General features: G+C 39.5%; 1 long non-coding RNA gene across 1 annotated transcript; it reads left to right on the top strand.

Annotated features, from left to right (window-relative positions):
- The first annotated feature begins 15,314 nt into the window (after window positions 1-15,314).
- LOC130922145 (uncharacterized) lies at window positions 15,315-17,604 on the top strand. Its single transcript, XR_009064462.1, has 4 exons — window positions 15,315-15,390; window positions 16,597-16,658; window positions 16,733-16,784; window positions 17,109-17,604. It is a non-coding gene; the product is annotated as an uncharacterized LOC130922145 (long non-coding RNA).
- The last annotated feature ends 54,485 nt before the right edge of the window (window positions 17,605-72,089 follow it).

Raw genomic sequence — 72,089 nt, forward strand, 5'->3', positions numbered from 1 at the left:
TGGGGCTTTTTGAAGAAACTTCAGACACTCAGTTGCCTTGACATTTTTCAGAGTAAGGCCAACGACGTCATGCATCAAGAGAGACAATAGCTAATTAATATGCTCACTCGCCACCCTGTGGTCTGGGGTGTGAATTGCAACCAGTCAAAATGACGGATGGACTTCAGTTTTTTCCGTCACCGTTTTAAAAAATCGGTCAACGACGGAAAATATTGGGTTAACGCGACCCCTGGTCTACACTAAGACGGATAATGGCCTTAAACATGTAAGTAGTTGGACTATACTGCATGTCAGTTACACTCGTATGCTTATTATCCGGATTAGTTGTTAGACGGATAATGTAGGCGGGTTATATTACCCGCCGTTTCCTATGGACTGCTGTCTCCCTACAACAATCTGATGCTAAGGAAGTGACGTCATGCCGTCACCATTTTTAGTGTGTCATCACGGCATCTTAAACAATGGAGGCGGACGATCACGGCATGGCATCCCTGCACCTCTTTTCTTTTCCACACATTTTTCTTGAACCTTCAAACTACGTCGCATTAATATGCTTCAATTCATTGCCTATTTGTGGTCCACCCATCGCGGATGATGCGGAGATGAGTATTTATTACAGAGCTTATCTCTGAGCGTGTTCTCCGATCAGCCAGCTGCGGTGCTGACCCCTCCCAACTCAATGCCGACCGAACATGAGTATATAAAAATGTGTAGAGGAAAATTAAACCCCTAAAAATGACCTGCGTGGTCAAAGAGGCGCGCGATCAGTTTTTTCTCCATGACATCTCTGCCTGTCAAAACTGTCGCCACTTCCAGGATCGCCACTGTTATGCACAAGCACACCTAGTTCCGGCGTCCAGGAAAGCAGCGCCACACTACCTTCTATTTGTTATTTTCCAAGTGGTGAGAGCGCAACTGACCATTGATTGTAACAGCCGAAGTAGCGATGTCAGGTTTTCGTTGTTGTATAAAGAATTATTTCAATCACAACTTGGCGACTGCTCATAAAAGCCGAGCGTGCTCTCCCTTCACTCTCGCTCCAGTGTGATGCGTTTAATTGCGTTCACGGGAAAAAAAACGGTGATCACAAAATAGGGTCTAGAAGGTGTAGTAATTTAGAAATTTGACGCCAGCGGGTAATGGGTTTCCGGTGTTGTGCCGAAAAATGTCCCCCCCGTGTGAAATATAGCCCCAGACGGGCGTGCCCACACGTCACTCGTACAAACAGCTTTTTCTTATCAATTGATGGACATGGAAATGACTTTCTTGTACTGTGAAAATGTATTGTTTAACTCTGCTTGAACTAATAAATATTGTACTATGAATATGAATTATTTTACTCTGCTTGAACTAATAAATCTTTTACTATGAATATGTATTATTTTACTCTGCTTGAACTAATGTCATACCTGTGTGATTCTCATTGGGATATGGTCATGAAAACCTGTAGACTAATACATTTCAGTTCAAAAATGGTTATGTGGCCCAGTCCACGATTTGTTACCAAAATACATTACTAGTATTTTGTGTAATTTATTTATTCAGAACTGATTTTTTAGTCGTAAATCCATTACTGTCGTGCGTCCAAGAAAACATTTGATGTTTTCATCTCAATAAAGTGTCATAAATAAGCGCTCCCGTCAGGGGGGGACATTTCACGCGAGGGGGGGGGGCATTTTTTGGCACAACACCGGTTCAGAGGTAAACCGCGCGGGCGATGACGTAACGTATGAGGCTTCTCCTTTCTATGCATGTGTAGTTTGCGCAAATGCAGGCGTACCTTGTGGACGCAGGGGGGCTTAAGCGTAAGGGTGGACAGGTATAGAAATAGTCGGCAAAATGCCCTGGAGAAAATTATCTGTCCTAGTGTAGCTGTAGCCTAAGAACGCTGCCACAAGCCACATATCTCTGTGGTAACTTTATCAAATTTATTCCACTACAAAGATGCCTAGCTGCAGTCCTACAGAATATAAGTATGTGCACTTGTAACCGCTTTTACATGGAGCCGCGCAACGTGATCCGTCCCCCACGTCCAGGTCAGGACTCACATCCGTGCCGCACGACGCATCCAGCACAGCAGGCGAGTCCGCTGACCACTAAGCAAAAAGCTCGGACTTGCAGCTTTAGCTGCCAGTGCACCCTCTTGAAGGTAGTGGGAGGTCAAGCCATGGACCAGCTGGAGGACCTTGGAGCGGAGAGTAGAAGGTATCAGCAGCTGGAGGTGGACAGTTCCACCTGCCAGCGCCTGCCACTTCCGGTACAGCAGCCCATTGCGATCCTCAAAATTTCCCCACTGGGAATAGTAGCCTTTCACCTCAGGACCCCGTAGGGACACCTCTGCCCACTCTGGTCGCTGTCCCTTGTTCAGCCATTCTCTCACCAGTCTCATCCGCTTCCTGCAGCTATCTCAGTTGCAGTGTGGGAAAGTCCGGCAACGGGTTCTTGTTGCAGTTAGCCTGGGCCGCCACAACTGTTGGCGGATAATGGCCTTGCTCCTCCTACCGCTCACAGGGACAAATGCACGGAACCACACGACGTGATCCGTCCCCTGCGTCCAGGTCAGGACTCGCACCCGTGCAGCTCCATGCAGACCGGTTACATTGGTGGCGTCACCTGGATCTGCAGTGAGGGTTTTGGGGGGTTAGTGTAACGGGTGCTCGTGTGTCCATTGTGAGCAGTGCATAGAAACCTCCCTCCCAATGCCTTCATGAGGCAGCTAAAGCTTCTAGCCCGGGCTTTTGGCTTAGTGGTCAGTGCCAGAAGGGCAGGTGGCTCGATGGCTGGCGACCCTACAGGGTTACGACTACGCATCGACCAAGGCAACAGCATGGCAATGCTGACACTCTTTCTCGCCGACCCTGTATGGCCATGGAGTGTCATCACTGTAAGCGGCAGGAAGAGCAAGGCTATGAGCTGGCAACAGTTGCGGCGGCCCAGGCTGACTCCAACCATAACCCGTTGCCTACTGCTCTCCGCTCCATGGTCCTCCAGCTGGTCCATGGCTTAGCCTCCTGATGCTCTTAAGAGAGTGCGCTGGAAGCTAAATCTGCTAGCCCGAGCTCTTGGCATACTGGTCAGCGCGCTCGTCTGTAGTGCTGGACACGTTGTGCAGCGCAGGTGCGAGTCCTGACCCGGACTAGGGGGACGGATAGCGTCGCACGGCGCGGCTCCATGCAAAACAGGTTACATTGCAAGCGGAAAAGAAAGGAAATTATGTAACCTTTGAGACGATATCTCAAGAGGGCATGATCAATTTACTTACCAATTAAAAGACTATTCTCGTCTCATGTGAATACATAGGAGGAAGTGAGCATAAAAAAATAACTATTTCTTCTCAGAAAATAATTGTATTTTCAAAAAAAAAAAAAAAAAAAATGGCTTCACTATTTCTGTACCGGGATACACACTATTTTAACCTGAGTTAACCAGTAGCATATTATCAACAATCAGAGCAAAACTGCTATCCATTGACGGTACTGAGCAATCCAATTGTGCAAAGCTTTTTTGTATATTGAATATTAATAATCGGTCTTAATTGCCCCAAAATTTGGACCAACTACGAAAAGGCAAGGTTCACCCTTCAGGGTATCATGATTTTTTTTTTCTTGTTGTTTCATTTTTTTTTTGCTAATCTTTTTTCATTGCGTACACAATGTAGAACACAGAACAAGTTTCTCCAGCCATCCTGTGACTGCCCCACATTTTAAAGCGCCTTATTTTCGCCACTGATTATTTTCAGCTCCTTCATCCACAGCTGATTCTGTGCATGTCTGCTATTTCAAACAATCTTGCAAACCTCAGAAAAATACAGAGTATCACAAAAGTGAGTACACCCCTCGCATTTCAGCAGATATTTAAGTAGATCTTTTCACGGGACAACACTGACAAAATGACACTTTGACACAATGAAAAGTAATCTGTGTGCAGCTTATATAATAGTTACTTTATTTTCCCCTCAAAATAACTCAAAATATTGCCATTAATATCTAAACCCCATCGTGTCAAAGTGTCATTTTTCTCAGTGTTTTCCCATGAAAAGATATACTTAAATATCTGCAGAAATGCGAGGGGTGTACCGTAATTTCCCGAATATAACGCGCACTTTTTTCCTCCAAAATCAACTTGTAAAATCATGGTGCACATTATAAACAGGTACATGGATGGTGACAGAAATATATATATATATATTAGAGCTGACACAAATACTCGAGCAACTCGAGTAACTCGAGTTTAAAAACTGATCCGAGTAATTTTATTCACCTCGAGTAATCGTTTATTTTGACAGCTCTAAGCATCACGTTTTGCTCGGACTACTTTAAATGCGGGACAACACGCTGATGTCACGTGCGTAGAGGAAGATGCAAAAAATAAATAAATAAAAAACTTACATCAGCCGACAGCTGCAACAAACAACGCCGACGTTGCTAAATACTAGCCCGCATGATGCTAGTTGATAGGTAGGTAGCGTCTGGTGAGTCTCATAGAGATCACATGTATGTTGAACTAGATGAGAAGTAACAGACTCGGCCGCGTCTGGGCAGCGTTAGTAAACAGGCGCCATCTTAAAGCAGTAGAGCGCTAAGCGCTAATAAAGAGCGCTAAGCGCTAATACATAAGATTAACGTTTAGCTCACGTAACGTTAGCCCTGCGGAGGGCTGGGTTTCCATTAATTATGACCACTGTCGATGCGTGGCTAACGTGTCTTACATACAGACTTTAACATAACATAGCATTGTGGAGTGATGAGAGTGTAAAATAAAAACTCAATAATGCTCACTATCAATTTTAGCTCAGTAGTCATTGCTGGATAAAACACCAAGTAGCACTGGTCCCTAATGTGCTCCAATATAGCCTGTATCATACATTTATTTTGAACACTGCAAAAACTCAAAATCATATCAGGACTTACAGTTTAGACTAACTTAAAACTTAACTAGAACTTACAAATGGCTTTACACAAATAGAAATTCAATTGAAACACGTGGTAAAAAAATCCTAACTTTTAAGTGATGTGTGTTATCAAGCGTAACGGCATTTTTAGGTATATATGTATATATATATATATATATATGTATATATATATATATCCTATTTACATGACAGGGATTTCTTTGTGTCAATCAGAAACTATTAGTCAGAACGAACCAAATTCACGTGTGGAGTCCCTCAAGGGTCAATTCTTGGACCACTCTTATTTAACATCTATATGCTTCCCTTAGCTCAGATAATGGAACAGAATGACCTCTCCTATCACGCCTATGCAGATGACACACAACTGTACATTTCTGTGTCCCCACATGATTATAGTCCCTTAGTCTCCCTGAATAAATGCATTCATCAAATCAATGAATGGATGTGCCAGAATTTTCTCCAGTTAAATGTGAAGAAGACAGAGGTGATCATCTTTGGGCCAAAAAAGGAAAGGTCAAAGATAAGCAGGCAATTTAGCACTTTGTCACTTACAGCTACAAATCAAGTCAGAAACCTTGCGTAATTATTGACTCAGACCTAAAATTTGATAGCCATCTAAAGTCCGTCACTAAATCCGCTTATTACCACCTAAAAAATATAACCAGAATTAAGGGGCTTCTGACTCAACAAGACATGGAAAAATTTATGCATGCATTCATTTTCAGCAGATTGGACTATTGCAACGGTATATTTACAGGTCTTGATAAAAAAATCAGTCAGGAAGCTGCAGCTAATACAGAATGATGCAGCCAGAGTCCTCACAAATACAAGGAAGCTGGACCACATTACACCGGTTTTGAAATCGCTACACTGGCTTCCAGTGAGTCAAAGGATAGACTATAAAATACTACTGCTCGTCTACAAAACATTTAATGGCCTTGGACCAAAATACATGCTTGACTTGTTAGATTCCTATGAGGTCATCTAGACCCCTAAGGTCGTCTGGAACCGGTCTTCTATACGTTCCAAGAACAAGAACTGAGCAGGGTGAGGCAGCATTTAGTTATTATGCTCCTCACCTCTGGAACAAGTTACCTGCACGTCTGAAGTATGCTCAAACTGTTAGCTCTTTTAAATCAGGGCTAAAAACGCTTTTGTTTAGCACTGCATATCCATAATTGTCTATATATTTCAATCTACTTGCTTTCTATTCCTCTTGTGCTTTTACCCATTGCTGATTTCAATTGTTATTAGTAGTAGTAGTAGTTTTTGTTTTATGTTTATGTTTATTTTTGTTTTATTTTTATTTTTGTTTTATTTCTATTTATTTATTTTTATTCTATTTGTGATTAAATGCGATCTTTTGTCTTGGTTTTTACGTTGTATTAATTTAAATGTGATTTTTATGATCTTCATGTGATGTAAAGCACTTTGAATTTATAATATATATTTAATTTATATATACTTTAATTATATATATATATATATATATATATATATATATATATATATATATATATATATATATATATATATATAAAATAAGATCTAATGGTTTTTTGAGTGAAAGCAGTGAATTAGTCTTTTTTTTTTTATTCTACTTACATCTGAGAGCAATTGTTGGCTGTTTTCAACAATATACATCGAAAATAAAGACATTGATTGACTGAAAATGGTTCATGATTAGATTAAATGTCTTGTTTTCTCATGTATATTTATAATTGCTCTTCACCTAAAAATATATTTGTTTTATTCGATTACTCGATTACTACAATATTCGATAGCTGCAGCCCTAATATATATATAATGTATATAAACCAATTTTTTAATTGACACGGCCACGTTGTGATGAATAAACGTATGCGGCGACCCGTTGCCGACCATTACGGTACGTGACGTCACCATTTTGTTTCGGTAATACTTCACTCTAATCGGCCGAATGATTTCGTCTGTGTTAAATTCTGCTTTTTTCACTCTTCATAAAGCACAGAATTTAGTTTCTTGAACTCATTTGAATCGACGTTTATTGCAGCTCCACAACTCGGACCGTAACAAACGTAAGCACACACACTTCCTGTGTCCGTCAACTATATTGGTCCCTTGGGAAACTCAAACCCAAATAACAATAGTTCCTATTGTTACTGTCGTGTTGAAAGCGATGAGCTCTCACGGATTTCCGACTTACTTACGTTCTCACTTTCATTTTACCGTATCAATCCATGGAAGAAACATTTATTCATCATGATGAAACAAGCAAGTTATAAAGCAGCCTTTAAAAGAAAAGTCACATCTGTTTTGTTTTCTCCTAGATTCTGGTAAGTTGGAGAAGTTGTCAAATCATATTATTACCGTAAATATTGTCAGTTTATGGTAATGTTTTGAACTACCAATGTGCTATGCTTGTGCCGGGATGCCGATCGATCGTGTCCGATCACGTAATTTTCAAAGTATCAGAATCGGCAAAAAAATATCGGCCATGCCTTTTTTTAATATATATATATATATATTTTTTAATTAAATCGTTTTCTAATTGTATTTAACGCTACAGACATAATATGTTACACTTATCCAGAGTCTTTAGTTTAGGCTTAAGGTAGGGTTATCAAATTTATCCCAATAACAGCGGTAATTAATTTTTTAAAAAATGTATCACGTTAAAATATTTAACGCAATTAATGCATGCGCTGCATGACCCACTCACGCAATATTGCGCTCAATCTGAAATGGCGCCGTTTTACCTATATAGAGATAAAAGGCAGCGTAAAATAAGTAGAGTGAATTTTGGCAGCCTTTGGAGCCTTTTTTTAATTGGCTAAAGCCTTACAATCCCTCTCCCTTTGATTAGAAATATCATGGGAAGCAATGTCGGGAAGCAAGGTAGCAATTGATCTTTTTCTTAACACCTTATGTTATTTCCCAATGCAGAGAAGATATATCAATTGCTAGCACTACGCACAGTCATGGTTCCACTTCCCATCATGCATTTGGGCATGGCCTTCAGTATCATTTACTGAAAGTTCAACAAATACACTAGATGGTAATATTTAGTCACAATATACAAAGTCACAAGTCTTTCTATCTGTGGATCCCTCACAGAAAGAATGTTAATAATGTAAATGCCATCTTGAGGATTTATTGTCATAATAAACAAATAAAGTACTTATGTATGTTGAATGTATATATCCGTCCGAGTTTTATTATTTTTTTTCTTAATGCATTTCCAAAATGTATATGATCGGAAAAAATTATCGGGAATTATTGGAATTGAATCGGGAGCAAAAAAAAAAGCAATTGGATCAGGAAATATCGGGATCGGCAGATACTCAAACTAAAATGATCGGGATCAGATTGGGAGCAAAAAAACATGATCGGAACAACGCTACTGTACATAATTGATTATTAAGAAAAAACAAAGAATTAGGTGTAGCAGTATTCCATCAAGAAATCCACCAAATAAAGGACTTCCTGCTCTCCCAAACTTATGAGGACATTTCATCAATGCTCACCCACCAGTATACAAATCCCCACAATACCACACTGCCAGAGGGCGGCTGTTTGAACCGGTGACCTTTTGAGTCTTATTACATGCTCACAACACAGCACAACAAACAAGAAGACTCACCCACTTCTGCCTCTTCACTGTCTTCCACCCCCTCCCCTTCATTGTGTTTAAAATTTGAAAATGAAGGTTGGGAAGGCTGCTGTATACAAGGAGATTAGCGCCGTATAATAATCTCCTTTTTCAACAGGGCCAGTTTCATATTTCCAAATTAAAGTGGAATGCACAAAAAGGGGTTTATAAAACATTAAACAACCTCTGGCTCCATCATGGTGTGCACATCCTACTCCTTAGCCCTGCTCCCGGGGGCCTGCAGAGTACTGTGGGATTTGCAGTGCTGGAGTAAACTAAAGCAATACATCACCCAGCGGATCACGCCCAGGGAGAGGGGCCTGGGCCAATCATTTTGAGGTTAAACAATGTAATTTGGATCTTGTAAGGGCAATTTATTTTGCCTGTCAGACAGAGGCAATGAAACATTTTCGTTTTTTCCTCTTTCTCAGTTAGATAAAAAGTGGATGCTATTTAGAATTGAGATAGCAGGTGTGAAATGTCTGCGGCTATCTTCTTGTTTGTGACAAAATTGGGAGCGCTTAGAATGATACTTAGTTTGCGTGCAGTGATTAGATAAGATGGGTGTTAAAAATGTTTTGACGACACATTAAAATAATTTTAATACATAATTTACTTCATAGAGTTAGCGGTCAAGAAAGGGAACCTTTCTCTCTTTAATTTAGTCACATAAGCATGCAGTATTTGATCACTGCTGTTGGTCGGATAAAGACATGGGACACATCGCCTGAGGAACAAGTCATTATTTTGTGAGCAATTCAACTTATAATAATAAAGCATTGAAATATTCAGATTCATACTGTATGGTAAAGCCCAGCAAATGGTATATCCATTTATATTTTCGTCTTCTTCTTTTGCTTTCGGCTTTTCCCTTCAGGGGTCGCTACGGCGAATCAGTTGTCTCCATCTAATCCTGTCCTCTGCATCTTCTGCTCTCACACCAACTACCGTCATGTCCTCATTAACTACAGCAAAGTCAAAATCTGATCCTATTAGACGTCGTTTCCAATGTTAAGGTAACATGTTGATGGTGAAAACTGCCCAAAAGCAAACATCAGCTGGTGTACAAACATACTGCCTTAAAGGGAACCTCTGAGTTAAAGACTTATAGGCTCTAATGAGCAGTTTTGGGAAAAACGCTGTTATAAAAAACGCTGTTACATAACAGCGTAATTTTTTTCAGTAACGGGGTAATCTAACTAATTATTTTTTCCGTCGTTACAACGCCGTTACCGTTACTGACGGTCAAAAGCGGTGCATTAATCTCACGTGATCCCCCATTCTATGACGTAAACGCTCGAGCCTAATAGCGCACGTACTTCAGAGCCGGTGTTTTCACACACAAACCGGAACAGCGCGTGCGGCAAACACGCAGAGGGATATGACGGCAGAGCATTCAGAGGAAAATTTGTCCTTTACGAGGTGGAGATATAAACACTATTTCATGTTGGTCGAAATTAAAGGAAAGAACGTGCATGTAAAGTGTAATTTATGTCCCGGAGTAAAGCTTTTGCCAACATGTGTGGTAAGCAATTCAAATCTGTTTATTTTTGTTGCACTTCAAGTGTAGGATAAATCTGTTGCTAGTGAGATGCAATGAATATTACAAGGTTCTATAACACAACTACCTGTCTGTTCTTCTCTATTCAACTGACTCGAATACTGCTCAGAAAATTTAGAATTCTTTGACACACAACAACTTCTTTTTAAAGTAACGGAAATAGTTACTTTCCCTGGTAACTAATTACTTTTACTATAGAGTAATTTAGTTACTAACTCAGTTACTTTTTGGTAGTAGTGAGTAACTATAACTAAATACTTTTTTACGTAACGTGCCCAACACTGCTAAGAAGCCACAATTTTTCTCTTTTACTACAATATGTTATTAGAAACACATAAAATATTGCCACTGATTTAAAAATCTAAAATATTTAGTACATATTTTGACCTACTGAGGGCGCCTTGTTTTATTCGCGCAATGGACGCTCGGGGTGATGGAGTTTTTCACTGTCACTAGACGAACACTACTTGTATTCTGCAATTCCTTCTACGCAGCGAGACGTCCAACAAATGCACCCATCGGTTAAAAGCGGCGAGTACTTACTATTTGTGTTTTTATTGAGACTTTAATTACCTTTTCATTGCCTCAAAATACTTTTTGCATGTGTTTCCCCTCTCATACTTTTAAGCCTTGTGATAGTTGATCTTTTGATCACATTAGTCATGTGACATATTTAAACCCCCATTATTTGATATTTCTGTTTAAGTACTTTCTTAAGGCATTTTTATGATGTTCTGCCTGTAAGCATCTAAACAAAACAAGCTAAATGCACATGTAACGGGTACACAGAACGTGTATCCGTTGTAGCACGTGGAAACCTCCCCGCCGATTCCTTCATGTAAAGTCGCTAACGGCTGTGCCGTTGGCTCGAGCTTTATTGGCGCAGTGGTTACCGAACTTGCCTGCCGACTAGAATTCGTCGCGGCGCGCGGGTTCGCGTCCCAGCCTAGTCAGAGGTGGGAGCGGAACGCGGGGCGGCACAGATAAGACTCGGGTTACACACGCATTTTGGCGATGTAGCACATTTTGGCAGAGCACTGGTTTTGTCATACTCTTGTCTCGTCTCATCCAGTCTTTCCTGTTGATTTTGCTTTTGCTGCTCGTTTTGTGAAATATCAACAGTACTGTCATACATATTAATGTTCTTCTCAGGTTCAAATTGAAAGGGTTGAACAGATGACATGTTTATGTCGCTAGAGTCATACTCTGGAAGCCGGCAGCGTAACCTATTGACAACACCGCCCTACAATGTCAACAACAATGGCGACCTACTGTCACACATTGCCGTCAGCGGTGTTAATTTATGTTTGTTCCTGTCATCTTTTATTTTGGTGGGTTCCTGGTGCTTTGTGTTCACTTTGTCAAGCTTTGTTTTTCTTTCTCTGATTACCTGATTGCCCTACATACACCTCTTGTTTCTCGTCCTTTGCTAGTGCATTTATTAGAGAGGAGCAGGAAACAACGAGATGACATTCAAGTTAAGTTTGCCATTCGATGTTCTTGTCTTGTGATGTTTTTTTTTTTTTTTTTTTATGTGTGTGAAACTTTTGAAGCCAGTTTCCACATTACTTTCTTGAATAGCGTATTCGTCGGAAAATGCTAATCTCCCGTGTTTTGTGCATTTGAGTCCAGCCAGGTGTGCCCCTATTAACAGTCCCTTAGAACTTCATAGCAAGTACATCCAAAGTGGGTCTGGGGCCTACTGTCAATAAGTGACTAGACTATAGACATTTTTAAAAAATAATAGAAACTACAACTGAGTTAATAAACCCAAAAACAAAAAGTGTCACATATAACCAGATCATACAATTTCCTTACGACAGGGGTCTCCAAACCAAACACGTGCCGCCTATAAGGTGAGGTAGGCAAATGCTTAAGGGCGCAGCAGCGTCCACAAGGGCGTCAAGAAAATATTCAAATAATATTTGATGATAGCAGTATTAAAAAAATTATACAAAACAAAAGAACAACAAAACCGTTCGTAATAAGTCTTTAAATAACAATGATTTTTTTTTTTCTAGTGTGCCTTCTTCCCGTTTCACTTTTTCCTGTAATGCGATAATTTCACCACAGACCCGAGTCTCACAACCCAGCAAACCAGCGAGCTACCTGAAGGGGCTATTTTAGCCTCTGCAATTGAGCGACGTTACGGTGACAAGTCAACTTCATGAAAAGACAAAAGCCCTTTGGGTCAGAAGAAAAAGAAGAGAGCATAAACGTGAAGTAAAACAGAGGTTTGTTGTGATGATTTTTTTAACAGCATAAGCACGTATACTTAGCGCAACTGCAAGCTAGCGGTTATTTACATAGAGTTTATATGACTTACTGCTAAAGCAAAATTATATTGTATCATTAGCCAGGCTGTTGTTTTAGAAATATTTTCAATATTCAGCCAGCTGTGGATAAGTTTCAGTTAAATTTACCCCCCATTTTATAAAAATTTGGACAAAGTGTATAGGGGACTAAAATTGTCAAATTGTGTTTTTCAACTAAATTTGCCTTGCCTAAAAGTGCCAAGGTTAATTAAATAAATACACCGTTAAATAGGCAATTAATAAGTTCTGTGGTATGGGGGACTAAAAGTGCCACGGTTTTAAATGCAAACATTTGTTTTTAAATGTGTCATTAATTCATTAAAATGGCGATCATGTTCATGTAAAAAAATATTCAATTTATTTATTTGGTATAATATATTATTTAATTCATTATTATTGGATAGTCCTGTGTAGTTGCAGTGTTTCAAGATTTTTTTTATTTTTTTTTTTAACTACACCCATCAAAGATAGTGGCCGGATACAATAGACAGGTACAGTAGGCTGCAAGAATTTAGGCGCTATTATGGTTATGTCATGCTGGTTTCACAATCAACAGCTATTTGACTAATATAATGTAAAATTCCACTTTCTTCTCTTTGTAGATGCTCTTCTGAAATATGTTCCTTCTACCTCTGTACCATCTTTTACAGCAAACCTATCCACATCAGCACCAAGTCCAAGCTCACCAAGTCCAGCAAAGAAGTGCACCTTCCAAAACAACTGTCATGGAAGTGCAATAGATGCTTTTGCATCAGTGAAGACAAGGTGAGTAAGGTTATATGTCAAAGTTGCAAAGTTGTTTTTATTGGTGCTTTTGAATAGTTATTAGAGCAGTTTTATTTTAATTGCTGCACTTGTTTGTTGTTGTCTTTTCTTATATAATAAATTACAAAGAGATAATATGCTTTTTCAATGTGAGTGTTTAAATATATGTGGTGAAAATATGTGTGTGTGTGGGGGGGGGGGGTTTGGGGGTCAAAAATATGTTGCCTAGGGTACCAAATTGGTCAGGAATGGCCCTGCTCCAAATATATTCCATATAGGGCTTCAATGGGTGCTGGATTTAATTCCAACGAAACAAGACCACACCTTTTCACCAATCTCGTGTCTTACAAGTGTAATCAATTGATAGCACTCAGGTGCAAACTGTCAAACTATCTGTGCTCGATCAGTAGGAACAAAAAAACAGTACCCTCAGCGGCCCTGGAGGACCCGTTTGGAGACCCCTGCCTAATGACACAACGCTCGGACGAGTTGGTTAAGATGATTTTAGACTTCATTTCTTAAGTAAGAAAAAATGCTATTCACTTGTTTCTTAGTCAACCAATTGAATCGGTTCTAACACTTGATTTCCACTAAAATGAATTTTTCTTACGGACCAGACCTAGCTAAGGGAGAAATATCCCCCATTATCTCTACAGAGACATTACGGTAGTCGCAAAAAGAATGAGATTAAATAACCTCTGAATCACTGTTGGAGATATGCTGACTGCAGGAAACAAAGCCATTTTAATGTCCCTTCCAATAAGAGCTGATCCTCTTGAACATATATTTTGGTTATGTCTCTTAATGTTCTGCTGGGGTTGCTACCGGTCAGGAAATCTCCTGCAGTTTAGAGGATTAGAAGATACAAAGTGCTGGTGGTGGAAAGAAAGAGCCAGTCATTTGAGCGATACAAGTGAATTAAGAGATTAAAACGGTTTAGAAAGACTGATTATAATACCAGAGGGGGTTGAAAATGGAAAGACAAACCTTGAGATTGTATAAATCCCTTGTACTTTTATCTTGTGTGACGTTTACTACGCAAAAGAAACACTTATTCCGCCAACACACATTGAAGATTGTGCTCACTTTACATTTTGGCATTTAACTAAGTGTCGTCAGAGCAACACTAGGTAACTTTTCAACCTTTATAAAACATTTTCATAACATTTGTGGTAATATGTCGACTAATAACTAGTTGAATAACATCTCTTTATATCTTGGGGGGCCAGGTTGGGTCTGTATCGTTTTCATCAGCACTAATTGACTTTGATGAGGGTGGCAGGAACCCTGCCACACAAAAAAAAATGTACTGACTGCTTTATGGCATACGTCACTTCCCCTTTTCATTATAAAGACGAAAGTCGATGCGATCGCTTTAGTGCGAATTGTGCAAAGATGGCAGAGCAACAAAAGAAACAAAAAGTTTTGTCTGAGGAGGGGAAAAAGGGAGGCTACCAGGATATACAGAATAAACTTTGGCCCGGCTTTCACTCGCTGGCGTTACACCCCACCCCCTCAACCGAACTCGTCAGCGCTAACGAGTTTGGGTGGGGTGGTTAGCCACATTAAGCCATACGGTTGCTAACCATCACATGCTATTGTTTAGCCACAACTGGATTCATTACCTTATTACTATTCATCCTTCACACAGCTGCTGGAAAGAGAAATGTCAATCAATCCATCTACAGGCGACCGGGTAATCATGATTTTACGACACTGTGCGGGTGTGCGCTGGTCCTTATGGGAAATGCAGTCTTCCTTAAGGCAAAACACTACCGCTTTTGTCCACCGACGTTGCTAAAATCGACCAAAACTGAAAAGTTACCTAGTGTTGGTGTAAATATGCGAGCCTATTATTAAATAGATAAATTAAATAAATAAAAATATGAATGAAATTGAAATGTACACTGTAAATGCTAACATTCAAATTAATTAAATGTGATAAGTGAACTAAACTCAATTTTCATCAACCTGTTGTGAACACTACTTTTAAATAAGTAAGTAGTAATTTGAGGTTGGAGAACTTGCTTAACTTGATATATCCCAGTTAAGTCAAATTAGAAAAAATAATTTCTTGTACCCAGTGTCCTTTGGGCGTTCTATAAGACATGCGCAGATCTGCCCAGCCAACTTTCGCGCTCTTTCCAACACCTTTCTCAGTTATTTTCGCCATTGTGGGTTTACTTGTCCTCAGCACACTGATTTGGTAAGTAAATATTTTACTCTTTTGTAAACCGTCGATTTGTCTTGTTGTAGTGTAGTAGCCTGTGTGCTGCCAGGGAGGAGAAGTGTCAATTACATCAAATATCACCGCTAGCAAGCATGCTATATGACCGTGACAGTAACCTCATCATTTTCAGAAACAAATGTAGACTACAGTTTATGGTAGACTCCCATTTTATGCCGCCGTTTTAAATTCTTGACAGACGGGGCTCGTAACGTTTTTAGGCGATGGGAGAGGTTTTTAAAACCGATGTAAAACAGTTACCCAGCGGTTTTAAGTTAGCTAGACCGAGGGGAGGTTCGCTTCCTGTTTTAAAAATAAAAACACTAATTCTATCGTTAGCGGGTGTTTTATTTTGTGAAACTAACAGGAAGTGGCTTAATCACTACGGCTAGCTTGAGTAGCGCCGAATTGGCACGTTGTAGATCTAAACGGCTACTTTCTCACGTAAAAATGTTAGAAATGTCGATAAAGTGATTTATTTACAGAGTTAGTGCTAGAATTAAGTCAGCTTCAGCCTGTCTATTTCGGCTCAGGTAAGAGCTAAATGCACAGTCAGACTTTATGTGCGCCAACGTAATCGGTTCTTGCGCTGGAGCAGGGGTCCCCAAACTACGGCCCGCGGGCCGGCCGGATACGGCCCGCCTCCACAATTGGTCCGGCCCCCTGAACCCCCCCCCCCCAATAGTGTTATTATTTCCTGGCTTTTTTCTGTGAAGAACCTAGACAGGGTTATTTGGTTATTATCTATTTAATTAATTGTGTTATTATTATTCATTATTATATGATATTATATTATGTTATAATTATTTTTATTTTACTTTGTTCCAAGAAGAATTCAGAAAGGGTTATTTAAATATGGCTTTCTGAAAAACAATAATTTTTTACATTTAGGCACTGCTGCAATCGTCACACTTTATCAGTTACAAACTGACCCGGCCCCTCATCAGAGAAGGGAAAAGTCATGTGGCCTTCACAGGAAAAGGTTTGGGGACCCCTGCTTTAGAGTGTTTGTCATCTGCCCTTCCATTTGCTTTTCTTCATGTGCAGTGCTCCCCCTCCATGTTTGATAAAACTGCACTGATAATTTGAAATTGTTTTAAAATGCATTAATCGCAAAAATCAGAGGACTAGATCACATTTCCCCCTGTTATTTCACCACTTTAACTTTGGTCTAACCTAATATAGGAATACAGATAGAAAGAGTGCAGAGATCACACTCGACGCTATAACAACCTGGTGTGTTTAAGGTTGGTCATTTATGTGCCTATATTTTGAAATTGTTGCCTTAATTTTGTGTTCTTTTTCACCATCCCCCAATCAGGCTGAAGCAAATGGTCAAAAGTCCACACATACCTCAGTCTCAGCAATTACAGGTATCTTTCATACACTGATCAATGAATCATTTAATATTTGTATTTGTTTCATGGGTTGGGATAACAAACATGCATTAATGTTTTTACAGATGGATTAAGAAATTAATTGTACATCTCAATTTGAATGTTCAAAAATAATCATTTACGTTAATTTAAAAATAACTTATTATTAAACATTTTAGTTTGTGAATATTAAAATAATTTATTGCAGATTTTAATTTGTGATTAAAAATAATTGGACATTTTAATTTGTGACTGTTAAGAAAAAATGTAACTTTTTTTTTCTAACAAGTTCTCAATGCTGAAATTATCGTGTCTTTTCAGGTCAACCAAAGCAGTATTCTCTAATGCAGTGGACTTGCAAGTACTGCACATTTTCTGCTGAAAAGAGCCTACTTGCTTAAGCATTACCGCTTAAAACATGGATACCACACTCGGACATCCCTACTCCCATGTCTTCATAAGGACTGCCTCTGCACATTTAAATCTTTTAATGCACTCAAAGTACACCTATCGACATGGCACTCTCAAAAAGATGCAGGCAAAAGTGGAGAAACTGCATTCGACCGTCAGTTGTGCAACTTTGTGGAGCCCTGCTCAGAAGCAGCCTTCTTTACCCATTTGCGAGGACATCTTAAGCTGAGGCAAATGGTTACTTGCCCATATCAAGACTAACTTTCAGAGCAGTATTTATTCGGCCTTCACTGCACACAAAAGCAAAGAAATGTGAAATGTGTTTGAGCCATAGTGTGGGTAGGACATTTGTGTCTAAATCATTCAATCCCAATAAAAGTTGCTTTAATCAAAAAAAAAACTTATTTTTAATCAAAGAAAAAGAACCTTTTGCAAAAATATATCTTTTTGAAAATATATATATTTTTAAATATACATATATTTTTTTATTGACGTGTCACTTTTTTTTAAAGGAAAAAGTTTAAAACTTTTGTTTTTAAAGTGGAAAAAGTTTTGAACGCATTTCTTTTTTTCTTTTTGAAGTGGAAAAAGTTTTGAAGGCACTTTTTTTCGATTGAATCATTTTGACACAAAGATACGACTTCAACGCTACATGTTTGAGTGGCAGGTGACTACACCAATGGCATAAAAGAATGACTAATGGCCACCAGGGCTCCATCGAGCCATCGGACTCTGCTCGAGTCCAAGCCAAAAATAGGGCACCGGTACGGGGGGGTGACATCGGCATCTCACCGGAGTGCCCGCGATGGTATGGTGCGCTGCTGCTTAATGTGATTCAAGAGGGGAACTTCACCCACTGCCCTGACGTGACGGTTGGCAATCGGGGTCCAACCGCAGTGTCGCGACGCGCCGGTATGGGAGTGGCCGACGAGTGGCCCGACACTAGCCTGCCCAGTAGCCCGCGCCGGGAGCCCCGTCGGGAGCCCCGCGGCTTCAGCTTTGAATGAGTGTCGTGTCAGTCGCGGGCCGTCTACTCAACAGCCGGCCTCCGCGCTGGGGTGGTGATATCGGGGTCTGCCAGTGTGCCGCAACAGGGCACCGTACCATCGCCGGCACACCGGTGAGATGCCGATGTCACACCCCCGTACCGGTGCCCTATTTTCAGCTTGGACTCGAGCAGAGTCCGATGGCTGGATGGTGCCCTGGTGGCCATTATTTTTGCTTCCTGCTTTTATGCCATTGGCGTAATCACCTGCCACTCAAACATGTCAGAAGTAGCGTTGAAGTTGGATCTCGTGTCTAAATGATTCAACCGAAAAAAAAGTGCCTTCAAAACTTTTTCCACCTTAAAAAAAAAAAAAAAAAGTTTAAAACTTTTTGCTTTTCAAAAAAAAAGTGACACGTCAATTAAAAAATAAAAATTAAAAAATATATATATATTTTCAAAAAAATATTTTTGCAAAAGTTTTTTTTTTCTTTGATTAAAAATAGTTTTTTGATTGAAGCAACTTTTATTGGGATTGAATGATTTGGACACAAATGTCCTACCCATAATATGGCTCAAAAACAAAAAGGATTGCTTCAATCAAAGAAAACAGTTTCAATGAAAAATAAAGTGTAAATTTCTGAGTCTCAAATATTTTCTCACATTCAAACCTTTTTTTCTACAATTGTTTTTTTTTTTTTTTTTTTTTTATTGAAGTGATTTTCTTTTGAAAATATACATTTTTTGTTTGAAGCAACTTATTTTTTGATTGAATAATAAAGACACAAATGTCCTAGCCAAAATGTGGTCCAAACGCAGAATTACATCAATCAAAAAAGTTGTTTCAATTAAAAAAAAATAATAATAATAATTAAATAAAAAAAAAAAATTTTCAATCGAAGAAAAATAGTTTTCAAACATATTTTTTGACTTACAAATTTATTTTTGCATTCAAACAAATTTTTTTGATTGACATGACTTTTTCTTTGATTGAAAAAAAAAATATATATATATATATATATATATACTAATGACATATTTTTGAATAGAAATTACTTTTTTTTTTTTTTTTTTAAGAGGAAAAAGCTTAATATGAAATTAGAATTTGAATAAAAATAAGACACATATTCTTGGTAAGATTTTAGGTTTCTCAGGTGTATAACTCCAGTACACGTTTTGCATTTACTCTTTTAGTGATGTGAAAAAAACAAAGTATCTTGTTTACTGTATCAGGTGTTAAAGTGAAATTTGAATTTGAACTGAGTTGTGTGTTTTAAAAAGAGTTCTGTATTTTTGTTTATTTTATCACTGCTGCGCAGTTTAAACCATGGCACAATGTTGACTGTAGTTCCAGTTTTGATCACTAATATTGTTGGAGAAATCAGAACTGTTAGCTTTACCAGAGCTCAAGCTCATGTTGTAATGGGAAACTAGTTTGACGCCATGTCTTCAATGCTGAGTTAATGTCCTGAAATTATGATAATAGGATCTCGCTTGTTAGTCTTTGGAAATTACAGGATAGGAGTGGACATTGATGCAGTTCAGGTATTATTCAGTAATTTCTGTAGCAAAAGGTTATTTTAGGTACTTATACATTGTATGAGGTGCAAAATGTTTGCAAAAGTGGGTTTATAATTAATCCACTGATTGTTCATTGATACTGAGCATTAACCAAACACCGTTCAGCCTGCCAGGAGCCAGTGTCTCCCATTAAATGCACTTTTGAGCATTTTAAAGTAAATTTTAACTCCATTGAATTAATCCAATGAGTGTTCTCCATTTATTGTGTTTTGGGGGTCATTACTGTTAGATAATGTGTTTTTAATGAAATTAGTATGTGCAGATGTAATTTCTATTGTGGAATTCTTTTAGGTCAAGAAAATTAAGTTGACCTGAATATGATGGGAGTACTTTACACTCAAAATAAACAAGTTACTGTAATCCAGTTATTTAAGTTAGTTTGAGTACTGCCAACTCAAAATAAACAAGTGACTATAATCCAAATTTTTTAAGTTAATTTGAGTACTGCCAACTCACAATAATTAAGTTAATCAAATCTAATTAATCTAAGGCAACATAAATTATTTTTTTAAGGCAGCAAGTTTGCATATATTTTTTTAGTAAAGTCAACTTTTAATATTTTACAGTGTAGAAAGTAAATAGCTGAACAGCCCTTCCAAATAAATGCAATTCTAATATATGTAGGATGACTTGCTTAATGCTTATTATTTGAAGGTAAACTAAAGAGTAAAAATGTATCGGTGATGGGGTGATGGGGGGTATACTTGTTCCTGAGTGTCACTGCTAAAAGTAAACTTTTTATTTACTTTGAGTCCTCTTTATCTCGCTTAGCTGAAGGTCACATTGGAGATTGTTTGGGAAGATTACAGCATACAACCAAGAGATAGGGGTCTTTGATGTATAGCATTATTTCGATATTCAGAAATTTGAAATAAGCAGCCTATTGCCTTTCTGCCTTCTGTATGTGGTCTTTTCTTTCTCGAGCTGAGATTACTTTCCTGGTCATGGCCAGAGGCTCTTTTCTTGCAGTTGAACTTGAATGCTTGAAGTCATTAATTGAACTTCATAAAAGTTCTACTAATTAAAAAAATGTTAAGTGGCACAAGAAGTGTCATTCTTTTTAAGAGGATTACACAAGTAAATTCGATTGATCTGGGGTCTCTTTGTTAGATTATGCATTTGCTATTTAAATAAGATTAACGCATAGTCATTTAAAACAACAAATTACACATAATTTGTCAATTTATTTTTAAGAGATACCACAAATTCATTACAATATAGGAAGAGTAGATAGATTTGTTGAAAATTATATATAAAAAAGCATGTCTTTAAAATTATTGTAAATACGCATTGAAATAGTCTGATTCATATGATCCAGCCCAGAAGATGATAAAACAAATTGATCTGACCTACTGTATCTTAGTGTACAGTGTAATAACTTCACATTTCCATTACTCCTCAAAAGGAGAATAAATTCTAAATACGAAGCTTTTATTTTTAAATTAAAAATGACATGCAAACAGTTACAATAAAGGGAGGAAAATTTAAGTTAACCCTTGCACTTAATGTGCAGTAGTTGTAGTTGCAGATCAGATGTGCGTAACCATCAGGATGAATATTGGACATTCTTAAACCTCTTTCACAAACATATCCCAGTAAATTCCCGTAGAAGGTGACACGGGACTTACTCGCATCTTTGCTTTCACGCATGTAGAGATATCCCGTGAATGACGCGGGTCGTTCATGTTCACAGACTCCCATATTGCCCACTGACGCTGTCTGTGTGGGGAGGGCTGCTGCCGCAATTTTATAACCCGGACATTACATCATTTTTGGTTGGTATCGGCTGTCACAATGTTGGTCAAATCGTGTTTTGTTATAGAGCCATTTGTGGAAGCGTTCTCGACGTCGCACCTGCAGACAATTCAAGCTCATACAGACAAAGAAAGTTTTGTTGTCTTATCGGCTCTCTGCCTACCGCTTAGGTTAGCATTATTGATCCTCGTCGACCTACTGTCACGGACCCATTGTGTTATTCCCCCTTTTCCGCGATCACGTGTACTTTGTTTGTATTTAATAAACCCTTGAATGCTTCCCTCCATTGTTTTCTGCTTTGAGGTACAACCTTGTTTCCGCAGTTGTGAATCCTAACATCGGCAACAAAATTGAACCAAACTTTTCCAAAGATGGACATTGGACCCTCTTCCTCGGCTCTACAATCAAGTAGCAATTTAATTTAGTTATGTTTTCAGTTTAATTTAGCTATTTCCTGCTTGCTATTTTAATATTTGCAATGTTTGTTTACCGCTTTTCATCTTACTGCAAAAAAAGAGGAAGTGACGATCGGCCCGCCATCATATTTACGTCATCAGCCATCGAGCTGTGACCCGGGAATTTAACGCCTGCTTTCACATACGCCTCGTCTCGGGAAAGTCCCGGACATTATACTAAGACGCGACCTGTTAAATGTTCGCGTAATCTCCGTGTCAGTCGACCCGGGAAATTGCTTTCACATACAAGGCTTTTTAAACGGTGTTCAAGTGCATATGAAAGGGGTATTATTTATAAACCTGTTGCAGCTCTCGGCAAAACTCCTTGGATGTCTGCTATGAAAAACTCTATTAAGGCTCTGCAGCAGTACCTCAATTGGGGTGTGGTCATAGTTTTGTATAAACTTGTATAAAACTGGAAATGTTTGTTAAAGCTTTTATAAATAAATAAACACTATTTTCCGACTATAAGTCGCACATGAGTATAAGTCGCACCAGCCCAAAAATGTGCGAAGAAGAGGGAAAACAAAACATAAATCGCACCGGAGTATAAGTCACATTTTGGGGGGAAATTTACTTGATAAAATCCAACACATAGAACAGGTATGTCATCTTGAAAGGGAATTTAAAATAAAAATACAATAGAGAACAACCTGCTGAATAAGTGTACAGTACAGTGCATGTTACATGATGCACGTACAACGAAATGCGAACGTGGCCGGTATGTTAACGTAACATAGCTATTAAGAGTTAATCAGATAACTATAGCATTAAGAACATGCTAACAAGTTTGCCAAAACATCAGTGTCACTCCAAAACATCAAAATAACATGTGAAATGATATAATAATGTTAATAATTTCACACATAAGTCGCTCCAGAGTATAAGTCGCACCCCCAGCCAAACTATGAAAAAAACTGCTACCTTTAGTCCGAAAAATACGGTAACTAAACATTAAACCTTAAATTTGATTAGTTTATTCATTTAACTTTATTTTGTCAAGCACTTTCTTACTGTTTATATGGGTGAAAGGTCATATTTATTTTATTTGAATAGGTTTCCTTTGTCCACTGTTAGACAAAAATATTGGTAAAGTTCAGCACTCTTGCTTCTCTTCTGAGAAATATGAATGCAAGAATAGTGCAGAATGCTTAATGGTACACTGGGTAAATAAAAAAACTCTGGGGAGTGATCTGTAAAAAAATGTGCCAAGAACTCTTGGTCCACCATATGTCAAACATTAATAAGGAGTGAGAACACCGGAGAAGAAATTAACAAAAGTTGACGTGTTTTGTAAAAACAGACAAGACCATGCATAAAATATGGCACAGCACATCAACATCAAAATCTTTCACTTGATTCAAAATCCTGCACTCCTAAAATCAGAAACAACTTTAGGAAAAGCTATAGTGGCAGAGATTATTCTGTAACAAATTGATCCAAAAGTAGCTTGCCAGGCGTCGCCATGAGAACAAACGGAATGAATAAGGAAATGGAGAGAGAGAAAAAAAGAGAACAGATAGGGGGACGGAAAGTGCTAGCCACTGCAAAGTCTCCAAACAAAGAGGATATGTGAGGCGTGTACCTCAAGCCTTTTTGCCTTACAAGAAGGACCAGTAAGCACTTTTCTCTGCGCTGAAAAGCTAGCTCTCGGTCTTCAAGTCACATCAGCACTTTTCCGCGACTCTTCCAAGTACCATTTCCAGGTGAGGGGTGTACGCTCAAGATTCCTTTCTTTTCCCTATCAGTCTTTTTCACTCCTCCCAGGTACGCTACCATTTCTCACCCAGCCACAGCTTTGCAGTCCCTCGCATACTTGGCCAATGTCACTCCCTCATTCTGCTTCTTTCTCCAAATTGACAATTCTCTACTTAACAAATGTTTTAAGGCTTTGTTAGGCAAACTTTAGTTTCCTCCATCATCATTTAAGAATAAAATATTTTTTCTCAGCACTGATTTTTCCTTACTCCAAGATACTTTAAAGCGTTTGCTTCAAGAGTTGACCTCTCTCATTAATCCTCAACACTAAGAGACACAATTTGATGCAGAGTATCTTCCAAATCCAAACACAATTCTTCACTGAGTGACCACCAAGTTATCATAATTTTATGCATTTCAACCTTCCGGACCTTCTTGTCATGTCAGGCACCATCAGCATTTTAAATAGAAAGAACTACGAACTACATAGATCGATACGCATTGGTGGGTTACCTACAAAATTTCATTGTGATTTGTCAAATAAATAATAAAGTAGCAATTTTAATTCAGCAATTAATTAAAGGATACAATTAATCAGCCCTGAAACAAAAAACATAACATCTCCAGTTCAAAAGATCAATGCATATAAATCAGTGCTGTCGATTAAACATTTTAAAGGGTACCACGGATAGAAAGACATGTAGTTCTATTGTAGTAAAATGTTAGTACGAGTTATACTAATTTGATATTAAAACCCCTCTTAGTATTTTCGTTTTAATAAAATTTGCAAAATTTTAAATAAAAAAAAAAAAAACTACAGTATTGGCCCGAATATAAGTCGGCCCTGATTATAAGACGACCCCCTCTTTTTCAAGACTAAAGTTTGAAAAAAGACTTTTTGAACACCAAATTATTTTTTATACAGAAAATAATTGCTGTACATCTGAAACAAATGTTTATTACAATATATTTGAGAGAAAAAGCATGTTATTTCGCCTCATTCAAATCTTAATATCTGAACATTTAAATATGTAAACTAGAGTGCAATCACATTCGTAAATGAATGGCTTCTGGTTTTTGAAATGTAAATAAACCAATCTTTTGTGATAAAACAACAAAATTGCAATAACTGCATTAACCATCAAAGTGAAGTCCAACTGTAACTGTAGTCTTGAAGCAAATCTGAATAAGGAAACACATTGCAGTAATGCAAACTGGTTAAACTTGAGAGTAGCTGAGATCTGTTATGACAGAACATCGCTTCAATGATATCTGGTGCCATCTAGCGTCGTGAATGGGTATAACGTCTAGACCATGAATATAAGACGACCCCCACTTTTTCAGTCTTATTTTAATGCAAAAAACAACGTCTTATATTCCGGCCAATAAGGTAGTAGCTCGCCCTTGTTGTTGACATCGCAGGGCGGTGACATCACATAGCCATGCTGCCGTACTTCACAGCGTCACTCTTTAACTATGTAAGGTAGTGATTTAAACACACCGCAAGGTGTCAGTGGTGAGTTTTAAATTAATAAGAGATCAAGCTAATGAGTGTGTTTTGTCCCTCGACTGACGCAGAAGTTTCCTGTTTAGTGCGAGCCCATTCTGATTTACGTTCATTTGAGTGTTGTCTTCACAACAAACAAGACTCCTGGTAATGGTTCCCAGCATCACAGTTTGTATATTGTGAGTAAATATTGCCATCCAGTGTATTTGTTGAGCTAAACGAGTTGCTAAATTGTTTAACAGCGGGGCCATGGGACGTCACTGTCCTGCGACTTCAACAACAATGGCGACTTACTAGTTAAAATAATTTTTTCAAATTTTATTGAAATGAAAACATTAAGATGGATTTTAATATCAGATTATTATAACTCGTACTAAGATTTAGCTTTTAAGTACTACGCGTCCTTCTATCCATGGTTCCCTTTAATCGTAGTTAAATCGCATTTTGCATAGTTAACTCATAGTTAACTCACTTAAAAAAAAAAAAAAAAAAAAAAAAATCCTTCATTTCTCTCCCATTATTTTATAAAATTTTAATACCAGTGCCATCAAGTGATTAAAAGATCAATCACATGCAGTGCATTGTTACCTAGCTATTTTTTCACTGTTTTCATTTTATTAAGTGCAAAAATTATCATTTATTTGAAGTTTTAAATATACCTGTTAGCACAGCACAGGAACTGACCGATGAGCTTAGTTCACATCATTCAAATTTAAGCCTTATTAGAAACAAGAGTTGGGCAACTTTATATTTGTAAAGATGATTAAACTATTTATATCTATTTATCTATTTCCGCCCAAATAACTTCAAACAAAAGCATGTCTGATCACAGTTATTAACGTGTTAACTGACAGCACTTGTTTGCATGCTTAAACTACAAAGTCATTCATTCTCCTGATGATCATCCATCCTCATGACGTCGCCTGAGAGCTGGAGCTGATCCCATCGTACTACGGGCACTAGGTAGGGTAAACTGACTCTGAACTGGTTGCCAGCCAACCACAGGGCACAACAAGACAAACAATGTGGGACAACCTGCAAACTCTATACGAAACGGCCAGAGCCTGAGATTGAACCCTTTACCTCTGAACTGCATGGTGGATGGGATAACCATTCTGCCACCATGTCGCTTGCCTAGAATATACATACCAAATTTCTTTCTGAACCACCAAGAAGTATTGAAGGTGTAGCAAATTTAGTACTGCAATTAGTCAATGTAATTAATCACCTCTGAGACAATCAAAAAGAAATCATGCTCCAAGAATCAATGTGGTTTTACATATTTCTAGAATAAATCTACCAAACTTCATTCTGATCCATCTACAAACAACTGAGTAGTAGCAATTTTAGTTGGTGTCCTTATCAAGATAATAAAAGCAAACAATTTTTTGAGCCTATCCTCTGGGCTGTCAAATAAAAATGCTTGCAATATCTTAAAATTAAACACATTTCACAATTTACTGGTAGACAGTAAAACAAATAAATAAATAAATAATGCACACACGCATTTATTTCTTTAGCAGCAGGCCAGAACTAGTCCAGGGACCTTGATTTTGGCACCTGTGGTTTCGGTTAATTGCCTTGGTGTACAGTATTTAATGTGAAACCTAAGTTGATTTTTGGAATACTTTTGTAAAAATTCATCTTCTGGTAACATCGACATTTGCTGTGCACCTGTAAAAAGGCGAACTGAAGGCAAGTGAATGCACTCCCCGAATGGCTCCACAGCAGACCTATTCATGCGACTGGAACACCCCCGACTGTGAACACCACTTTCCTTGGAAAGTGAGGCTGAGGCACAAATCACATTTTCTGCACAATTAAAGCAGGGCTGTAGCTAAGTGTATCAGAGCTTTCCTCTCTGCAGGGGCCCAGGGAGTCAGCAGCCCTGTCCCCTCACCATCTTCACGATGACAAAGTGATGAGATGGTTTCTCCATCATCATTTTCGAAGGATTCTCACAGTGAGTGAGCCTAAAATGATAGTGAAAGGGCCACTTTGCTCTGCCACCCTGCACTTAAAGTGCCAACCTTCTTGAACAGGAAGTTGATGACAAATCAAAGTGGACAGCTGCTTCAGACAACAACACAGCACATCCCTCATCACTGCTTAAAAGCAGATCCTACTGTATTTCTTGAAAAATACGGAACATGCAAACCTTGCTCGATGATTTCTTCTGTCAATAATGTTCACATTAAACATTAAGTATGACATAAAATAATCAGTTAATGCGCCTGTACATGTCTTATACACAACTTGTTTCTTGTAAAGAATAAACATCATTAAAGGTTTCAGTTTGAAAGGACACAACACAAACCAAGATTACCAATTTAAGATGATGTTTTAAACATTTTTGGGTGGGGAGTCCATTCATATGCATGTTGTTTCCTGGACAATTTGTACAAACTTTGGTGTGGGTGGCATACAAATTTGGAGAGCGGCCCATCATCAGTCAACAGCAGTCCCACCTCCTAAATTGAGTCATGATGCTTTTGATTTTGTTGAAAATGCCAAGGTGACATTTGTTAGGGGCTGAGAGGCAATATGATAAGAGACTATTTAATTAAGGCGTCGGTATGAATGAATGAATGAATGCTCAGATATTTCGGAAAGTGAAACTTATTTGATATAGAGTCATACACAGACTGGAAGATGTTAAGCTTTGGCACCTTTCCTGCCACTCATTCTGTCAAAATGCTTCAATACAGCACTCCGTGAACGACCTGCTTATTTTGCAAATATAATTTTTTTGTGGGTTACCTTCTTTGTGAAGCGTGTCAAAGAACACCTTCTGGACATCTAGACCCAGATAGCAAAATACGTACAGTATAACTGGAGCAGACATGGGCCAGATGTACAGCAAATTTCAGCCCAATTTCATAAAACGGATCCGCCCCAGTGTCTTGTTGAAAAATGGGCCAAACTCAGTATTGATTCACTGGCCGGATCAGCAAACAGTTTTGGGCCAGAACTGGTCCAAAGTAGCGGACAAAAACAATATTGTATGGCCCAATAATGGCACACGTTACCCAATCTGGGCCAGATGAATTCTCAAATAGCGAAATATAACTGTAGGGAACATGGGCCAGACATAAGGCAAATTTCGGCCCAATTTCGTAAAACGGATCCACTCCAAACAAAGCATGAATTCACTTTCTGGATCAGCAAACAGTTTGGGACAGAATGGGTCCAAGGTATCAGAAACCACAATGTATGGCCCAGATAAAAAGATTATTTCATTTGGAACAAGCAATTCCACAATAAAGATGCCTTATTTATAGAGTGTAAATAACATATTTTATTTGTTAAGGTTCTGGGGTAACGGGGGACCCAAGCACAGAGACAGCAGGCAAACTGGCAGTGGTAACAAGAGTTTATTGACGGTTAGATGGAGTGGTGGATAGTGTCCAAAGAATCCGGTGGGCAATTTGGTGATAGAATTGGTGAATGCCCAGGCAAGCATTCTGGCAGGCAAGCAGTACAGGATTTAAGAGAAAAAAAAAACAAAAATAGTTACAACACTGGATTCCACTAATTTTTTCATGATGCTGCTGTGTAGCGACTTTTGCACAATTATTTACTTATTGTCTATTATTTAGTAGTATGTTTAAGTTGTTGTGTGTTATTTTACTGTCCTGTGTCTTGTGGGTGTTTTATGGTACCACAGATTAGCTTTTCCAATTTCGTTGTTTGCTCGTCTTGCAATGACAATAAAGGGATTGAATTGAATTGAATTCTTTGAGACCTGAAAGCAGGAGTCACAAACTCGTGGAGTTGAGTTGCTGATCTGGCGCTGATGTGAGGTCAAGGACCGATTTAAGTAGGCTGCTGACGATGATCACTAGCACCTGGTTCCAGGCTCAACCAGCTGTCCAATCCTGCAATCAAAGCAGTGACACACATACTCACACACAAGGAGGAGGAACAGGGCTCAGGAGCCCTGACTGTGTTCAAAAATTAAACATTTGCAGCAATACAGAGTAAATGCTTTCTCCCTGCATAAGTTGTTCTGCAACAAATCTTGAATTACTTTGCTGATAGACATGGCAGAACACTTGAATACCATTGAGATAGAGCTCAATGGTTTTATAAGTTACCTAGTAGCCTCAGGTTCTGAGCTGTAGACCTAAGGATGACAAATATTTGTATTCTATTTTATAAACACATTACATTGCGATACATTGAACAAAATGGACCAAATTTATTACTGACAACAGTTTTGATACAAACTGGCTCAGTGCTGGCCCAGATTGGGTAACATGTTTGGCATAACCGGGCCATACATTAATGTTGTTTTTGGTACTTTGGAGCAGTTCTGGCCCAAACTGTTTGCTGACCCAGCAAGTGAATCCATACCTAGTTTCACCCATTGTTCAAAAAGACACCAGGGTGGAGCCGTTGTATGAAATTGGGCCGATATTTGCAGTACATCTGGCCCATGTCCACTCCAGTTATATTTTGATACCTGGGTAATGTTAACGCTCCATTGAATAACTTGTTTAACAGTCAAGCAATGACTTCAAAACGTGCTTATGACTTTGAATAAAGCACTTACCATAAAAATTTGCAGTTCACCAAGATGACCCCATCTGGTATACTGACGTTTAGCAAGTGTGATTACTATGTGAATCTGGCGAGCTGAGGCCAGATTCGGCACACAGTCACCTGCTATTGGAGTAGTGGTCTTCCCCATGATTCTGGCTGCACAAAAATGTAGGGCCTCAGACAATTTTAAGTTTTTTACTTTTTTGGTAAGCACTTTTATCCAAGTCAAATGCTGAAAAATGAACGGCTGAAAATCCTTGAATGTGTTTGTGTACAGTGCTCAATATAATTTTTGCAAAGGGGAAGATTAGAGCATGAATCAGAAGTTCTCAGTCCCACCTGGGATAGCCCTGAAGTAAATGCATGTGACCCAAGCATGAAGACTTCTCAGAAGCTGTCAGCTGCGATCAAATTCATTTGCCGACCACAAGTTTGGCGTGCAAACATTCGGCTGACATGAACACAGTGTCTAAGATTGGATTGTCACTGCAGCCTCTCTTCCTCTTATCAGCTCTGCTCAGTGTAGATCCACAATTCAGTCTTGTCGGGAACAACGACTGCATATCAAATCATCAAGATGTGAAAGGACATGAACAAACCTCCATTGAGGGGGGATTATCTTTGTTTCATGTTACCCTACTGATTCCTGAGAAACATTCTGCAGGATGGCATGAGTAAAAGAAAAATTAGATGCAGAGCCAGTTTTTTATCCATTTTGCTTTGTGATTGATAGTTGGTACTGTCTAATTAACCACTGAAAGTGAACCTGATGGTTGCATTCTTTTTTTCACATCACTCCAGAAGTAGCAAAGCTGAAGTTCGATTGGTGCTCAAATTATGTCTAGAAAAGCAAAACAATTTAGAAACACATAAATCAAGGTATCCTTGTATCTGTACATAATTTTACAGGTCCGCTTCTTTCTGTTTTTTCTCTGCAAATCTTTGAAAGTCAAACATTTCTGCAAAATGTGTGTCAATGTGACGGAGGAATAATGACTTATCATCCACGTACCTGTATACAGTATGCTTGCGACACACCCACTCAACAACAATCACTCAAGCCATCATATTGTCCAGTGTGGGGAGGGTAGAATAATATTTGCACAACTTTCCACTGCCAAGTTGTAGATAGATGCTTGGAAAACATGACCATTTTTCGTCTCCCTTTTTTCGAGGTCCAATGTTGGCCAATTCGAGACCATGAGGCGGAACCTATCACTCCTACTCGTTTGAACTTTATGTCGCGCTAAATATGATGTCATACTGACACAACGTTCCCCACCTACATGGAATGCCACCTACTCGAATGGCAAACCTTTAGCGGTGGAAATGCACGACATAGTAGGGAAATTATATTTACCGTATTTTTCGGACTATAAGTCGCACCTGAGCATAAGTCGCACCAGCCATTAAATGCCCAACGAAGAGGAAAAAAACATATTTAAGTCACATCGGAATATAAGTTGCATTTTTGGGGGAAATTTACTTGATAAAAGCCAACACATAGAACAGATATGTCATCTTGAAAGGCAATTTAATATAAAAATACAATAGAGAACCACATGCTGAATAAGTGTACAGTATGATGTTACATGATGCATGAACGACAAAATGCGAAAATACTGTCTTCACCAGGACGCTACGGCTCGGTCCTGGCTATACAGTGAGCTAAACCAAATGATGATGCTGGACGTCCGTAGGATTTGCTGAATCAATTTCGTCCTCAATACCAAACAGGTTCGCATCAATGTAAATTCGCTGCTTAGCCTTCACCGTGTACAGACGCACTCTGAGCTCCTGAAGCTTGACTGGACGCTGAGTTACTTGGGATGGCGTGGCTCAGTGGTAGAGTAGTTGTCCCCCAACCCAGAGGTTGTGGGTTAGATTCTCTGCCCTGATGAACTCGCTTAAGTATCCTTGAGCAAGATACTGAACCCCACATTGCTCCTGGTGCTGCGTCACCAGTAGGTAGATGGCAATGTAGTGTAAAGCGCTTTGAGCGCCTTGAAAGGTGGAAAAGCGCTATATATAAGTACAACACCATTTACTAAATGCAGATTGTTGACTGTGTTATTTTACAGTTTTGATGTATGCTCCCTGCCTGAATGTGCATCTTTAGTTGTATGGGGGACGGGAAACTGATAAGCAAATGCTTCATCCCGTCCGCCTTTGTCTTCTTCTTCGGGTCCTTCGGGCAAATCATATCACATTTTGTAATTGTCAATGATTGTCAATAATACCGAGGATGATGACAATAAAATTCCATTCATAAATACATGATAATTAGCTACTATCACAGCAATGACACAAACGGTTAGCATGCGTTCGCTAGTACATCATTCAAACAACCACACAACTGGCTCTAAGTGTCCGATCGCTGGTGGAAAACACACAACAACAACAGAAAAGATGATACACACTGGCGTTGCCGCTGTAGAGTTATTTTACAAGCATAAACAATGAACGTAGGTTCGCAGCCGTGTTTCTCTCTCTCTCTCTCTCTCTCGCCCAGTCGCTCAGAGACACTGCGTAGCTGTCCGTTTTCTTCTGGCGTGTGAGCGCTCTTCTTCGCGTAAACAAGTGCGAGTGCGCCCCCACTTGGGTGTGAAAGTGCCACAAACTAAAAGCATGCATTTCAATATAAAAAAGTCAATAATACAACTGAACACACATTGCTAAAGGCAGAACACAAATGTGGCCATAGCTATTAAGAGTTATTCAGATAACTATAGCATAAAGAACATGCTAACAAGTTTACCAAACTATCAGTGTCACTCCAAAACACCAAAATAACATGTGAAATGATATCATAATGTGTAAATAATTTAACACATAAGTCGCTCCTGAGTATAAGTCGCACCCCCAGCCAAACTATGAAAAAAATTTCGACTTATAGTCCGAAAAATACGGTACTATCCTACGCAACCCGTGGCAACCCACACCAGACTGCTCCGTGAATATGCGGCTTGAGTGAGAATACTGTTTACAGTTGCATTTATGTGCAAAGTGTTTTATTACTTACACGTGTGCGTCAGTCAAATTAATAAATGGCTTGCATTTATTTTATTTACTTTTCATTGATTTTGCCTCATTTGGCCAGATTTCATGAAGATTGATTTTGTAAACAGTAACTTTTACACTTTCTCGAAGTACATTTTCTATCATTTGCCCTCTTCAAGATTATTTACAGTAAAATCCAGGGCAAAAAATAGTGGGACTATTTGGCATTTGATAAAATGATCTCGACTTTGCTTTGAATCCCACCTTCCCTACCTTATTAGTTGTAACTGAATTCCTTTGCATTGTTGTCTGTGTACACACACAAACTATGTGAGCATTGCGTATATTTTCCAAGGACTGTCTGCATCAAAGGACATCAGAGCATCTAACCTATTTACTTTTTAATATTCTCCTATCTTTGGTGGGCTAAATCATGTCTTATTCCACCTATCCGAGGTGCACACAACAGCAGCAAGTACCCAGAGAGGATTCACAGTACACAACCATGATGGACAGTGTCATAAAGTTGTGACTGAGGCATCTTTATTTGTAACCAGGCCTAGAGTGAAGGTACAAGGCAAACGTATGTGACTTGGGAAACCAAAGATGGCCACATGTTGAAAGAGATGGAGAGCTGTGAAAGAGTGCAGCAGGTCGAGCCTGCGGCTGGGCAATAATCTCAACATACAACGGGCTCAAAGTGCAGAGCCGGCTGCTGTCGGTTTGCACGGCTATGGCTGTCATGTTCCCACCACCTCCCAGCAAAAATAACCAGCGCTGGCAGAGTTGGTGGCCGGATGCAAGGAGGTGCCAGTGGCTATAACAGCAGCTATATCGCTTATGAGATCAGATGTCTGCAGGGCTGGAGAAGCCATGAGAGACTGTGACGGAGAGAGAGAGAGAGAGATACAGCAGTCACATCAGAAGGAAATTGCTTTGCTGCCACTAGCCCTTCGGTGGTAAACACAGCAAGTTAGTGTGTGTGGCAGAAAGTGGATATAATTGTCCTGACATGGACATTGTTTTGTTGGACAGAGGGAGTAAGGAGGGAAGAAAGAGGGGCAGGTTGGGACTTCAATCGGTAACTGTGAAGTTTGGCTACAGGAAATTGGCATGGCATTTACCCGTGCCTTGGTAAAAGTGCCTCAACGGCAAGTGGAGAAAATTGTTTATGAAGCTTTCCATCTCTGAATCGGGACTGAACACAGCTACAGTGATGCTGGTGGAGGGGGTTGGTAAAAAGGAGTCGATGGAAGAGAAAATTGGATGGGAAACTGTCTTGGGGAAATTGAGTTGAATAGGAAAGCAGCCAGTTGAATATATAGAGTGGAAATCAGATCTGGGCTGAGAGTGGCTTACTGCAGCCAATAGACTAATTCTGCACAGGTGGAAGACAGCCTTCTGAACTGGCACTTCAACATTTATTCTTATGCACATTATAACAACATACACTCTCATTATAATTGTTACATTCAATAATTGACATGTTTAAGCAAGCATTTTTAAGCAAAACATAAGGCACCGTCCCTTACAGTTGACACAAACTAACAGTATAAATGGGCAATTTTGCAGTATAGTGGTAATTTTGTGACAGTCATACCGTCCTGGTGAATAACAATATGGTATGAATGATAAACTGGTAAGAAATGGAGCAATTAAGTTGATAATTTATTATCCAGCGTAGGATGACGCAAATCCTAAGGTTCGTCTGATGTTCGGGTGTGGGGTGCTATTTTGCTTTATGACTGTTTTGTCTGAAACCTTCATCTCTTGTTTTGATTCCTGAAAAGTTCATAAATGCAAAATGATTTCCTCATTCACCTATTCAAGCAGTGGGAGAAGCTACACCGCAAGTAAAGTAAGAATCTGCTTTTTGTGAAGTAGTACCACTGGTGCAATGTGAAGCCTCCAAGCAGGTGCAGTGGCCTTTTTACAACAAAAATAAACAATAAATGCAAGGACTTAGATACTCACATTGTAACTCACCAGCCATAGGGGCCTTTTGACGTGTTGGCGCTCCGAGAATACGACAAATTTCATGTTTGCATTTTTTGGTTCCGTCTCCATTTGAACTATATTGTAATTCCACATGAAAACGATGTAGTATTCATGCCAGGCCGTAGGGGGCAATGCAGATTTACGAGGTGATAGCCAATGATGCACTTCCTTGACACCAAAAACCTCCTCAACCCGGAAGACAACATACTCCAAGCAATGGCATTTTTCTTTTGATCCAAAAGGCACAAAATACAAACATCCATCCGTCCATCATCTTCCGCATGCTCCGGGGTTGAGTCGTGGGGGCAGCAGCTTTAAAAGGGAAACCCAGACTTCCCTCTCCCCAGCCGCTTCAAGCAGCTCCTCCGGCAGGATCCCATTGCGTTCCCAGGCCAGCCGAGAGACATAGTCTCTCCATCGTGTCCTTGGTCGTCCCGGGGCCTCCCGCCCATGGGACATGCCCGGAACACCTCTCCAGGGAGATGTCCAGGTGGCATCCGAACCAGATGCCCAAGCCACCTCAGCTGGCTCCTCTCAATGCGAAGGAGTAGCGGCTCGACGCCGAGTGTCTCGCGGATGACCGAGCTTCTCACCCTATCTCTAAGGGATACCCCGGACACCCTGCGGAGGAAACTCATTTGTATCTGGGATCTTGTTCTTTCGGTCACAACCCACAGCTCGTGACCATAGGTGAGAGTAGGAACGTGGATCAACTGGTAAATCTAGAGCTTTGCCTTTCGGCTCAGCTCCTTCTTCACCACGACGGACCAGTGCAGCATTCGCATTACTGCAGATGCTGCACCGATCCGCCTGTCGATCTCTCGCTTCCTCCTCCTCTCACTCGTGAACAAGACCCCAACATACTTGAGCTCCTCCACTTGGGGCAGAATCTCATCCCCGACCCGGAGAGGGCACTCCACCCTTTTCCGACTGAGGACCATGGTCTCGGATTTGGAGGTGCTGATCTTCATCCTAACTGCTTCACACTCGGCTGCCAACCGCTCCAGTGAGAGTTGGAGGTCACGGCTTGATGAAGCCAAAAGCACCACATCATCTGCAAAGGGCAGAGATTCAATGCTGAGGTCAACAAACCGGACCCCCTCAACGCTTCACGACAGCCCCACAACATCTCATCGACCCCCGGGGCCTTACCACCGAGGAGCTTTCCAGCCACTTCAGTGACCCCAACCCCAGAGATCGGAGAGCCCACCTCAGAGTCCCTAGACTCTGCTTCCTCAAAGGAAGACGTGTTGGTGGAATTGAGGAGGGCTTCGAAGTATTCTCCCCACCGACTCAAGATGTCCTGAGTCGAGGTGAGAAGTACTCTAACTTCATTATACACAGTGTTAAATGGTGCACTGCTTTACTCTCCTCAGATGCCGGATGTTGGACCAGAATTTCCTCGAAGCTGTCCAGAAGTCATTTTCCATGGCCTCGCCGAACTCCTCCCATGTCCGAGTTTTTGCCTCGGCGACCGCCGAAGCTGCAGTCCGCTTGGCTGGCCGGTACCTGTCAGCTGCCTCCGGAGTCCCACAGGCCAAAAAGGCCCGATAGGACTCCTTCTTCAGCTTGACGGCATCCCTTACCGCTGGATACCAGCGGGTTCGTGGATTGCTGCCTCGACAGGCACCAACCACTTTATGGCCACAGCTCCAATCGGCCGCCTCAACAATGGAGGTGTGGAACATGGCCCACTACTTTGGCAAGCGATGCATTCTAGCACATGTCACATTTTCCCTTATGTTGGTCTCCTTTGTCTGCAATTGTCTAAAACTTGGGAAAACTGGTATTATTTTGCTACATATTGTTGGACTACAGTATTTTTAAAGTGCCAGCTGGGAGATATACCCACTTTGTTAAAAATATCGATTTGCAAAAAGTTTGCTTTGCACAAAAAAATGAAATTGTTTTGCAAAAAAAAAATACAGGGGAAAAAAATTAGGTCAGATTTAGATTCAAAACCATGTAAGAACAAGTGTTTGCATCAGTGCAACATATTTTTGACCACTATCATTGATGATAAAAAATAATTTAAATTAATTAGATCAGATGTGTATTATTTCATTAAACACAAAATTTGGTGACTTCTGTACCATAAACGTTGGCCACAAAACAAGGGCTCAAATGAAACTTTTAATTTACAAGAAAAAAAAAAACACATCTGAATTAAAACTGGCAAAAGAGATACTCTTTTCATATTATGTGATAAAATGTGCTTTCTACACATACACACACAGCTGACGATATTGCAAATATTTAGCACATCATTTATTAACGTTGTTATTCGACCTCCATAATCACTTTAACTTAAGAAAATGCTCTCCTTTACTGTATATTATTGTGCTTCCAGGATGCAGACAGTTGCACAAGTGACTTCAAAGTCCTCATGTTGATTACTGTTTTATCTGTGCTCATTTTCATAGCGGCACCAGATTGATGAAAACATCAAGGTGTGAAATAAATAACACGTTGAGAAAAGTGTAAATACTGAATTCTCTCTGTTGCACCTACTACAATAAACACACAAACGCACACACACAGCATGTCCCCAGGATGAAAGCAGTAACTGGCATCTGAGATAAGCAAATGCCTTTGAGCGGTGTCCCTCACATCCACACTGATGCATTATTGATCGGGACTCCTCATAGTATGGGAATTTTACCTCAGCTATACCCTCAATGCACCTGGGGGAGCATCATCAGATGAGCCACTGCTTGTGTTTCATTTGAACTCCCTCCCTCTTTCGCATTATTGTGATTGATCTAGGAATTACTTAATAAGGGAAGGTTGATAAGAGCAGACAGGCTTGGACCTTAAAGACATCAGTCTTCCCATAGATCAAAAATAAATGTAGAGAAAAGTCTTCATTGTTTGTTCCGTATCCCGTAGTCCAGATGTGAAGTGACACAATAGGTGCAGGATTAAAGACCCTCACAAACGGTAATGCTTTTTTGATGTGGGAAAGGGCTCAGCAGGAAGCTTAGCGTGGAGCACATCATAAGCTCTCTTTGATTGAAATAACTTCTTCAAACAATGCTGAATCATATATTTTGCTGAATAAGCAAGTTAGAACTGTCTCCTACATCAGTATTTAGCTTAAACACAATACAATGACAGGCTTGGAGCTAAAGATCGTATAAAAATGCCAGGCAAATTAGTTTCCTTAAAGAATAGGATTTTAATAACAATCAGATCAGCAACTTTTAGTACATCTCACGATCAACTAAATATGCGTTGTAAATGTTATTGACAGTCATCCATAGAACTGATGTTATAGATTCGGCTCCCTCTTTGAATATGGAAAAAGCTCATCTCCATCAAACACAAGTCAAACTGCATACTGTACGGTGTTGTTAATCTTACTTTAAAAAAGTAATTAATTACATTTACAAATTACTTATCCCAAAAAGTAATTGAGTTTGTAACTCAGTTACCTCAATGTAAGAGTAATTAGTTACTTGGCAAAGTAACTGACGTTACTTTTCATGTTCTACACGTTATTACATGACCCATTCTATAACGTTTTTCACATCAAATATTTTTATATTAACTGATTTGAATTCAACTGTCTTTTTCATCCGAAAAAAAAAAAATCACACTTTTTACATTTTAAAATTTCACCTATAGGAGAGTGTAATGGTATACAAACTTTAACTTTTAAATTCTGTGCAAAAAAAGCCTTTTTGTTTTCCTGTTGTACTGAACCCACACCGAACTGTGACCCCCGTACCGATGTACGTACTGAACCGTGTTTTGTTTTCCGTCACACCTCTAGTATATATATATATATATATATACTATACTATATATACACTGTAGAAATATTTTTCAGTATGCAGGTGAGGCTCTGAATCTCTTCCCTCTCCTATCTTTGCTGTAGTTGTTTTGATTTTAAAAAAATTACACAAGGTTTATGGCTACGTCATTCGTGGAAAGTTTAGGGCAAGTGATATTTTTGGTAATAAAAAAACAAATTATTATTATATTGTAGCATCTACAAGGACAGCGCACACTTGGAGACGATAATGCATACTCATAAAACATGATAACAGTCCATTAATTTCAAATAATTGTACCCACCTGAACGCCAAGAAAAAAAAAAAAAGAAGTTGCTCGAGATTTTAAGATGACGCTCGACACACTAAATGCTAATGCTAGCGACAACGCGAATGCTGTGCTAACGGTCCAAGCTACCGAGCGTCGCGTTTGCAATGGCGTCACAACCACCTACGGCTTTGCTCTCTCCATGTCTCTCAGACATCTCGCGTGTGATTCAACAAAATTGTACTAACGCACGCCTTCACATCCTCAGTAACGCTGCAAAGACGGGAAAAGTAATTAATCAGGAAGGCGCTGTTGTAGAGAACCTTACAAGCGAACTTAAGTAACTTTTTTTTTTTTTTTAATCTAAAATACTCCTAATCGGCAAAATCTTGACTTGAATGTATCTTTAAATGATGTTTTAAAGGGTTAAGTGAAGTTTTAAAACTTTTACATGTCGAAAGTAGACAGAAGGGAACTAATGCAATAACGGAAGCTATTTTAACAATTTTAACGGTTGATTCACAACATTAAATGACTTCCAAACATAGCAAAGGTTACTATAGTTTTCGAAATATCCGCAATACCCCTGTGTCTAGTTAAGTTTAGGGTGAAGAATAGGGCTCAGGCCAACTGTCCTAAAAAACCCTTTGAACGTCGCAGTTTTTTTTTTTTTGGAATGGGAAAAAAAAATAAACATAAAAAGTACCAGTTACTTTGCCAAGTAACTCATTACTCTTACATTCAGGTAAATGAGTTACAAACTCAATTACTTTTTGGGAGAAGTAATTTGTAACTGTAATTAATTACTACAGACAAAAATAACGCTGTTAGCAACACCGTTATTATTCTCTAACGTCATTATTAACAGCATTAATGCTTTACAGTACACAGTGTATTGGATGACTGGAAATGTTGCACTATAATGTGTAGTAGGTGTAAATAATGGATCAGATGAATACTACAAAAAAAAAAAAAAAAACCTGAAGCTGCTGGTGAAATTCTTTACCTCGGCCATCGTTCACCATTTATCTGTACTCGGGTCATGTGGGTGCTGGAGCCTATTCCAGCTGACTCTGGGCAGAAGGCAGGGTACACCCTGAACTAGTTGTCGGATAACCGTAAGCCAAAAAGATGGGATGTGGGAGGAAACTAGAGTACCCAGAGAATACCTACGCAGGCATGGAGAGAAGTAAAGATATTCAGGTAAAATGTAAAATCCACACAAGATGGCCGTAGCCCAAGAATGAGCCCTTGATCACACAACTGTGTTGGCAACATGCTAAACAGTCCGTTACTGTGGCACCTTTGAGACAAAAATATGAAATATTTGTGTCATTATGTTTTATTTAGTTAGTTATTTTTATGTTGATCCTTTTTTAAATTACTTAGCAATGGAAGGGGCTGTGCAATAGCACCCTCTATTGATTGCTTACCCCGATAATTATACTGTATTTCTCAAATGTTGCAATCCAAAAAACGAAAAGACGTTTGAGGACATGAACACTTTTATTTAAATGAGACTCATGAGACGATTGAGACATCTTATTTTGTTTGAATTAAGGTTCTTTCATAAAAGTTGTCTCACATCCATCACTAAACATGTACTTAACATCCACTCAGTCCCACTTGCTTTCAGAAAGCATGCAAAGTTCATCTTTTGTCACAATAGTGATGACCAGGGGCACAGCAAGGGCTATTTGTCCTCAAACAGTCCTGACACTAAAGAGATAAGTGATAAGTAAATGCGTAATTAGTGTGCCAATCTGGGAGTTTGGGAGGTGGAAAGGGACAACATGAAACATTTACAAACAGCCTGCTGACAGCAACATTTTTGAAAAAGGCGGCTGACAAATGATTTACTTGTTGTGTAATTCTCACATTTGGTGGGTGGGCACTCCAGAGACACATCTATTTACATAAAAGAAATTAAAATGCTTATTTAATATAAACAGTATGTGATCATATCTACAACAAAATAACTTCTAGAAATAAAAGGCTTAATTCTTGATGACATGCCAACGTAGAAAAGCAGAGAGATAGCAATATCTGTGGCTGCAGTAGATGTACTGCAGTGCCAGTACGGTGACAAAGTATAATTAGTACAAGTTAGATCAGAAAAGTTGATAACAGGTTTTGCTGCAAGCAGGTCTGGGCAATTAGTGTTGGCAAGCATCATGCAACGTGTTCTTAATAGAATTTATTTTCATAATTGCAGACAGGATCTGCCCGATAACATCAGCATCACTGTGAATTCATGAACTGCAGCTTTATTCCCGCAAACATTGCTCCCCCAAAAATCTACTGTAAATTACATAAATATATAAATATACTAGTAATTCCAAAAAAACGTTTATTTCATGTTTTACAAATGCTCAACGTGGCTACCACCAGCAGCACTGAACACATCCACCCAATATGAGAATTCCTCCCATACGCGGTTCAGCATGTCAGGGTCCACTGTTTTGACTGCATCTATTATTCATTCTTTCATGTCATAGATATGTACTGGAAGTGATGGGACATAACATTTGTCTTTAACATACCACCACCAAAAATTGCATTATTTCAAATGCCATGTTTATAGGACTTGCCCAAACCAACCACCAAAAACATTGTCCATGCAAAACCTCACAGTTTTAACGATGATGTACAGTGGGGCACATAAGTATTTAGTTAAGCACTAATAGTGCTTCTCCCACTTGAAAATATTAGAGAGGTGTGTAATTGTCAAAATGGGTAAACCTCAATCATGAGAGACAGAATGTGAAAAAAAAAACAGAAAATCACATTGTTTGATTTTCAAAGAATGTATTTGCAAATCGGTGGAAAATAAGTATTTGGTCAATACCAAAAGTTCATCCCAATACTTTGTTATGTACACTTTGTTGGCAATAACGGAGGTCAAACATTTTCTGTAACTCTTCACAAACTTTTGACACACTGTTGCTGGTATTTTGGCCCATTCCTCCATGCAGATCTCCTCTAGAGCAGTGATGTTTTGGGGCTGTCGTTGGGGAACACGGACTTTCAACTTCCTCCACAGATTTTCTATGGGGTTGAGATTTGGAGAATGGCTAGGCCACTCCAGGAACTTGAAATGCTTCTTACGAAGCCACTCCTTTGTGCCCTGGCTGTATGTTTGGGATCATTGTCATGCTGAAAGACCCAGCCACGTCTCATCTTCAATGCCCTTGCTGATGGAAGGAGATTTTCACTCAAAATCTCTCGATACATGGCCCCATTCTTCCTTTCCTTTACACAGATCAGTCGTCCTGGTCCCTTTGCAGAAAAACAGCCCCGAAGCATGATTTTTCCACCCCCATGCTTCACAGTGGGTATGGTGTTCTTCGGATGCAATTCAGTATTCTTTCTCCTTCAACCACGAGAACCTGTGTTTCTACCAAAAAGTTCTATTTTGATTTCATCTGACCATAAAACATTCTCCGAGTCCTCTTCTGGATCATCCAAATGCTCTCTAGCGAACCACGGACGGGGCTGAACGTGTACCGGCTTCAGCAGGGGGACACGTCTGGCAGTGCAGGATTTGAGTCCCTGGCGGCGAATTGTGTTACTGATAGTAGCCTTTGTTACTGTGCTCCCAGCACTCTGTAGGTCATTCACTAGGTCCCCCCGTGTGGTTCAGGCATTTTTGCTCACCGTTCTTGTTATCATTTTGACACCACGGGGAAAGATCTTGCATTGAGCCCCAGATCGAGGGAGATTATCAGTGGTCTTGTATGTCTTCCATTTTCTAATAATTGCTCCCACAGTTGATTTCTTTACACCAAGTGTTTTACCTATTGCAGATTCAATCTTCCCAGACTGGTGCAGGTCTACAATTTTGTCTCTGGTGTCCTTCGACAGCCCTTTGGTCTTGGCCATAGTGGAGTTTGGAGTGTGACTGACTGAGATTTTGGACAGGCATGTTTTATACCGATAACGACTTAAAACAGATGCCATTAATACAGGTAACGAGTGGAGCCTCGTTAGACCTCGTTAGAAGAAGTTAGACCTCTTTGACAGCCAGAAATCTTGATTGTTTGTAGGTGACCAAATACTTATACTACTTATACAAATACTTACTCTAATTTGGAAGTTAATTCTTTAAAAATCAAACAATGTGATTTTCTGGGGTTTTTTTTCACATTCTCTCTCATGGTTGAGGATAACCCATGTTGACAATTACAGGCCTCTCTAATCTTTTCAAGTAGGAGAACTTGCACAATTGGTGGTTGACTAAATACTTATTTGCCCCACTGTACATGAGCATATAAATATACTAGTAATTCCAACAAAACTTTTATTTCATGTTTTACAAATGCTCAAAGTGGCTATCACCAGCGGCACGGACCACGTCAACCTAATAGTAGAATGCTTCCCAAATGCGGTTCAGTATGTCAGGGTCCACTGTTTTGATTGCATCTATTATTCATTTTTTCATGTCATAGATATTTACTGGAAGTGATGGGACATAACATTTGTCTTCAACATACCACCACCAAAATATGCAGTATTTCAAATACCATGTTTATAGGACTTGCCCAAACCAACCACCAAAAAGACAATGCAAAACCTCACAGTTTTAACGATGATGTATAATCTACTGTTTCTTGTATTGCCATGAGTATTGAGGTGGTGATTGTTATCTTTGCATATCATATTCTGTATACAATTATGCTGGCCTAACAGCAACTGTTGGGTGTCTGAGTGAAACACTGTAATAATACCACTATGACACTTTATGCTATAGTTTATAAATTCTGTGTAAACAAGCAGGGGCAGTATAATGGTGGACTCATTGCTCAGTGGTTATATGTAAGAGGATTATGACAAACACATTTCTTAAGCTTCTAAATTGAGTGCATCCACTGTAAGTCTTATCATTCAAAAGACCAACATTTTCCACAGGGAAGGGGGCAGCATTGTCTATAGTGGTGGATTTAATTATTTTGTTTAACAAGAAAATAATACTACACTATACCCCCACAAAGTTGCAACATCATGAAGCTGGAGATAGCAATGGCTTAAAATGTTTTGGTAAACAAACATAGTACATTTGGTCAGTAATTCAATTTTGAAAAGCAAAGCTAGGCAAATTACAGTCATCGGAAAAAATGAGGACACTCTATGGAAGCCTTTGTGTATTCTAACATATTTGGTCATAGGGATATTTAATATCAATTTTAAAAATGTTGAGAGATTCAAGTAATAGAACTGAACAATTAAAACTGAATTTTTTTCCTGTGTTACACCAAGGTAGGCAAAGTTGATGTGGACCAAAGTGCAACCAGGAAACAGATGTGGAGTGAAGGTTGTTTATTGAACAATGGCACGGTGTTGGCGGCTAGTGGGTTTTGGTCAGTGGCTGTGGCTGAGGCTGTGGCTGTGAGGGCTTTGATGGCTGGGTGTCCTGATGGCAAAAACAGAATTAGTCAAGAGTTCAAAAACGAGTCAAAAACTACAGGCTTAGTTGGCCGATGTACCAATGTAGACAGGCAATCATCTGGCACCTGCTTGATGCCCAGGCCGCTCCTCAAAAGCAGTGGTGATTGCTGATAAGCTGCAGGTGTGTTCCCAGGTCTGTCAAATTTGAACTAAAACCCCAGGTCAAACCAGGAAATGTTACAACAATAAAAGTCGAAGAAGAGGGGAGTGTGGACAAGGACCACCACATTCTGTAAAATGTAGTTTTAAATAAAATTCAATTTGGTGAATAAATTAGGACACTCCCATATTTAATCCCACTTAAAAATGGCTAAAATCACACACAGGGGTATCACATCACACATCACTTATTAGAACATCATTACCCAGTGTTTTCAAGGAAGCTTGCCGTATCTACACCTCACATTTAGTTAGGTGTGCCCCTGACAGTCGAAGTGAGAGAAAACACCATGGTGAGATCAAAGGAGCTGTCTGAGGCCTTCAGAAAGAAGATTGTAGAAGCTTATGAGTCTGGTAAGGGATTTCAAAAGATCTAAAAACAATATAAAATCAGCCATTCCACTGTCCGGAAAATAGTCCACAAGTGGAGAACATTTAAAACAACTGCCAACATACCAAGATCTGGCCGTCCTAGCAAGTTCGACCCGAGAGCAGACCGCAAGATGCTAAAAGATGTCTCCAAAAACCCTAAAATGTCATCATGGGACTTACAGCAGGCTCTTACGACTGTACTGTGAAAGTGTATGCCTCTACAATCAAAAGTTTAACCTTCATTGGAGGTGTGCAAGGAGGAAACCTTTGCTCTTCAAGATGAATATGAAGGCCAGACTGAAGTTTGCCAGAGTGAATGAAGACAAAGACCAGGACTTCTGGAATAATGTACTTTGGACAGATAAATCTAAAATTGAAATATTTGGACACGAGAACAGAGGACATGTTTGGCGTAAACCCAATACAGCATTCCAGGAAAAGAACCTCATACCAACTGTGAAGCATGAAGGTGGAAGTGTCATGGTTTGGGGATGCTTTGCTTTGGCAGGACCTGGCCAGCTCACCATCATAGAATCCACTATAAATTCTATCGTGTATCAGAGGGTGTTTGAGGAACATGTGAGATCATCTGTGAAAAAATTAAAGCTGAACCGAAACTGGACCCCGCAACATGACAATGATCCAAAACATACAAATAAATCCATCAAGGACTAGCTGAAAAGGAAGAAATGGAGAGTCCTGGAATGGCCGAGTCAAAGCCCAGATCTTAATCCCATTGAGATGCTGTGGGGTTAGTTGAAACGGGCTGTACATGCAAGAAACCCCTCAAATATTTCACTGCTGAAAGTGTTCTGCGTTGAGGAGTGGGGCAAACTTTCTTAAGACCGATCTCAAATACTGGTAGATGGCTACAAAAAGCATCTCACTGAAGTTATTTCAGCCAAAGGGGGTAACACTAGCTATTAGGTGGTAGGGTGTCCTAACTTTTTCCTCAGTTAGAGTATGCATTTTTGTTAATATATTTGGTTTACTGAGTAAAACAACGTTAATTTTTGTTGTTTCCCTGCAATTAAATCACTTTCTTTTCTAGAGATAAAGAAAAACAAGATAAGACCATTTCATTCATTCATTTCATGAACATTTCTTAATAAATAACTGAATATCTAATGAGGTGTCCTAATTTTTTCACATGACTATAGTTATACTCTATCTCTCAGGTCACATTAAATTATCCACTTTTTGCTTTTTCTTCAAAATGGGACTTCTCTTTGCTAGGTCAATCCAGCCCTTCTATACCCATCCTACAACTTCACCAGTCAGTGTAATCCACTCCTCTCCTTTGGTTCTGATGTCTGCTTCCCTCAGTCAGCTCAGGATTATCAAGCAACAGCCCCTGTGGCCCAGTGATATAGCTCAAGGGGGAACTCAATGTTAAGGCTGGTTAGAGTCAGACACCCCAAGACAGTTGGCATGGTTAGCTTTGTCTGGTCTCTGTGTGTTTTTGTGTTTTGTGCTTTCAGGAAACAATCGACTTGTGAGGTCTAAGCAGCTTTGCATGATGAATCTTCATTGTGTATGTACTGGCACTTACATATTCACATATAGGACATATGGAATTTACTACAGCGTGTTGTACTTTGAATTGCAAGCTGGTAAGAGTGATGGCATGTGTTGGGCATTCAGCTGTATCACTGGTAGAAGCATGTACGTGCATGTGCGGACATAGCAGACGTACAACACAATATGCTCTAATAAGTCATGATTGATGTGAGATGACATATCTGCTTTACATCAAATGTTGCAGCAGATGTGCAGTTCAGGAAATAAATAAACAAGCACAAGTGTGCCCCAGCAGACTAACGGCTAAAGGCTTCGCGCCTGCATTCTACTGGCTACATCAGAACCCACAGGCACAACAAGTCCGCATTTAGGCAATAACCTGTGATACAAAACAATCAAAAATCAGGCTCCGAGGATGGAAACTACACATGATTTACACAAGATTTGGAGTCTGAACCTCAAAATTATGAGGTAACACATGAACCACTGTTCACTGTGTTTTGTTTCGTAGTTTTGTGCTTTGATCTCTCCGTAAAACAAACGAGTATGAGTCGCAAACAGTAAGTCAGCACTGCCTTCTATTGGCTAGCTCAAAACCTACAGACACAATAAGTTTGCAATAAGCTCTTATACAAAAAAAAAAAAATAATAATAATAATAAATCGGGCTATGAGGATTGATAGATGCAGGCCCATGCTACATAACCACCAAATTCCAAGACCCAATATAGAACCTTCCCCTACTTAAACATTGCAAAATAGATAGAACAACAAGAAAAAGCTTATACAGTATGTATTGGCACTTCATATGTTGAGGTGTATGGAAGTGCGCTCACGAATAACCAAGTACATTTTGCCTTTTGTTAAGTTAATAATTACCTGAGTAGACTTACAGATGATCTATCAAGAACTGCTAACTGTTAGTTAGCAAAATCTCTAATTTTAACAGAACATTTTCAGTATTGTGCTCTTTATTCTGAAAGACGAAGTACAGTGGTACCTCTACATACAAAAGTTAATTCGTTCCAGGACCTAGTTTGTAAGTCCAAATGGTAGTATGTCGAGCAGGATTTTTCCATTAATTCGTTCCACTGCCCGAAAACCTACACTAAATCCTTAATAAATACTGCTGGTACTATTACAAATAGCAATTAAACAAGTAAATTGTAAATATAAATTGGAATACTAATATAGTAATCGTAATAATAATAATAACACCTGTAAAAATTGTAACAAATCAGGTTTTAATGTAGCAGATGTATTTTTCGTGGTGTACCTGAACGTACCTCATGGTTGACGTGCCAGAGTGAGGGAGGACTTTTCACTTTCACATTACATAGTCAGCTGTGGGGGACTGTAGGCGTGTTGTGTTGCACAAAGTGATGGAATAAATGACTAGAAACCTGACGAAGTAATGTTACCGCAATAATATTTGTCACCTTAACTTATAACCACTGGCGAACAGAGGTTGGAGGATGTAGGTTGCTGTCACAAGAAAATCTTGTGCGTCCGTCTTGTGGGAAAAAAAAAAAAACTGCGCCTCTGTCATCGATCTTCGTATTTCAAGCATGTCGTCGTATGTAGAAACAAATGACGAGTCAAATTTACATCGGATGTCGAAAAGATCGTGTGTCGAAGCAAGCGGATGTCGAGGTACCACTGTACATCTCTTCCAGTTGTGGATGTTGCTTATTTAAAGGGAACCTCGGACTTAAAGACTTGTAGGCTCTAATAAGCCATAATTGTTCTCTTTTACTAAAATATGTTATCAGAAACACATAAAATATTGCCATTGATTTAAAAACGTATAAAATTTGAAACATGTTTTGACCTACAGAGGGTGGCATGTTTTTAAGCGCGCAATGGACGCTCGGGGTGATGATGTGGAAAGAGAAATGCATTTTCTCATTCTTTAATGGCTCTTTGGTTAATGTGCAAGCGTTATCCAAGTTATTTATGTCCCGTGATCCAAGTGAAAAGTGGCCGCCATCAGCGCCGTAGCACGTGCGCTTATCTGTCATTTTACAGACGTCTCTGCTGCTCTCTTGCTACCTGTGGTGTTCTCTTTTGACAGCTTTGTGCTCTCGTACTACCCTCGGAGTCCAAATGGCTCCCCTCACTCTAACTTGAACACAGCACGACCCAGAAGAGATTACCGATTGGGGAAGATGTTAGGGTAAGCCAATCAGAGACAGTCTGACAAGAGTATGGCGGGTCTTACCAGTATGGCTGTATGAAACACAGACACACAAACCCAGTTTATGCACACACAGAAAACTCTGTTTGAAAAAAAACCTAATAAACGCTGTTATGGTGCAAGACACTGAGAGTGGAGGCTTTTCAGGGTGGACATGAGGGATGGGAATCGAAATCCGATTCCAATTCGGAACCGGTTCCGAGTGCTTCGAGGCCTCGACATCACAATGAAAAAGCCTTAACGATCCCTTTAATGATTTCTAAAGACGCGTATTGCGTCGTGACGTGTCTTGTTGTCCAGACGCATCAAACTAGCATGGCGCCAAGAACCACTCGCTCCAAAGTTTGACTACACTTCACCAGGAAAGAGTGTGAAAATGAAAGGTTACGACGGGTAAGCACGAGCATTGCAGCCATAAACATAACAATGACAGCACGTAGGTTCAAACGCTCGAAAGTGTGTCTTCACTTCACGAGGAAAAATTACAACAAAGCGACTTGCAGTCATTGCAAGGTGGAGATAACTGCATCGGGAGGGAATGCGACTGTGCTGTCCTCACAGAGAGGCTAAGGCTCAGTCCTGGCTATACAGCTAGCTAAACTCCCAAATGACGATGCAGAAGACGTTGGTATAATTTGCTGACTTTATTCAACCATCACTTGAAGAGTGAAACTAAGAATAGAAATGAAACAAATCAATTTCGTCCCCAATAACAAACAGGTTTGCATCAACGTAAATCAGCGATGACTAGCTGCTAATAACAGTAATAACAAATGGTTAGCATTCGTTCGCTAGCATTAGCACATCGTTCAAACCACTACACAACTGGATTTAAGTGTTCGATCGCGAGTGGAAACACAACAACAACAACACAACAGATGATACATACAGGCGTTGCCTCTGTAGATATTAACATTAACAAAGAAGGTAGGCTCGTAGAAGTGTTTCCCTCTCTCACTAACTCGCTCACTCGCTTGGATGCGGCATTTCTTCTTCGGGTGTAAGCGCGCTCTTCTTCACGTGAGCGCGTTCTTCTTTGCGTGAGGAAGCGCAAGGGCGCCCCCACTTGAGCGTGTAAGCACCACAAAAACTAAAAGGCATGCATTTCAATGTAATGGTAAATAATACACGTTAACCCAGCAGTCCCCAAACTGCGGCCCGCGGCCCAAATACGGCCCGCCTCCACATTTGGTCCGGCCATTTTGAATTTTTTTTTTTTTTTCTCAATCGTGTTATTTATTTCCTGGCCTTTTCCATGAAGAATTCAGAGAGGGTTATTTGGTTATTATCTGTTTAATTAATAGTGTTTTTTATTATTATGAATTATTATTATATTATATTATTATTTTTATTTTATTTACTTTCATTCTGTGAAGAATCCAGAAAGGGTTATTTGATTGTGGCTTTCTGAAAAACAATAATTTTTTTACATTTATGCACTTCTGCAATCGTCACACTTTTTCTGTTACAAACTGACCCCAGTCCCTCATCAGAGAAGGGAAAAGTTATGTGGCCCTCACAGGAAAAAGTTTGGGGACCCCTGCTTTAACACATATTGCCAAAGGCAGAACAACAACCTATCTGCCAATATATACCAATATTTTTTATTTCTATTAGATAAATGTTTCAGTAAAATGTTACACATTCTTGTGTATTTGCCACTTATTGCCACAGTTAACATTGAAGCTTTGGGCCTCTTTTGATCTCGTTGTGAGTTTGTAAGGTTGTGACTTCTGATTAAACAAACTCGATGCCAATCAAAACGTTTGTTCTTCTTTTTCCCCAAATTAGAATCGATAAGAGAATCGATAAAGAATCAAATTGTTAAGCAATATCGATAATGGAATCGGAATCGTAAAAATCCAATCAATTCCCATCCCTAGTGGACATACAGACATTTAAATAAAAAAATTGTAAAGTAAAGCAACAAAGTAGTTACTTTCATAATTGAATAACTAGTAAAGAGTTACTTTTTTAGAGAAGTAAGTATAACTTTTCGAAAATAACTTGAACAACACTGTTCACAGGTATCACTACACGGTTAAAAATGCATACAATGGTACCTTGACATATGATCGCATCGATATACGATCCTTTCGTCATCCAACGTAAAATTTGACTTGCTATTTGTCTTGAGATAACACATCATGCTTGAAAACGACGATTTATAACAGCGTCGCATTTTCATTGTTTTCCCACAAGTTGGACGCGCAGCAGATTTTCTTGTGAGAGAAACCAACATGGGTCCCAAGAAGTTTATCGCAGGTGGTGAAAAAAGAAAAAAGGTGGCACTTACCATTGAAATTAGGAAGGAAATGAAAGAAAAATATGAGCGTGGTGTGCAAGTGTGTGAAATGACTCGACAATCAGGCCGGTCTCCTCCGACCTCTGTTCGCCAGTCTCTATAAGTTAACGTGACAATCAATTAATATTATTATTATTATTGTAACATCGGCAAGGATGACGCCAGCTTCGTTAGGGTTTCAATTACTTATTTCAGAACTTGTGCTACACAACAAGGCTATTGTCTGCCGTAGCCAAAACTAACAACATAAAAAAAGGAAAAAACTTCACAGTCAGTCACGTGGTGCGTTCAAAAACAGCATGCAAAACACAACCGCCACATTAGAACCTGATTCGTTACATTATTATTATTATGATTTGCATTATAATTTGTTTTGCTATGTGTAATTTTTATTTGTAATTGTACCAGCAGTATTTATGAAGGAATTAGCGTCGGTTTTTGGGCTGTGGAATGAATTAATCCAATTATAATGCATTCTTACGAAAATCCCGCTCCACATAAGTCCATTTCGACTTACAAACCAGGTCCTGGAATGAATTAAATTCGTATGTAGAGGTACCACTGTGCTGTTTTCTTTTCTGGAAAGAAAACCCACTTTTTAATTATTGTTCTTCTGACGTAGTATACACATATATATATTAAAATGTATAATTTCACATGCTCTTAAATGTTATTTCACACTGCCCACGATGGCCAAGGAATAAACATTACTTGATATTATTGGCCAGTGAGATCTGCACATTGCAATTAAACACCTGTTTATATGAGTGAGTTGGATAATTGCAGTGTTGAGTGTCAACATGAGATGCAATTGTAATCAGGGTTGGCATGCTAGGAGCAGTGCAGTAAAGGTAGAGTAAGAAACAGTACAAAATCAGTGTGTGCCCTTTTATTTGATGGAGCACATTTATACAATGTGATAAAGAACAAACAACTTAAATAATAATAGAAAGCGACGAGTAGCTCAGCTGGCCCCTACAACTCATTTGTGCATTCTGCTTTCAATTTCAGTGCATCGTTAGCTGCTGATAAACACAGGGAAAAGGGGGGAAGGTGGATTTATATAAATTATTCAAAATAATTTTAAAAATCTGTACACCAGTTTAGAAGAAAAAGGCTAATTGTGCTATTTTTTGGCCAGACCTTACTATTACAGTCAACATTTTTATCAACTAATCAACCTGTTATGGCAAGCTTTAGTTGAAGGTTAGTTCGGTATTCAGGTTGATATATTTTTTGAACAAGGCTTGCATTCGGCATCCTTGTATAAACAGTGTGTTTATATGGGGGATTTAAAGCATTGTTAATTGCTTTGTATAATGCTGTGCACTGCTCCGAGGCACTATATAAGTGAACTCCATTAACCATTTACTTGTTAGAAGTGTCCACCAATCACTGTAATCTAAAGGGTATCTAAGATCAACGTGAGCTGCATAAAACCCTGACAACAAATCCACTTCCAATTTATGGATCTTTTTTTTTTTTTTTTTTTTTTTTTTTTTTGTTGTAATCTCTCCTGTCAAAGTAACAAAATGTCTGTGATGTGTTGCTGAGGGATATTCTCTAACCACGTGTTGAGTAGTTGGTGTCGACCATTTATGGGCTAATCAAGGAGATTTGTCTGGACTGAAAACATCCTTTTAGTTAGATTATTTTTCTCACAAATTGCGTGAATCTGAGTATTTATTTGAGAATGTTATTTGCTTCCCAGTTTTTGCCAATAGCGCAAAAAAGAACTTGATCCTTTACCTGACAGGAACAAAACATTTCTCTGCAAATGTGGTTGGGCTTACAAGCAAATACTGTACTTTTTGATGCAGCTTATCATAATTACATTTTTAATCAATAACAAATGCAGTTATGAAACGTTACTAAAGCTATGTGTTGGTGTTTTTCAATTGTGCCTAAGGATATGCCTACTATCGATATTTTTGTATTATTGCAAGGTTTCCCTTACAAATGAAACAATGTGACGCACTGCCACACAAAAACAAAACCAGCCACGCATTGCAAATTAGATGATTTTTTTTTTTCAAACTAGCAGCAGCCTAGTCTGAAGGGTTCAGCGGCAACCTATTCATTGTGTGTTGTAATGTCCGTAACTAATTGCGGCCCCCTAAAGAGACGATCGGACTGGGGAGCTGTGACGTAGGGGGAAGTGAGTAGGAAAATGGGAAAACGGGCGCGAGAGCGAGAGACAGAGGCTGCAAGTCGCGGGAGCCCGCTGTTATTTTGTTACTGTGTTTTTTTTATTTTTTATTATTGTTGCCACAATAAAGTGCGTAAGCCAATACCGAATCACCCCCCACCCCCCCATCCGGGGCATTACAGTATTTTGGATCGGACTTTTCGCCAAAAGTGAGCGGTGGACGGCCGTCTTGGACGGAACGGCAAGTTTGAATGAATTTGCGCCAATAGAGAGGGGCAGGTGTACTCTCTGTAATCTCTGTGTTATCAGGCTGTTTCGGCAGACAGATATACGCAATCACGTCTGCCGAAACCTTGATAAATGCGCTTTTTTTCAAGTTTTGCCAGCTCTGGGACACTGGAAAAATGACTGTCATACCTCTCCTTTCAAAGCTAAATGGTACCTCAATGTGCATTTGTGTGGAAATGTAATTCACGAACAACAAAAAAAACTATTCACCTTCTCACCAAGACTACTAAAACTCTTTACACGGCTTTTAGAATGTCCCCCTACTCCTTGAAATGGGTCTTTAACAGAAGGACTATTATTGTTGTGGTAATGTAGTACGAATTAGGGCCAAATAAAGGAAAAAGAAGGACTATGAGATGTAAGTCGTACAATTGCTACGACAAAAAAAGTCGCATTATTTCGGCGGGTAATGTAGCTGTAATCAGCTACGATTTTTACGTACATGTACCGTAGCTGAGAGCAACAATATTAGCCTGGCTAATGAAATATCTCAAATTGATCTTTGCTATGGTTCTTCAGGGAAAAATGTGAACAAAAAAATCTCATTTGTCATGATATGACGCAATTTCGCCGAGGCACGAGATGGTGAGGTTGTCCGACTCTGATGTAGCCCACCACCACAGCTTCAAAAAATCCTAAGGGAAACCCCATATTGTGTGTTTGTACATAAATTCACAGTTTTCAGAATAACTACAGCTGTGATCAGTAATTACTATTATTCACATTGTTATAATCACATCTATTTTTTTAGTTTAGTTAGTTTCTATGTGTACACGCTACATACATGCTGTATTTCTACATATGCAATCCAAAGTGTGCTCCTGCAAAGGATACAAACATTATCTCTATGCCATGAAAAATTTCTCTATATCTCCTTCAGAAATAGTTAACCACAACTCTCAAAGCCAATGAGCACAGCGAACAGCCGCTGGGAATATGCTCCAAAATACTCCACGTTGCTTCACACATTAATATATGTGATGTGTGTGTTGGAGTGTTGTTGGCAGAATATAGGACTGTATGTCATATTTTGTTTCCCTTAGCCAGTGGTTAACCTAGCACATTACCGTGCATGCATTCACACAAGCGCAGATACAAACACATGCACATGAATTCCTCCCCGTGGCAATGTTTGGTGAATCAAAATCAAGGTCAAAAAGAGTTCACTTTGCACTCAAACAAAATTGCATGGACACAAATTTCTCGCTGGTTATTTCCATATATTTGTACTTGGTCATAGAGTTTGCAACCCCTGCAGACAAATTTCTTACAGCGGATCCATTTTACCATGAGGAAAATGTTCACTGTGTTAACTGTATTTGTATTCACAGAAATTAATGGGATTGGTGGCGGCTCTTCGGCTAATGCTCACAAGCGCCATAAACAAAAGGGATATAAAATATTCATGCTGATAAAACAAGAAGGGAAAGTAGAGTGTAAGCAAATCAGCTAAATTTATTTGCTTTTGGGCTTGCCGGTATAAAAGTGCTAATTGTGAGGATTAAGTTGTGCTCAATGTAAGCAAAGTTTCTGGTCTTCTGAAAAACAGAACAAAAGGAGAGACGCAACTTGTGTTGCTGACTGACAAAAACGCACACTTTGCAAAGTAGAAACAAAGAGAGGCTTAAAGTGGGTAAAGGAATGTGTGAACAGAGAAACAGTCAAATAAAGATGCTGAGAAAGAGCCCAAGTAAAGAAAGAAGAATGCGACAGCACATTGATCAGCACGGATTTGAGAACAAGCTCAGCTCGCTGGATCAGTGTGACGTGGGCCTGGGCCCAAATCGCTCATACAACACCTCTGAAATTCTCAATAGCTTCCTTGTGAATCAGCCATCCCCTTTCACGGCTGCCTGGAGCAGATAACAGGCTCAACTCTGTTAACAATCTCACCTAATAGACTTCTCCCCTGTCAATCACATTCCAAATATCAATACAGCCCAGGAGCTCACGCGCTCATGCAAACACACGCCAACTAAAAATACTGCAGCAAATCACACATTCGGGCCTCGCGTTCACTTTTGGGTCATCTCACTCTGATTGCTCTTGGTTTTTCACAGTTAGACAGACTTTCACTTGTGAAAGACTCCCCTTCCAATTTGAACACACCAGGCTACATCGCACTTATAGCTTGACATCAGTGAATTAACTTTTAGAAATATTAACACATGAGCTCTATTTTTGTTGGCCTTGTTGCATTCAGTGGGTAGATGTGACATATCCAGTTAGAATTAAACATATACAGTATATAAATGGTTATAGAGCTCTCCTATTTTAATGCATACATTGCACTACCCTCCCCTCACAATCCCAAAACGGTGCTGGGTAATGGCTGCCAGCCACAGTAATAGGGTGGTAGGTGGGTCCCACATTTTTTCTCTCTGCGTGGCTCCCGGGGCGCGGCCTCCCCTCTGCCTGGGCTGCCGGCCGCGGGAGTGGGGGCTCCGATCTCGCGTCGCCCCACGGCGGCTTCTCGGCGTCCTACTGCCTCCGCCTTCCCCTCTCTTCTCCGACTGGATGTCGCGGGTCGCTGGCTGGGCGCCAGTGTATCGACTGGATGTTGCCTGCTCTGGCGAAGGACCCTGCCCTGCCCTGGGCTTGGTGGGCCGCTGGGGGTCCCGTAGCATGCCGTGCCAGTTGGGGGGCTGCGGCTGTGGCTCGTGGGCCGGGTGGGCGGGCGATTCTGGGGGTGGGCGTGGAGTTGGTGGTGCGTCCCCTCTCGCCATCCCTGAAGGCCGGTTGATGGGTGGGCGGGTGGCCCGGGGGACCACCCTGGATCCCGGGGGGGGGGGGGGGGGGGGGGGGTGGCTGGTGCCGCTGACTGCTGGGCTGCAGGAGGAGGGATGGGCTGCGTTGAACCCCACCCCGCCCGCCCTTCCTCCCTGGGAGCTGGCTGGGTTGGCGCCTGCGTGGCGTCTCCGCTCATCTACGTGGCTGTCACGCGCTTGGTGGGGCTCGCATGCGGTTGGATGTGATGGGGCGCGCTCGGGTGGGAGGTCCCGGTGCCGGGATTGGCGGGGGGCGGCGTAGGGGCGGTCGCCAACGGGCTTACATTCACGAGGTATTCACACAATTACTGGGTTCTACATAACAGAGCTAATTTGTGTACACTCTTCCTCTTGCAATCACTTAGCTTATAGACTCCTCCAACCCCGTCCCCTGCTTTCACTGGTCAACAGGCCCCCCACATGGTGTCAACCGGAAATACATATAGCTGACGATAGCACCAACATGTTAGTAGTTAGTGTAGACGTTCAATGTATTTCTTGTTGTTGTCTATGTTTCTTTTCTTTCTTCTCTTGTGTTTCTTTTCTTCTGTTCCCCCAAAGCCCCTTCCTGTTCGCTGTTTTGTCATAATAAACAAGGTATGTGAATGATCACAATGGGAGAATGTCATACTCTCAATGTCAAACATTACAACTGTTCAGACCAATCGGGCACTCAGACTTCCACTCTCCATGTCAAACAGATGGACAGCACAGGTTAAAAAGATGGTTATAGAGTTCCTTAAATAAGAAAAAAAAATATTACAAAGATATCTCAAGAAAATGTAAACGGGCCATTTTTGACGCCCTTAAAGAAAGGTTTGGTCGATTTTAGCGACACCGGTAGGACAAAAAGCGATACTGTTTTCCATGAAGGAAGACTGAGGGGCCGTTTACATGGTGACTCTCCCAGAAGACGAAAAATTTCATGTTTGCATTTATATGGTTCCGTCTCCATTCGAACAATGTCGCAATTCTGCATCAAAACGATGTAGTGTTCATGCCAGGCCCTAGGGGGCAGTGCAGATTTACAAGGGGACAGCGAATGATGCACTTTGAATTCCTTAGCCCGGAAGACAACATGCCCGCCCACTCCAAGCAATGGCATTATCTTTTGCTCAAAAATGCACAAAAATGGAAACATTCAACATATTTAAATTAAAAATATTATAAAAACAGTAAATTGACGCCGACGTTCCGCCATATTTGCTGTTTTTAATGTTTAGTGGCACCGCTGCGCACGCCCAATGGGGGGCTTGAGATATTAATTTTGAGTGATGACATCCCTCTAAATTAATTACGAGTGGGGACACCACTCGTAGCTTTTTCTTAGCTTAGCTCCCGCAGCTAATGGAGCGTACCAACTCTCTCAATAACAGAGGGGTGTCCTAACAAGGCTAGCACGAACGTAGAGCAAACAAATTCGGCTCCATTTTGCAGTAAATTAGGGGGGTTGAGATATTAATTTCGAGTGATGATATCCCTCTAAACCCCCAGTTTACTGCAAAATGGACCCAAATTTGCGCTACGTTCATGCTAGCCTTGTTAAGACACCCCTCTGTTATTGAGAGAGTTGGTACGCTCCATTAGCTGCGTGAGCTAAGCTAAGAAAAAGCTACGACTGACGTCCCCACTCGTAATTAATATCTCAATAAAAGCATAATACTGTATCTACAAAACCGTTGAAGCACAAACTATTAGCATAATTTTTATATAAATTTGCGTCTGATGGGGAGGGGGGACTTTACGGAGGCCTGTAGAGATGGTCACAAAGAGCATATAGCAATATACAAAGTGTCGTCTTTTTATTACATATTTATTTTTTTTAACTTCTGGGTCATCGTCTGCAATTGTCTTGCGAGCCTTTTGCGGTCGTGCTGCGAGCCACTTGCTGTCGTGTTGTGGCAATTGGCGTACTTGCTTTTGCCAGTTTGCACTCGCGCTTTAGCAATTGGGGATTGTGTTGTGGCAATTTGCTATCATGCTGCGAGCCATTCGCTGCCGTGTTGTGGCAGTTGGGGTTCGTGCTTTTGCTAATTTGCGATCGCGCTTTAGGAATTGGGGACCGTGTTGTGGCAGTTTGCATTCGTGCTTTTTATCTTTTGCAAATCGTTTGCAATTGGGGTTCGTGCTTTTTCTATTTGCAAAGTGTTTGGACTTTGCATTTCGCCTGACACCTCTCGGCCACCGTAAATACGTCATACAGTATAATATTGATTATACAGTGCAATGGAGCAGTACACCATAGATCAGAGGTGGGCAATAATAACCGAATGGCTCACCCTGCTTGGTTCTTTTTCTTGGAGCATACAACAAACCAGCTCCAAGTGTTTTGTAGACCAAAAGTACAATTTTATAGTCTATCCTTTGACTCACCGGAAACCAGTGCACTGATTTCATGATCAGTTTAACAAAACCCATTTTCCTTGCATATGTGATGATTCTGGCATCAGGATCCTGGATTAGCAGCAGCATCCTGATTGATTTTTGAACTGTAAATATGCCATTGCAATAATCCAGTCTTCTTAAAATGAATGCATAGATACATTTTTCCATGTCTTGGCAGAGTACCCAATTTCTCAGTGTGCTGCGTTATATCTTTTGAAAGCTTTTGAAAATATGCATGAAAGACTGTCCAATAAAACATTGCTTGTTGCACCTTCTTGTCTCTGTTTGATGAAAATCACATGAAAATCCAGAAATTGGCTTTACCCAGAGCTCTTTCGCAAAACACCAGAGTCTATCTTAGGGATTTATTATTTTTTTTTTTTGTAACTTTTTTTTCCTCCTTAGCAGCCAGTGAAGCTTGAACCAAAGGATTTGAAAGTGTGTCTTTTTGTCTTTTTAAAACATTCCTGATTAAAACTGGAAATGTTTCCATTCTTTTTTTAAAATTAAAACTTTAATTCTGGTTCCTTATACACTGAATTGAGGCTTGGTATAATAATGGACATATTCTGTAAATATTATTGCCAATGTGGACACCAGTAATACTTTAATTAATACATGCACACCTGTAAATTATTGAGTTATTAAAGAGGAACCAATTGTCCTTTTACTCACGAAGGTCATGACTGCAGATAACCGTCGGTCTCTTTAATTCATCCATTTTTAAAAATCTAATTCAAACAACTTAGCTCGATTTTTCGCTAGTTGCTTTTAACAAAGAAAGTAGTGCTAATATGATTTGGAAAGTTGCCGATTCAACTCACAATAACGGAATGAAAATTAAATGCTTCCTGTGGATGTTCACACCACAAGATCACTGATAACCCGCTCGTTTCACTGTCGATCAAAAAGGGGCATCAGGGCGATCCGAGGCCTGCCTACTGGCCATAGACCCCCAGAAATGCTAAGCGTCCGATGGGTAGGACAAACCCAGCATTCATCCAATGATTCGTCTTGTTTCGCTGCAGTGGAACAAGGTTCTCTCAACTCCGTAGACTTACAATGTCCACTGCGCGAATGAATAAAAAGAAATCCGTATTGTAACCAGTGATAAGAAGCTGATACTGAACAAAAGTTGAGCGCGTTGTAGCGCATATTGAGTCAATTACATGTACACACAACAGTACTGTATACATTTGATCACTTATTTTTTTAAACATTTTAGGAGAAGCTGAAATCCTCTTGCAGTCTTAGAGCAATCATCTCTCGACAGAACCATGGTGGAAGCAAAACAACTGTCAGATGGTCTATAAGAAAAGCTAACAGAATGTAGAAAGGGATAAAAGATTTCTAAAGGCCTATTGGTATTGCTCAAACTGATGGAGTGGGAAATACATGGTTCTGTTGTTACCATATATCAGACAGGTAGAGCAACAATGATTTCAGCCACAACAGACATGAACACTTCTCAGGATGGAAAGAGAAACCCATGAGCAACTTCATCTGCAATTGCTGCAGTTTTTCTGCAGAAAGTAATGATGTGGTTTTTTTGAAAGATGCACAATAAGGACTTGGAAAAATGGACTGAAAAGCCCAATAAAGAAAAAAGTTGTTACTGCACCAAAACCAATGCGCTTACAATGACTGTATATGCCAAACTTATGTAACATTAGCTGGCTGAATGGTTTTTAAAACCCTCCTTTTTCAACAAAAGGAGTGAAAATATTACATAAATATTACACAACAGTAATTGTGCGTTTGTCTTCTATGACAGCCTTAATTTATTTTAATATATAATGTTGAATTTGGGGATTTTGCTACCTGTAAAGCAACACTTGGTAGGTTTTAGTTTTGGTCGGTTTTAGTGACGCAGGTGGGCAAAAGCGTAGTGTAATGCCTTAAGAGAGACTGCGTTTCCCGTGAGGACCTGCGCTGGATTTCCCATGAGGACCAGCGCACACCCACAGTGTCATAAAATCATCAATCAAACCAGTTGTGGCTAAATAACAGCATATGACAGTTAGCAACCGTGTTACTTAGTGTGGCTAATTCCCCCACCCCACCCAATCTCGTCAGCGCTAACAAGTTCAGTTGAGGGGGGTGGGTGGGGTTTCACACTAGCGAGTGAAAGCCCGGCCAATGTTTATTTTGTATATCCTCGTAGCCTCGTTTATTCCCTCCTCAGACAAAACTTTTTGTCTCTTTCGTTGCTCTGCCATCTTTACAGAATTCATGCGACAGAATTTGCATCGCCTTCTGTCTTTATGATGAATGGGTAAGGGGAAGTGACCTATGCAGTATAGCAGTCAGCACATAGGTAGTTTTTTTTGTGTGGCAAGGTTCCTGCCACCCTCCTCAAAGTTAATTAGTGTCAGTGAAAGCGATACAGACCCCCTCAAGATGTAAAAGAGGTGTCATCCAACTAGTTGTCAGTCAACATATTATCACAAATGTTATGAAAATATTTTATACAGGTTGAAAGGTTATTGTTGCCGTTTTCCGAAATTTCCAGGTTCGCGGTGAATCAGTAACAGGCACACTTTTGCTCAATAGCCGATGTTTACTGATTAGAAAATGCAGAATAAATGAGATTTACTGATTACAATCCCACAAAAGCAAGCAAACAGATATAAAAAACAAGCAAACAAATGGTAACGTGATGCTAGATTTGAGTTTGTCAATCTCAGAATCCCCGCGTTACGTTACAGCACGACTAGTTGTCCCTTAGAAATGAAAATCGCTTACCGTGACAAACGGGTGGGAAGCCAACAACACTCCAGTAAAGCGTCAAAAAGACAAAAGCTGGACGATCCGTACTTGATCCACCAGCGGACTTCACGGGTCACCCAGAAATGTCCGGTTTTGTAAGGACGCACCCCTCGGAGGCGGAGAGGCCAACTTCCGCCCCCGAGCGGCGCGGTCCCGTCCAATCACAAACATTTAAGCTACTTTTGGTTCAGCCCCCTTGAAAAAGGGCTTTTCACATGGGACAAATGAGCTGTGCTGCAACAGATGCCAACAAATGGTAAATATTATGGGTACAAAGCAAGTTATCTCTATGGGACCCAGGCGTGGGGTAAAATAATACTATGGTGCAAAACAAGTTATCTCGTGAGATTCTCAAGCGTGTCTCCTAAATATGGGAACAAGGTGAAAAACAGTAAAAGTTGTTACAATCTATGTCACAGAAGCAATCATACATCACAAAAGCATAATGTAATATTTTCCCGCATCAGTTGCTTTAAGCTGCAATTGCAAAAATGATACGAAATACAAACTTAAAATATTTAACCATCTTTAGGAGAGCCTGATAAAACCCTATTGAGTGTAGAAAAATACAGAGAGGAGTGATGTTCACAAGTCTGCAAACCTTGAATGAATATTGAAAATCCAAGTATGAAATGAGGCCCCCAAATTGTAAAAAATAATCATGTGTCTGTACCTGAATTTTTTCTGTGTTACATACTAGAAGGCGGGGTGAAGTAAGCAAGGGCTGTCCTTTGAGACCTCAACGTTGGCTATAGCTCAGATTGTGAAAGGAACAAATGTCTATACACAAAATACTTCCTTGCAATTACCACACATAGGCACATCCACATGCACACACTCTTTCTCTTGGTCCCTCTCTCTCTCTCTCTCTCTCTCATTCTGTCTCTCGCCCTCTCGCTCTCTCTCTCCCAGTTTTGCGTCAGCGCTAAGACCACTGGGACGGTTGACATTTCACTCTGGCTCCGTTTCCATTCCCTGTGATCACAGCCTTGCTGGCTCGCCTCTCTTAAAGGTCATTGTTGTTGTTTGTCAAAATCCCAACAAAAACACACCATACAATGTTCTTTGTGTGTGTATGTGCATATTTGTGTAAAGAAAAAAAGAAAGAAAGAGGTGGTGTGTTTAACTTATGAGGTTTTACAGCAACAACAGAGTGTCAGTCATATGTATGAATCGTCAGCCTTGAACGAAACTATATAAAGGATGTTACCAAGTAAAAGCAAACAACCATAAGTTGAGAGAATTGAATAATTGACCGTTCTATACATAGCGGAAATACTTAGGTCCTTTATACAGTCGAGAAAGGCAAATGGAAAGAATACACCAGCTGAGAGACCTTCAGACTTGAGTCACATATTAGAGCCCAGGATTCAAACTAGGGTTGGGAATCTCTGGCATGAAGCCGATTCGATATGTATCTAGATACACAGGTTACGATTTGATTAAAAAAAAACATACATTTTTAAAGTGCCTGTGACACGAAAAAGCATGTTTATTTCATAATAGTATGATGTAGCATAATGTCCGATTTAGGTGTCATAAAATATCGTTTGGGAGGTGCGACAGTAAAGGTGAAGTCGACAGTTTTGACCATTATGGAGTAATTTTGCCATGTCGTCCTGAATAAATGCATTTTTATTATTTCATATTCCATTCAGCACAAGACTGTTATTTGTCATGACCATGCCATTTATTTAGCAATTGGGGAAAATACTTGGATAAAAAGAATATCCTGTAAAAATATTGAAGTAAAGAGACAGAAACACTGACATTTTTCCGCTCTCTTCATCGCGTTTTCCTCGTTGTGAATAGTTCCCCCTTGACGGGCTGACTGGTCCTTCTCAAGCCATTTATATAGCTATTGGGGAAAAATACTTGGATAAAAAGAATATCCTGTAAAAATATTTGAGTAGCGAGACTGAAACAATGACATTTTGCGGCTCTCTTCATCGCGTTTTCCTCGTTCTGAATAATTCCCCCTCAATGGGCTGAATAGTAAAACCGATGAGCCCAGTCTACCGCTGACGTCATCCACCTGTTGGGGACGCTAAAGCCCTATAATGGTAGGCGTGGCTAACCGGCAGATTAAAATACTAATTTCTCGTCATCTGTGCTTTGCTAAATTGTTGTATATAGTCGAATCGTCTCAAAATATGATTCTAATTCACATAATAATGCCATTTAAGACTTTTTTTCTCGTGTCATATGCTCTTTAAGGTCGAGCGATTCAATATAATGTAAGAACGATACGGTTCCATAGAGTGAAAACGATACGATAATAAATATTTATTGTGTGTGTTTGTACAGTATTTTAAACATATAAAAAGACCACATTTCTAATATAGCAAAATTAAAACAACAAACATTCATACCAATGTTATTTTTTATTTTTTTATGAAAAAAAAAAAAAGGCTTACTATATGACCGTCATTTTGTTGGATGGGATTGATAATAAAATAAAACTCCAGTGACAGACAACAATAAAGTGCAAAATTCAATTATTGTATTTCCTGGTGTTTTTAACACAAGAGGTAAGTAATTTAAGTGCAAACTTTCAACGTAAAAATCTTGTAAACAAAAATATTAATTATATGCAGCAGCTCTGGGAAAAAAAAGAATTAAACCTGCTAGTGTTATCATAAATAAATAATAAATTATGCTTTACGACTGGTATAATTGGGGGAATAAAAACATGGCATTTTAGACAGACAGGTCAATAATCGTTACTTTAACCTAATACACAGCAAATTCATTCACTTATGCATGTGCTTCCTCATTTTTTATTCATCATCACTGTCCATATATTTTTTGAAGGGCAGATTTTTCTTGAGGAAGATCAATTAATCCACATGTTCATGTTTAAGTAGATTGCGTTTCGTGGAAACAATATGCCGCCCTTTTCACCATTGTAGTGGGTTATTTTTCAGGGTTAAAAACTCAAGATCTCCGTACCGCTCCACACTTCACACAAGCTCTGTCCCATGCGAACAGATCTGGCTGCCTTAATCACTTCAAAGTCCGACTTTTGTTTTCCTGGGTGCGTTGAAAATCAATCGCTGCAGGTCGCTGGCGTCGGTGATCACACTGTCCATTGTTTTAGCATGTTGCTTCGTTGCCACTACTAGTTTCGTTTTGGGCTGTGAAGAAAATGCTACGGAGCGTGCGTTTCAGTGGTTTCGTTAGCTCTCACGTTGTTATGACACGCCCGTGACGATCGGGTAATGACGGCGACAAGTAGATGTTCTGCCGAAATGCATGGGGAGTTAAGGCAACCACGACTGTGAGTAGTGCTTGTCCATATTATATCATGCATGTGGTCTCGATCGAAGTGCGTTGTGTGGTGAATGACACAAGCGCAGCATGTGAAGTAACAGCTAAATTATTATCATATTACGCAATGCATTGAACTAGGCATTAGAAGCCGTCTCTTGTGCTTGCGATAGCCGAATTCCATCTCTACTATCGGTTCATTGAATATTTTATCGCTAATTACTAATTACTAATTTACTATCGATACATCTGTATCCCTCACCTGTAAAACCGGATATCCGGTCGTATCGGTTTATCGTTCTCAAGCTTAGCTCAAACCAAAATTGGAAAAGCAGTATATATCTGTTGTGTTGAATAGAAATGGGATAAAAAAAAAGCTACATAAGTCAGCCCAAATTGTATACTGTATATGTTTTTAAATCAAAGTTAAAAACTTTTTAAATCATTACTAAATTTTTTACTCACGCTGTATACTCTTGTAGTCCTTTTAGTACATTGTCTTTTATTTGTGTTTGTTTGTGTTCTTCAATGTTTTTGATTTTACTTGTTTCTTTTTTTTTTTTTTTTGCTTTTTATCATGCAAAACACATTGAGTTGCCTTCTAAATGAAATATGCCATATAAATAAAGCTTCTCTGCCCTGACAAAATAAAGGGAACACATTGCAAGAATCCAGTCCTTTGTGTGCAACCAAAATCCAGCTTCATAATAAATTGATGAAACACGTTTCAATCTATATTTTTTAATATCTAACAAATTTTGTGATATTTTGGCTGCGTGCCTTATAGCTAGGTGTGCCCTATTCCACATTATTGAGCAAACACAAACATATCTTGTGATAAATACGAATACGGAAGAAGCTGAATCATTTTATATGAATCACTACATCAGGGGTCGGGAACCTATGGCTCGCGAGCCAGATCTGGCTCTTTTGACTGCTGCATCTGGCTCGCAGATCTTTATTATTACAAAAAAACAAACAAAAAAAAAGTTTCTGCCTAGTCCTTTGCGCATTGCGCGAAACGGCGACGGTCACCGGCGACTAGAAACCCGGTTCGCAGTAATTTTAGTGGGAAATTGGCAAATATACATGTCCTTGTGTCTATTTATCTATCTATGAATTGCATAGGCAATGCAGATGAGGCAGAGATACTATTCAAGTGGGTTTGCCGTATTTTGCTGTGGAAAATAGCAGCCGATGTGCCCATGTGCGTGAGATCAGGAAGTAAACTTCCCTCGTTTTCAGTTTCGTTTTCCGCGCTGTCTTTAGAGGAGATGGCTAAAAGGAGTATCGTACTTTTCAGCAGGAATGGACAGAAGAATTTTCCTTTGTGGCGAGTTTTTGGATGACTTTTCGAATCAAGACAATTAATTAAACGGATAAAAGACATGCCTCTGTTGGCAAGAACGGTCCGCGATCGTCTCATCAGGATGTCAAATCAAATTGAGGCAACTAAATTGAAGGACATAAATGTGGCACCGTTTTTTCTCTCGCTTTGGATGAGTCAACAGACATAAGCAATTTATCCCAGTTCAGTGTGGTTGCAAGGTTTTGACTATGAAAGGAACAACAAGAGGGGAGCATTTTTTCAAGTCCTTCATTGAGTTCGCTAAAGAAAAAAAAATCTACCGACGGATAAGCTTGTTTCGGTGTGCACTGATGGTCCTCCGTGGATGGTGGGGAAAAACAGAGGACTCGTGGCGCTTCTTCGTGAACATGATAAGAGACGCATCCTAAGTTTCTCAACGCCTGCATGAAGCTTAACCTCACAAAGGGTCAACCAGACTACAAAGCCATGAGCAAAACCATACAGCGCCAGAAGTCGCATGAATGGTAGGAAATACTCATTGATTAGCAACAGCATAACAATGTTATTAAAAAGAAGTATTAATGTACTTTAAAAGTGTTAAGATTACATAGAATGCACACATTACTTGTATTTTTAGTTTCAAGCATATTGTATGGCTCTCACTGAATAACATTTAAAAATATGTGGTGTTCATTGCTCTCTCAGCCAAAAGGTTCCTGACCCCTGCACTACATGAATCAATTGTCAAAACTGCCATCCAGGGTCACATTTCAGAACTGAAAATTAAACTCAACAGGAGTGATAATGTTTGTAGCCTGCAGAAAAAGAGAATGAAAGACCAATCTGCCTAAATGGTCTCCGGAAAAAAAAAAAAAATACAAAATACAATTCAGGTGAGTGACTGACACCATTTCTAATTCATCACGGTGAAAAATGGTGAAAAGTATCTGACAAGCAAAAAAAAAAAAAAAAAACGATGGGCAAACAACTTGGAGAATAGCATAATCACACACAGGAACATGCAGTTAAATGACTATCACTGTGTAGATTGGTAGATATTTAATATCAGACTGGTGTTGTTTCTTTGAAGAGATGTGTGGTGCTATTTGTGTGTATATGCGTGTACTTTTGTGTAAGAGTGCATACAAGCTGTAGCAGTCTTGTGTCTCTTTGAATGTGCATGTGCCACCACCTCGTCTCTCCTCCCCCTTAGTCGCTCACGTCTACAGCCATTAGTGAGGCGGCCGTTGAGGCTGCCTTGTTTTGACAGATGCTCACTCTGTCCAAATGCATCTCAGAGGACGTTATGTCGCTTGTCACACTACCCACAGCCCTCCCCCTCTTTTATTCTATTAGCACCTTTCTAACTTTCCTTCTCCATTACATTGCATTTATTTATTTAATTCACTATGTCTATAAAAACTTTTGTTGTAATACTTGTACATGATAAAATGAATAACAATTTGGGTTCTTCCAGCTGATCATTAATACAATGGTATTGTGATGAAGTACGAACGTATATTACGGAATATTCAAATTGAAACATTTTCCACTGGCATGGACACTTGTATATAGCGGAAAACACAGACAAGACTGAAAAAGCAGTTTCTGCTCTTGCACTCCTCTTTAACCCTTCCATGCATAAGTGGGTCAAAAAAGATCCGGTAAGGTTGTTTTCTTGAAATATCTTCAGAATGGAAAATTGTTATTAATTCATATTCCAGGTATTCCTCAAAAAACATGTTTTTGATATAATGCCATTCAAATGTTCGATGAATTTGTTTATACATTTGAATAAATTGTCATTTTTGTATTAATACCCTAAGCTTCCACAAGTGGGTCAAAAATGACCCACATGCATTTTCTATGGAATCCAATAGGTGTCAGGGAAAACGCGGGCAGGTGGTTGTGTGGACCCAATTGCAAGGAAACAAAAGGCAGCCAAGGAGGTGGTGGTGATCTTAAAAACGTTTTAATAATAACTAACAAAACACACACAAAAAAAAGCCAAGGTTCAAACAAAACTTACTTTACCAGAGGGTTTAGAACACGAGGGCTTGGACAGGATCTTGGCTTTAACACAGACATAGACACTGACATAGACAATGACGCAGCAAGGAGTGAAAAGAAACTGGGAGCTTATATACACACACACAGAAAAGGGTTAACGACACAACGAGGAACAGGTGAGGATGCAGGTTAAGGAATACGCTAGGAGCAGGTACAACAGGTGAAATCAATGGGCAATCACAGGGACAAGTCACACAAGGAGAAAACCAACACAAAACCTAACAATGGGAATATTTCATTCTTATCAACTTTGGCTGTCAGGAATAAATTTACCGTGGACCACATAGACTAGGTATGTAAAAAGTGACATCCCTTAAGATTATTTTACACAACAAGAGTTGATACGTGTACTGTTAGAATTATGTCCATATAGTATTTTGTGTGTGTGTCTTTCATGACTCTTTTTATTATTATTTATCAACAAATGAATCTACTTCATAACTAGCTAGCTAACTAAGGCTAGGTTCATACTGCAGGTCGTAATGCGCAATTCTGATTTTTTTGTCATATCTGTTTTTTTGGCGTACCTGTTCAGACTGCTTTTGTCCATTGAGCCTGTTCTATGGGGTTATATTGCTGACACTATTCTGAGCTAGCAATAATGGAAATTGAGCAAAAATAACCTAGATTTCGAGCACAAAAAAATTATATTGAGCGAGCAGTTAAAGATTTTAAGCGAGCAATCGTAGATTTTGAGCACAGAAAATAATATTGAGCAAAAAAAAAATCTACTCTGTGCCGCTCAATTCCCCCCTCCTGCTCTCGCTACGTATCTGGACTCCGCTCAATTCCCCCCTCCTGCTCTCGCTCCGTATCTCAACTCCTCTGCTCGTCGGTTTCTTTTCTCTGCGCGCTGAGTTGAGCACATGCGTCACCAACGTGTCACGAAGCCAACCAATCAGAGGCAGAAATCACTGGCAGAAATACCGCAAGCTCTCTGATTGGTTGGCTTCGTGACACGTTGGTGACGCATGTGCTCAACTCAGCGCGCAGAGAAAAGAAACCGACAAGCAGAGGAGTTGAGATAAGAGATGGGCGATACCAGTGATTTTGGATTCGATCCGATTCCAAGTAATACCAAGGCCAAATATTGCGATCCCAATCCGATATCGAAACCGGAAGTTCATAATATATAATATATATAAACATTTTTATATATATAGACAACCCTGCAGTGTTCTCAGCCATTCTGATGATATCTAATGTACAACTACATCAAGCACTCAAAAACTATTAAGTCTCTTTGTGTCAAATATGCTTTGCAATGGAAAACTGCTGCTTTTAATAACGAGCAAAGCAGTTTCCCTCAAACTCACAAACCAATCCATCAACAACAAACTCTGATTAGTCAGTCTCACTCTTTAACCATGACCCTTAAATTCATATGCACAGAACATTTCCCTGCTACACGTTTTATTTGATCAAATTTTAATCTACCTAAATTAAATATTTTTGATCTAATTAAAGAACGAATTAATAGTAGCATGTTACCGCCCTCAAATGGTAGATCACTAAAAACAAATCCAATAATCAAGTCACTTGCCGTTTTTGAATTTTATTTTACTAACACAATTTTCAAACAGATTTTGAAAAAAAAAAAAAATAAATAAAAATAAATCAAATTAAAAAGAACAGATATTGAAATACTTGAAACAGACCTTTAACAAAATAAAAATAAGTATAAACAAAACATAAGAAATCAAGCATTTAATTATTTGTAACATAAAAAAAATATGGAAAAACATTTCATGAAAAAAATAAAAGTATGAAACATAAATTCACAAGAAATAATAAATGAATAAGAAATAATAAAAAGGTTAAGTAAGAAATTAGGCGTAAGAGGGGCGGAGGAACAGCATGCTGTTCGACACAGGACAGGGACGTGAATGGGGGCGGGAGCACACGCTGGTGTGTGCACTGCTTACGTGAGTGTAGAATGCGAAAGGGAAAAGTAGTACTAAAAGTGTGCACAAAAATACTCCCAAAAATTGACAAAGAAAATATAATATATTAATTCCAGATATTGATACTTTTGCTTAGGGATCGATAATTAATATTTAATACACTGGATCAAAATATCGATATTTTGGTATTGATCCGTCCATCCCTACAACTCAGCGCGCAGAGAAAAGAAACCAACGAGCAGAGGAGTTGAGATACGGAGCGAGAGCAGGAGGGGGGAATTGAGCGGAGTCCAGATATGTAGCGAGAGCAGGAGGGGCGAATTGAGCGGCACAGAGTAGATTTTTTTTGCTCAATATTATTTTCTGTGCTCAAAATCTACGAGTGCTTGCTTAAAATCTTTAACTGCTCGCTCAGTATAGTTTTTTTGTGCTCGAAATCTAGGTTGTTTTTGCTCAATTTCCATTATTGCTCGCTCAGAATAGTGTCAGCAATATAACCCCATACTGTTCACGTATCACACATGCGCTGTAATTCGCAGTCCGAGATGTGCTGAGCAAACTGGCCCGCATGCTAGGCGCTAATGCACAGCTGCACCGCTACCGTAGCACCCGGTCTCTCTCGCTCTTTGCTGATGTTAATTGCTGCATGAATGCCTATTTGGGGGACTTGACAGTTCAGACTGCAGCCACATTCTGGAAAAATGTGGCCCGGATGGGATTTTAACCAAATACGGAAGTGACCTTGACCGAATTTGAAACTTTTCCCGTTCAGTCAAGTCGGAAAAACACGAAAAAATCGGATTCGAACCTAGCCTAGGTTAGCTAACATTACTGTTTATATATAGTGTGTTTATGGAAAATGAATGAATGAATGAATGAATGTATTTATTTATACAGCTACACATTGATCTATTGAAAACACTACTCTTATGTTTCCTTATCCAAAATGCCATAGCTGCTAGATTTACAGCTGAAATGGTCCTGTAGATGTTGGATGATGAAGAGGCAATGACAGGGTTGGACTCAAGTGTCCAATTTTCTAATGATGAGGACCCAGACTATTGTTCAGGTGGCAATGGCAGTTGTGCACCTGGAAATCCAACTGAACAGGATCAATCTGACTCCACTTATGTGTCCTCTGAAGAAGAAAGTGTCAAAATCACGGCCAACAGAATGAGTTGGTAGGGCTCTTACTAGAGAGAATTACCTCCCACCCAGGGCAGAACACAGAACCACAATATCCTCAGAAATCGGTCAGTGCCTCCACAAGGGCTTAGCACCGCTGTATCACGAAAAAGATGCATGGGAGCTCTTCATCATTGATGATAAAATACAAGGAAGGATAAAGTCTATTGCTGTTCTGTTTTTTTTTTTTAAGTGTTAATTGAATCATAAAGATATTTTAAGCATTAAATCATTCTTGTGTGGCCCTAAATATAAAACTAATTAATATACAAGTGATTATTCTTCACCAAATTGCATAAAATTCTAATATAGGTAATTTTTGCCCCACTTATGAAAGAGTGTAGGGTCCAGTAACTTGTGCATCTAAGGGTTAAAAGAAACTGCTTTTAAGCCAAAACAACTATTGTGTTTGATAGAACAGTATGTGTATATGCTGCCCTAGCAGATTCATGGCGCATTAAGCCCCCAAACTTCTGTATAGAGACGTCGCGCAACCGCTTTTTTTTTCAACCCAGCCATAAAAAAAAGTAATTAATTATATTTATTATTCAAAATGTCTGTCATTTTTAGCCTAGAATCATTCATTGATGTCTAATATTTCATTAAAAAAAAAAAAAAAAAAAAAAAAAAAAGACTTAAAAAAATTATTCACTTGCAAATTTAAACTTTTAAACAAATGACGTCACAATGAAAAAAATAGCGTCAGTAAAAAAGTCACGGATATCTACCTCATAACTATCGATTAATTTTTTTTTTTTTTTTTTTTTTTTTTTTTTTTTTTTTTTTTGTTACTGTCACATTTTCCCCGTTATTTGAGATGATAATCGATCCAAACAAAGAAAATTAAAAAAAAAAAAAAAAAAAAAAAAAAACATTTAAAAGGGTAAATATATGAAAAAGAACATCTCGACCACTCCTTGACGTCTGCAATTTCTGCATCGCAACCCTTGTTATGTTACCATGTTTCACCCATAAAATCCCCCCAAAATCCAGCTGTGGCCATTCACAGCTGTGTCTTGACACTCAGTGATACATGCTACATGGAGTTTTTGGATTAAAACAAGGTAAGTATGCGATAATATCTCGTTAAAACCGTGGTGTCTTTAATTCTGCTCTCGCGTGCTCTCACCTCAAGATAGGGTTTTGCTGTTTAAGAAAAGAAAAATTCCAAAAATGCCCCCCTGTTCGAATTTTTTCTTCCCCCAGAAAACTGAGATTTTAAGTTTTC

This window comes from Corythoichthys intestinalis, chromosome 9 (genome assembly GCF_030265065.1).
Source record: "Corythoichthys intestinalis isolate RoL2023-P3 chromosome 9, ASM3026506v1, whole genome shotgun sequence".
Lineage (NCBI taxonomy): Eukaryota > Metazoa > Chordata > Actinopteri > Syngnathiformes > Syngnathidae > Corythoichthys > Corythoichthys intestinalis.